The sequence below is a fragment of the Salmo salar genome, chromosome 02, assembly GCF_965601325.2.
Source record: "Salmo salar chromosome 02, fSalSal1, whole genome shotgun sequence".
NCBI classification, from domain to species: domain Eukaryota; kingdom Metazoa; phylum Chordata; class Actinopteri; order Salmoniformes; family Salmonidae; genus Salmo; species Salmo salar.
Genome location: NC_138292.1, coordinates 54,514,639 through 54,585,000, shown reverse-complemented (window position 1 = coordinate 54,585,000; position 70,362 = coordinate 54,514,639). Strand labels below are relative to the sequence as shown.

At 43.0% G+C, this 70,362-nt stretch overlaps 3 protein-coding genes across 3 annotated transcripts in view; all 3 read left to right on the top strand.

Annotated features, from left to right (window-relative positions):
- LOC106585659 (voltage-dependent calcium channel gamma-5 subunit) overlaps window positions 1-1,097 on the top strand; it is a 33,452-nt gene extending 32,355 nt beyond the window's left edge. The window contains exons 5-6 of the mRNA XM_014172111.3: window positions 73-218; window positions 720-1,097. Of these exons, the coding sequence (XP_014027586.1) occupies window positions 73-218; window positions 720-992 (419 nt within the window). The 3' untranslated portion in view covers window positions 993-1,097. The remainder of the gene's footprint in view (window positions 1-72; window positions 219-719) is intronic.
- Window positions 1,098-18,447: 17,350 nt separating this feature from the next.
- On the top strand, window positions 18,448-39,504 carry LOC106586345 (voltage-dependent calcium channel gamma-4 subunit). The gene is made up of 4 exons (XM_014173537.3): window positions 18,448-18,985; window positions 34,723-34,806; window positions 37,980-38,120; window positions 38,307-39,504. The coding sequence occupies exons 1-4, from the start codon at window positions 18,769-18,771 to the stop codon at window positions 38,861-38,863; spliced, it is 999 nt and encodes a 332-aa protein (XP_014029012.1). The 5' UTR covers window positions 18,448-18,768; the 3' UTR covers window positions 38,864-39,504.
- Window positions 39,505-50,755: 11,251 nt separating this feature from the next.
- Window positions 50,756-70,362, top strand: part of LOC106585672 (voltage-dependent calcium channel gamma-1 subunit) — a 21,796-nt gene continuing 2,189 nt past the window's right edge. Inside the window, exons 1-3 of the mRNA XM_014172131.3 lie at window positions 50,756-51,339; window positions 64,594-64,668; window positions 70,201-70,338. Coding sequence (XP_014027606.1) covers window positions 51,105-51,339; window positions 64,594-64,668; window positions 70,201-70,338 — 448 coding nt within the window. The 5' untranslated portion in view covers window positions 50,756-51,104. The remainder of the gene's footprint in view (window positions 51,340-64,593; window positions 64,669-70,200; window positions 70,339-70,362) is intronic.

Genomic DNA, 70,362 nt, shown 5'->3' with positions numbered 1-70,362 from the left:
TCCCCCCATCTCTCTCTCTCTCTCCCCCCATCTCTCTCTCTCTCTCCCCCCATCTCTCTCCATCCCTCCTAGGTCTGTCTCTGGTGGTGGGCCTGGTGTTGTACATCTCCAGTATTAATGATGAGATGTTGAACAGGACCAAGACCAACGAGGCCTACTTCAGCTACCAGTACGGCTGGTCCTTCGCCTTCGCTGCCATCTCCTTCCTGCTCACTGAGGTAACTTCCTCCTTGCTTCCTCATTACATTGTAAACCCAATCCCAAATCCACCCCCATAGCCTAACCTACCCCTAGGGCCTATGCATTTTGCTTACACCTGTCAATGTAGAGTACATAGGGAAGTGTTTCCCAAACTCAGTCCTGGGGACCCCAAGGGGTGCACGTTTTGGTTTTTCCCCCTAGCACTACACAGCTGATTCAAATCATCAAAGCTCGATGATTGGTCGATTATTTCAATCACCTGTATAGTGCTAGGGGGAAAAACAGGAGAGAGTTTGGGAAACGCTGACACAGGGAATAGGGTCTAGGGGTCGATGTAGATCAAATCTTTTACGCAATGACACATTCTTAAGTCTGTTGATACAGGTCAGCGATTGTACAATGACCTGTTCTTCATTAGGCATATTCATAGAAAGGCACAACCCTGCAGTTGTGATATCGTTTGTTGAAGAGGATACTGTATGTTATCCTGCTCACGTGCATCTGTCATGTATCTCCAGACGGCCGGCGTCATGTCCGTCTACCTGTTCATGAAGCGCTACACGGCCGAGGAGATGTACAGACCCCACCCGGGTTTATACGGGCCGCGCCACAGCAACTGCTCCGACTACTCTGGTCAGTTCCTGCACCCGGACACCTGGAACCAGCGCGGCCGCAGCCCCTCCAGCATCTCCAGCGAAGCCTCGCTCCAGATGAACCACTCCCTCCACTCCAACTACCCAGCGCTCCTCAAGTGTCCCGAGTACGACCGCATGTCCTCCTCCCCATGCTGAGGCCCGCGTGAAGCCCTGGAGCCTGGGCAGCGGGTTGCACACACATCCACAGGAAGGGAGAGTCTGGCTGGGTTTGCTGAGGTGGTAGACGAGGTTGGTCGGTCTGGAGGGCGGCAATTGGGGGGGCTGATGGGGAGGTGCCTAGGTTGCGTTTTGTGAGAGGGGGGGTGCGTATCTTTTTCCATGTGTGTGACGGCCTTCTTTTGAAGTCCTCTTGTAGTGCAGTTTTCCCGAGTTTTGACACATTTGTGAGATGACGACCCCCACAGCCGACCTTCCCTCTGGTTTTACTCAAAGTACAGTAGAAGTAGTGATTCTCAATCAGACCCTTGTTCACCTTCGCCATACAGCATGTTCTCCATCTTGGTCAATATATAAGCCGATATCTCCCCGGTAACCCAAATAGGACTTCTGTCAACTGTATAACTTGTCAGATAACATGATACCATAAGTGGGGAGATTGAAAGTGAAAGGTTGTCCTCTGTTTATTATTTTATCTTGATTCTATTAATTATGACTGTGGTTTAATCATACTGCCAGAGAGCAAGAATGTTTATTACAAATATTTTTATCAATTTGATTATTTTTTTCATCGTCCATCTCACGCACAACACTGTTGTACTGTTAATGAAGACACAGAGATAAAGTTGGTCTTTTTTTAATGGAAAGGAACCAGTAAGCTAATGGAGTCCCTGCAGATTTACAGGATGTACATAATGCAGTGAAAAGGGGGGAATAAAGGGATGATGAATCTAAAGGAGAAAGAAAAGAGAATAGTGTGTATAGCCTCTAAACATGGTTTGATGGTCATTGAGACCATCAGATATGGAGAGACAGTTTGAACGTAATGTAGCTGATGAAGAATGCAGAGTTGATATAAGCTAATCCTGATTTTGCTGTTAGTGCACCAGGCACATATACGCTACTGGTCTAAAGTTTTACAACACCTACTCATTCAAGGGTTTTTCTGTTTTTTACTGTTTTCTACATTGTAGAATAATAGTGAAGACATCAAAACTATGAAATAACACATATGGAATCATGTAGTAACCAAAAAAGTGTTAAACAAATCAAAATATGTAATATTTCAGATTCTTTAGATAACCACCCTTTGCCTTGACAGCTTTGCACACTCTTGGCATTCTCTCAACCAGCTTCACCAACAGTCTTGAAGGAGTTCCCACATATGCTGAGCACTTGTTGGCTGATTTTCCTTCACTCTATGGTCCGACTCATCCCAAACCGGCAGGTAGATAGCCTAGTGGTGGCAGGTAGCCTAGTGGTTAGAGCGAATCCCCGAGCAGACAAGGTCAAAATCTGTCATTCTGCCCCTGAACAAGGCAGTTAACCCACTGTTCCTAGGCCGTCATTGAAAATAAGAATTTGTTCTTAACTGACTTGCCTAGTTAAATAAAGGTTAAAAAAAATCTCAATTTGGTTGAGGTCAAGGGATTGTGGAGGCCAGGTCATCTGATGCAGCACTCCATCACTCTCCTTGGTCAAATAGTCCTTACACAGCCTGGAGGTGTGTTAGGTCATTGTCCTGTTGAAAAACAAATGATAGCCCAAACCAGATGGGATGGCGTTTCGCTGCAGAACGCTGTGGTAGCCATGCTGGTTAAGTGTACCTTGAATTCTAAATAAATCACAGACAGTGTCACCAGCAAAGCACCATCACACCTCCTCTTCCATGCTTTACGGTGGGAAAAACACATGCGGAAATCATCCATTCACCCACACCGCATCTCACAAAGACACAGCGATTGGAACCAAAAATCTCCAATTTGGACTCCAGACCAAAGGACAAATTTCCACCGGTCTAATATCCATTGCTCGTGTTTCTTGGCCAAAGCAAGTCTCTTCTTCTTATTGGTGTCCTTTAGTGGTTTCTTTGCAGCAATTTGACCATGAAGGCCTGATTCACACAGTCTCCTCTGAACAGTTGATGTTGAGATGTGTCTGATACTTGAACTCTGTGAAGCATTTATTTGGGCTGCAATTTCTGAGGCTGGTAACTCTAATGAACTTATCCTCTGCAGCAGAGGTAACTCTGGGTCTTCCATTCCTGTGGCGGTCCTCATGAGAGCTAGTTTCATCATAGCGCTTGATGGTTTTTGCGACTGCACTTGAAGAAACTTTCGAAGTTCTTGAAATTTTCCGTACCGACTGACCTTCATGTAATGAAGGACTGTCATTTCTCTTTGCTTATTTGAGCAGTCCTTGCCATAATTGAGAGAGTGTGCAAAGCTGTCAAAGGCAAAGGGTGGCTATTTGAAAATATATACAAATATTTGGATTTGATTAACACTTTTTTGGTTACTACATGATTCTATGTGTTATTTCATAGTTTTGATGTCTTCACTATTATTCTACAATGTAGAACATAGTAAAAATAAAGAAAACCCCTTGAATGAGTAGGTGTTGTAAAACTTTTGACCGGTAGTGTACGTGTACAAGAATACTGCTCTTTGGAAATTGAGTAAATCACTGGAAATGTAAAATGTATATTTAAAACAAGTTTTGTATCAGATTGCATATGCATACAAAGTATACAGTGACATAGCCAGATGCAAGCTGTTTGGTTTTGGATTCTTGGTTGTGTCCCAAATGGCACCCTATTCCCTATATAGTTCACTACTTTTGACCAGAGCCCTATGGGCCCTGGCCATAAGTAGTTTGCTATGTAGTGAATAGGGTGCCGTTAGGAATGTGACATTGATTAAGGAAATACCCTGTTAGAAAAAAATCTTAGGTGTTAAATGTGACTAACTTGAAAATACATCTTGTTTCATAAACAGTTGTGAAGTCGGAAGTTTACATACACCTTAGCCACATACATTTAAACTCAGTTTTTCACAATTCCTGACATTTAATCCTAGTAAAGATTCCCTGTCTTAGGTCAGCTAGGATCACCACTTTATTTTATAGAATGTGAAATGTCAGAATAATAGTAGAGAGAATGATTTATTTCAGCTTTTATTTCTTTCATCACATTGCCAGTGGGTCAGAAGTTTACATACACTCAATTAGTATTTGGTAGCATTGCCTTTAAATTGTTTAACTTGGGTCAAACGTTTCGGATAGCCTTCGACAAGCTTCCCAGAGTAACTTGGGTGAATTTTGGCCCATTCCTCCTGACAGAGCTGGTGTAACTGAGTCAGGTTTGTAGGCTTCCTTGCTTGCAAACACTTTTTCAGTTCTGCCCATTTCTGCCCAAGACCCATTTGTGACCAACCTTTAACTTCCTGAGTGATGTCTTGAGATGTTGCTTCAATATGTCCACATAATTTTCCTGCCTCATGATGCCATCTATTTTGTGAAGTGCACCAGTCCCTCCTGCAGCAAAGCACCCACAACATGAAGCTGCCACCCCCATGCTTCACGGGTGGGATGGTGTTCTTCGGCTTGCAAGCATCTCCCTTTTTCCTCCAAACATAATGATGGTCATTATGGCCAAACAGTTCTATTTTTGTTTCATCAGACCAGATGACATTTCTCCAAAAAGTACGATCTTTGTCCCCATGTGCAGTTGCAAACCGTAGTCTGGCTTTTTTATGGCGGTTTTGGAGCAGTGGCTTCTTCCTTGCTGAGCGGCCTTTCAGGTTATGTCGATATAGGACTCGTTTTACTGTGGATATAGATACTTTTGTACCTGTTTCTTCCAGCCTCTTCACAAGGTCCGTTGCTGTTGTTCTGGGATTGATTTGCACTTTTCGCACCAAAGTACGTTCATCTCTAGGAAACAGAACGCGTCTCCTTCCTGAGCGTGGTCCCATGGTGTTTATACTTGCGTACTATTGTTTGTACAGATGAACACGGTACCTTCAGGCGTTTGGAAATTGCTCCCAAGGATGAACCAGACTTGTGGAGGTCTACAATTATTTTTCTGAGGTCTTGGCTGATTTCTTTTGATTTTCCCATGATGTCAAGCAAAGAGGCACTGAGTTTGAAGGTAGGCCTTGAAATACATCCACGGGTACACCTCCAATTGACTCAAATTATGTCAATTAGCCTATCAGAAGCTTCTCAAGCTGTTTAAAGGCACAATCAACTTAGTGTATGTTAATGTCTGACCACTGGAATTGTGATACAGTGAATTGTAAGTGAAATGATCTGTATGTAAACAATTGTTGGAAAAATTACTTGTGTCATGCACAAAGTAGATGTCCTAACCAACTTGCCAAAACTATAGTTTGTTAACAAGACATTTCTGGAGTGGTTGAAAAACGAGTTTTAATGACTCCAACCTAAGTGGAACTTCCGACTTCAACTGTACATTATATATTTAAGCTACAGTATTTATGTCATAGTAAGACCTCATAGTTCCATCTTTGTACATTTAAAGTCAATTATCAATTTAGAGGACACAACTATTGTCGATGTTCAATGTTGCGACTGATGTTAGTAATTGTTATTTATGAACAATGATGTTTTTTCTTGTTCAGTAGTCTCATTGACAGCCTAGAAGTTTCTACCCACAGTGTGCAACATGATAAATATAAGATTAGCTATATAAAGGGGGGGAAAGGGAATATCAAGAAAGGAGAAGGGTATTGGACTGGAGAAGCGTGTGGCTAAATTTAAAAACATCTGATAGTGTTATGGTTGTTCCACAGGCCACATTTCTACTTTGGATCTCCATAAAATACATACGGAATGTTTGCACTTGATAACTTTGTTCAGTTTAAAGGATAAGTCATATTTTGACAAAGAATCCAAGTGTTAAAACTCCCAAACAAATATGAAATATCTCACGTTGTCAAACACTGTTTGAGTGTTTCTTCAGATTAGAACAGTCTTCTCAATATTTGTTTCATTCTATTTGTGTTAACACTGTATATATTTATTCATAAACATGTACATGGACTGAAATAACTTTTATATAGACTATTACATGTGTAAGTTATAACCATCTGAATGTTTTGCTCATTTGTAGCCATGGTAATCCATAGAACCATTCATCTAGGCAGTATGTCTATATTGCCTGTGGTTATAGCTGCTTTGCCTCTTGCGTCGCATATTCAGAATGTCAGCTTTTGCATTTATTGTAATACACATAATGTTTTAGAAAAGATTCAAGTCAGAGAAGAAGTGGTATTTTTTTTTTTTTACAAAGAGTAATTTTCATGATGTTCAATGTGCAATCTACTGTATTATATCTCTGTTGAAAATAAAGAAAAACTGCTGTATTTGATGAAGTACCTCAAGGCGGAACTTCTTGCCTCCTCTTAAAATAAATGAATGTATCCACTTTATACTACATCGGGAGACTGATTATCTCAAATCACATTTTATTTGTCACATGCTTCGTAAACAACAGGCGTAGACTAACAGTTAATGATAACTTACTTCCCAACAATGCAGAGAGAGAAGAAAGATAAATAAAAGAGGAATAAATACAAAGAGTAACGATAAGTGTAACGATTATCTGTTGTTTTTGTGTGATGTGCTACACATCGTCTCCCTGCGGTTCCCAGCCAGCGGTACTAGGACCCCTGGTGGTACTTGGCCTATCCACAGGGGTACTTGAAAAGACTAATGAGACCATAGGCCTACTGGTAAAATGCACATGTACTTCATGGGTACTCCAGCAAAGCAAACTTCAGTAGCCAAAAAAGGTAGGGAACCACTGGTCTAGAAGTACAGTATATTTTGTACACTACATGGCCAATGTTCTTTACTAGTATAGTAATTGATGAAGAATTCCCTTTAGACTATTGAGATATACTCCTTTTTAGGGTAATGAGATGTTCCCATTTTACACTTAAGATGCGGCCCCATTTTAAGAGTATTAAGATGCACCCCTCATTACGAGTTTTGAGATGTAACCCTTTTTAAAGAGTATTGCGATGCACCCTTTTTAACACATGGGGGCCGATTCAGACCCGGGTGACGCGTACTTAAATGGAACTTAATTCCCTTTTCATGCACATTTCTCTTTATGCGTATTCTGACCTTGAATTTAGGCATGAGGTAATGCACATAGCAAAATCAATGGTGTACATTCAACTCTGCAAGTGTAAAATGTACACTATTTTCAGTGAACAAATGAGTCTCACTGTACTGGTGTTAAAAAAAAAAAAAAAAATGAAAGTGTTAACTATTTAACTCCGTTGCAGTGTTCCCCATTTTACCCTTAACGTGTTCAAAGGATCTTGATTGTGGTGTTCATATAGCTCTAATGTAGAGTAAAATGCAACACCTACAGTGTAAAACACTTGATTTGGAGTAAACTGGACTCACTTTGCTTAGTGCTGATGTTGTTACACTTTCTCAGTATAAGAAATGAACACTTGTAATGTTACAGTAAATATATTTTGGGGTAACACTGTAAAGCCTAATTTGCATATTCCCCAGGGTGCCTTTTCTTTTTGAGTAAGTTGTAGAGTTAACAACCATAACTGTATTTGTTAGTGACAGAGACATGGTTGTTGAACTCTTTCCTTTTAAAGGCCTCTGAATTTCCCCAAGTGAGTTCCTGGGTGAATGTTATCATTCAAATTATACTCTATGACAATACATTACATATCATAAGGTCTTACTTATTGGCCTAGTTGATTATCTAGTTTTGTCCTAACACAGTGGTGTCACAACTTGCCGTGATCGGAAGTCCCATAGGGAGGGGCACAATTGGCCCAGCGTCGTCCGGGTTTGGCCAGGGGAGCTTTCCTTGGCTCGTCGTGCTCTAGCGACTCCTTGTGACGGGCCAGGTGCCTGCAGGCTGACCTCGTCGTTAGGTGAACAGTGTTTCCTCTGACACATTGGTGCAGCTGGCTTCCGGGTTAAGCAGGCGGGTGTTAAGAAGCGCGGTTTGGTGGGTCATGTTTTGGAGGACACATGACTCAACCTTCGCCTCCCGAGCCCGTTGGGGAGTTGCAACGATGAGACAAGATCGAAATTGGTGAGAAAAATGGGGTAAGATACTAAACACATTTTTGTTTTACTGTATGTTATTTATCTTTGTAGTTAATCGGTCAATGTACATGCAAAAACACAGATGTTAAAAACGATCCTAAAAATATTAATAAACCTGCAGTAGAGCATGCTGGGAAATATAATAATGGATGTGGTTTTGATGGGACTGTTTTACTCGCTACAGTGTAAAACAATAATTCTGGTTATTAACACCAGCACTGGGGGTTATTTTACCCCACTTAGTGTTAATTTCACATGTACACAGTGAATTTAACTCCTGAATCAACACCAGAAATGTTACATTAAGTGGTGTATTGAGATGTCAGCTTTATTGAAAGTATTGAGATGCACCCTTTAAGGATGATTGCAGTGTTACCCCTCTGTCATCAATTCCGTTTTGCGTCCCAAATGGCACTTTATTCCCTACATAGTGCACTACTTTTGACCAGAGCAGGTCAAAAGTAGTGCAGGTTAAAAGTAGTGCACTATGTAGGGAATAAAGTTTCATTTGGGATATGGATATGGATCCAAATGATGACTTCAGTACAGACATGCAGAAGATGGGAAGCTGTGGCACTGTGCCTCTGTACTACACTGCCATCTAGTGTTGGTTATAGAAAGACAAGTCAGAGCTGGATTCTATACTTACCATGTTAAACAACAAAAAAACTGTCTCAACAAAGACATTGAAGTATTTCTCTGAAACATATCAACTGTGGACCACGGAGGAAAAAACATTAATCTTGGATGAAATAACAACCTTTCAACTGAGTGATTATTACAATGAGATCCTTTTACACAGAAAAGTTTTATGTCTCTCAGCTGAGTCCCAGTCTTCATCTGGGTGACAGGGGAACAGAACAGAAGGTCAGAGGATACTCACACTAAACTCTAATGTTGAAACATGTTTAGCATAAACCTGACATGCATACATACACACACACACACACACACACAAAAAAAATCCCCCACAGTAATCCTCAATGTGACGACGACGTCAGGACCCTATACACACACCTGTCAGCTTCACCGTGGGGACATCGTGGCCCTCTGTCAGCGCCACCGTGGGGACATCGTGGCCCTCTGTCAGCGCCACCGTGGGGACATCGTGGCCCTCTGTCAGCGCCACCGTGGGGACATCGTGGCCCTCTGTCAGCGCCACCGTGGGGACATCGTGGCGCTCTGTCAGCGCCACCGTGGCTACCCATCTGGTATAGATGGTGATCAGTTTTCTGTTTACTTTCTCAACATCACCAGGAGGCACAGGTGAGCTGACAGGTCTCAGAACAGTCTGCCGAGGTGAGCTTACAGGTCTGCCGAGGGAATGAGGAGGGGGGGATCAGGGAAGATAGGGAGAGAGAGGGATGGCTAAAGGAGAGGGCGGATGCATTATTCAACTCTACTTCGCCCTATGGAGTTGGAGCCATGGGACTCAAGCCAGATGTTGATCAGGAATGCTGAGATAGAGGCCTCCCGAGCGGTGCAGAGTTCTAAGGCACTGCATCGCAGTGCTAGAGACGTTACTAGAGACCCGGGTTCCTTCCCGGGCTGCGCCACAACCGGACGTGGCTGGGAGTCCCATAGGACAGCGCACAATTGGCCCAGTGTCGTCCGGGGAGGGTTTGGCCGGGGGGGCTTTACTTGGCTCATCGCGCTCTAGCGACTCCTTGTGGCAGGCTGGGTGCCTGCAGGCTGACCCCGGTAGCCAGCTGAACAGTGTTTCCTCTGACAAATTGGTGCGGTTGGCTTCCGGGTTAAGCTGGCGGGTGTTCAGGAGCGAGGTTAGGCCGGTCATGTTTCTGAGGACGCATGACTTGCAGCGATGAGACAAGATCGAAATGTAAAATAAATAAGAAGGCTGAGATAGTAATCAGAATAGTCCTGAGGTCTATGGTCCCGGATGCCTTCATCCTCTGCCTTACATAACCACACTCTATATCCCTGTACGTGAAGACCCTGAGACTATATGTTACAGGCTAACTAAAGCTACATACTTGAATGTAAGAACTTCCAGCAATGGGCCCATTGTGAAAGAGGGTAAGGTTGATTAACCATCAAACTCTCAACATATTTGACATGCATCTATTACAAATTGGGATCATTTTGACTCCAAGAAGAAACTATTGGAGAAATCAACAATCATAGCAAAGCATGACCCAAACAGACTTATTTTAGCAAAATAACACAAACTAGCACAAACATATGTCAAATGAAAATACACATTTTTCCTTTTTTTAATGTGCTCCTTTTTCTAAAGAACACTCTACATTAGTACTATACTGAATAAAAAGATAAATGCAACATGTAAAGTGTTGGTCCCATGTTTCATGAGCTAAAATAAAAAATATCCCAGAAATTGTCCATACACACAAAATAGACCTGAATGGCACCCTATTCCCCCTCTTTCAAATGTTGGGCACACATTTGTTTACATCCCTGTTAGTGATCAATTTGAAGTAAATATGAACCTGTCATATTTATGTGGTAAAAAAGACTGCCACTTAGGGGGCAGTACACCAACATTTGAAGTAGTTAATTTTACTGGCAAAAAGTGATTCAATTCACTTAAAGGTGATCCTGAGAGACATTGACCAAAAACATGCCTTCGTTTTCTTTATTTACTTACCCCACAGCCAGCATTAGCATCGCTTCTAGTGAAACAATATCATAAAAAGTTGCACATATAGAATATTGGAGGATATTGTAGGAATTTTGGTATTTATACAACAGTGGTGGTCAGTGCCGTTTAAGATGAGGGAGGACAAAAAAATAAAAATAATCATGAGCATGGCCTTATTTCTATTACAGCATATTAGAGGACTGTCATTCATATTCCATTCACCCAGTTCAAATGTAAGAGCGATAGGTTTAGGCTACTATATGATAATCGAATTGTCCCTATACCCATCATGAGGTTGCTACAACCTAGCCTAAGAATTAAAGTTTACGACGTACAGTAGGTGCACACAGTTCGAGCTAACATTTTTAGGTGACAGACAGTGACACATTCAATACTGCCTTGCACACTCTTGCCTGCATCTAGCTGATCTCGGGTGTAATCATTAGTCCAACAGTTGCAAACGAGAGTTTCTATTTGATAAATTCAGGTATGTTTATCCCTATTTCGTTCTGTTTGCTTTCGTTTAAGAAGCGTTTTTCAACTGAATTGGCGCAATGAATACACCCCTGATCACACGTAAACACAGTTCACTTTCATAGCAGCCATGTTGTATTCCTTCTTGCATCTATGCGCTCTCCTCCTCTCACCTTTTCCCTTCACTTGTGGACTTCACTGCACAACACATCCGCTGTATGTCACCAGGCGAAAGAAACTTTCCAAGCCAAACCATATCATAACCGCTACACACAGCCTACATCATTGTCACCATATTAGCTAAAGTAACATCATATTCAACATAGCTAAGAGAACTAACGCGTTAGTAAACCCGCTACAATCTTGCAGTAACATTACAGTGTACAGTCAGTAAGCAGTTTAGCTCGGGCCCTGGTAATAAATTAGTAAAACCAAAAGCTTACCTTGACTTGGAAGAGTTCCAGTGTTGTATTGAATAGTCATAGACAGCTAGCTAACATAGCATCCCTCTGTTTGAGCAGGGTGTTTGAGTAGGTTAAACTAGCTAGCTAAGTAAGTGAAACTGAAAGTGAAAAAAAATGCTGAAATATGTCTCTATTTCTCTCTTGCTTCTCCTTCATTTTGGAAGAAATGTATTTGTTCAAAACTGTTCAACTATTGTCTTTCTCTGAGTCAACTACTCGCCACATTTTATTCACTGCAGTGCTAGCTAGCTGTAGCTTATGCTTTCAGTACTAGATTCATTCTCTGATCCTTTGATTGGGTGGACAACATGTCAGTTCATGCTGCAAGAGCTCTGATAGGTTGGAGGACGTCCTCTGGAAGTTGTCATAATTACTGTGTAAGTCTATGGAAGAGGATGAGAACCATGGTTTTATATTGAAGTCAATGTACCCAGAGGAGGATGGAAGCTAGCTGTCCTCCGGCTGCACCAAGGTGCTACCTTACAGAGTGCTGTTGAGGCTACTGTAGACATTCATTTTTATTTTTATGAAATTCACTGAGGGGGGATGGTCTCCCTCCTCTGAGGAGCCCCCACTGTTATATAACATTTTCAGTAGAATAACTATTTTTCAGATAATACACACAAATACGGCACTATGTGTACAGTACATTCAGAGGGTATCAGGTATTTGTTTTACAATTCTACCAAGTATTCATACCACTGAGACTTTTATGAGCTGTTTGACTCCAACTAAGCATATATCCTCGGCAATTTTGTTCATTATGGGAAACGCTAATATAGACTGACCAGGTTAATCCAGGTGAAAGCCCTGATCGCTTATTGTAACTTGTTAAAATGACCCCATGTCTCTCGCGTGGCTCAGTTGCTAGAACATGGCACTTGCAACTCCAGGGTTGTGGGTTTGATTCCCACGGAGGACCAGAAGGTGTTTTTTTTAAGTCCATATTAATTCAGAAATCCTAAACAATTATAAAGATTTGTTAAGAACAGGTTGATTGACAGAGCTGTGAAAAATTTGAAGAATTGAATAAACTACCTTTGGGCTATGATTTTTTTTAAATACACCAGTCGGTAGAATTGTGTATCACGAAGTGACTCACTGATAACAAATTAAAATGGTGCGTACATAACAATTGACTAATTTAGGAATTGTGAAATGATTGACTGCCTCATTTCATTATTCCAAAACAGTCCAAAGGAAATGACATCAACCAAATAGCACTCACTACGATATAAATGATAGCACTCCTAATCCGCACAGACACACACACACACACACACACACACTGTTTGTGCCACAGAATGAAATGGCACAAACCATCGCTACAAAATTAGAGTGTTATATCAGGTTAGCCGTTCCCTCTCATCCCTTGGGAGCTTGGATGAAAACGATTTGATCTGTTTCTTTTGTTTTTCCATTCCTGTTTCATATCGTTCTCTTATTAAAGAGCGAGAGAGACAGACAGAGACAGAGACAGAAAGAGACAAAGAGACAGAAAGAGACAGACACAGAGAGATCATAATAGTTTCAGAGTACTGCCCCTGTCTCCAACATGATGCACATCAGAACACGGGCAAATGATATCTCTCTCCAAATCACCTGGGTGAAGCATGAGCCTGTGTATCCTTAGCTGAAATTCACAGAGAGACTTCTATTGGCCGGGCGATGCCTCCTGCTTTGTTAGAACATTGGAATACAATTCATGTCCTGCGTCTTATAGTGTGTAATACAACTGAGGGAATGAAGAGGAAAAACTTGATGTATATAGAATGTTGTGAACAAAGTCACAAGTGCTTGAATACTTATTTAAAGCCCGAAAGGATTACCCTTTGCATATGGCCTCCCTGGTAAATTCATGTTTATGTTTGTTTTTTGTCTGTGTGCGTGTGTGCGTTCATCCGTGCGTCTTCCCTGTCTGTTGCCCTGGCAATTATCAAAAGCTCATTTGTATCAAGGTATAACAGCTTGGGTGCCTGCTTGAAGTATTTAAAAAGAGCATCTTGCTTTTAATCATTGGTGTACCTCTACAGGACTCAAGCTGATTAAACTCGGGGGAGTGGAGACGCAGCCCTTTGAAAATCAGGCTCCCACTTCAACCACTTCCAGTCTTCAAACCTTTCAATAAACTACGACTAAATAGCACAGCATTTCCCAAACTTGTTTCAGGGGACCTCAAGGGGTGCACGTTTTGTTTTTGCCCTAGAACAACACAGCTGATTCAAATAATCAAAGCTTGATAAAAAAGTGTATTACTTGAATCCACTGTGTAGTGCTATGGCAAAAAACTAAATGTGCACCCCTTGTGTTCCTAGCACATCACTGATTCTCTCTGTAGCAGGATTTTTTTGAAGGCAATCCCCCACCGAGGGTAATCTTTCCTGCATGGTTTTATGTCAATGGTTGAGGGACATTTAACGAATAGGAGGTTAAAAAGTGGTGAAGTTTCCCTTCAAAAGATCCTAAATGTTGCAACTTTACACTTTTTCCTGTATGGTGGAGGTGTCCATCATTAACAACACACACACACACACACACGGCGATATTAGTGAAGTTTGAGTCCAGAGTTCTGTTTCTAAGCAGCTTACCACAGCCTGAGGGATTTCTCTCTCCTCCCCTCTGCTCCAAGCCCTGTCTAGACACTCACTATCTCCTATGACATCATAGGGGGAAGGCATCTCTATACCCAGGACCATACTAGACCTGAATGGCACCCTATTCCCTACACTCTTAAAAAAGGTTATTCAGCTGTCCCCACAGGAGAACTATTTCTGGCTCCATGTAAAACCCTTTTTGGTTCCAGGAAGAATCATTTTGGGTTCCATCTAGAACCCTCTGTAGGGTTCTACTATACATGGAACCAAAAAGCGTTCTACCTGCAACCAAAAAAAAGGTTATTCAAAGGATTCTCCTATGGGAACAGCCGAAGAACCCTTTAAGGTTTTAGATACCACTTTTTCAAAGCGTGTAAATAAAACGATTTTTAGGTGAGGTTTACCAGGAGACAGTTCTACAAATTACTCATGAGGCACACCAACAAAATCAATGTCATTATTTGAAATAACTGGACATCTTGGCTTTAAAAGAAGCCATCTTTAGGATGTCCACATGCACATAGCATTCTTGGAAGTGCTACACTCACAGATACAGTGCTCTCGGAAAGTACTCAGACCCCTAGACTTTTTCCACATTTTGTTACGTTATATCAGTATTCTGACCCTTTACTCTGTACTTTGTTGAAGCACCTTTGTCAGCAATTACAGCCTTGAGTCTTCTTGGGTATGACACTACAAGCTTAGCACACCTGTATTTGGGGAGATTCTCCCATTCTTCACTCTAGATCCTCTCAAGCTCTGTCAGGTTGGATGGGGAGCGTCGCTGCACAACTATTTTCAGGTCTCTCCAGAGATGTTTAATCGGGTTCAAGTCCAGGCTGTGGCTGGGCCACTCAAGGACATTCAGAGAACTAACGAGTCAGTAAACCCACTACAATCATGCAGTAACGTTACAGTGTACAGTCAGTAAGCAGTTTAGTTGGTATACGCTCCCCATCCCGAAACCACTCCTGCGTTGTCTTGGCTGTGTGCTTAGGGTCGTTGTCCTGTTGGAAGGTGAACTTTTGCCCCAGTCTGAGGTCCTGAGCGCTCTGGAGCAGGTTTTCATCAACGATCTCTCTCTGTACTTTGCTCCATTCATCTTTCCCTCGATCCTGACTAGTTTCCCTGCCCCTGAAAAACATCCACACAACATGATGCTGCCACCACCATGCTTCACCATAGGGATGGTATTGACCAGATGATGAGGGGTACCTGGTTTCCTCCAGATGTGACGCTTGGCATTCAGGTCAAAGAGTTCAATCTTGGTTTCATCAGATCAGAGAATCTTGTTTCTCATGGTCTGAGAGTCCTTTAGGTACCTTTTTGCAAACTCCTGTCATGTGTCTTTTACTGAGGAGTGGCTTCTGTTTGGCCGCTCTACCATAAAGGCCTGATTGGTGGAGTGCTGCAGAGATGGTTGTCCTTCTGGAAGGTTCTCCCATCTCCACAGAGGAACTCTAGAGCTCTGTCAGTGACCATTGCGTTCTTAGTCACCTCCCTGACCAAGGCCCTTCTCCCCTGATTGCTCAGTTTGGCCTGGGCAGCCAGCTCTAGGAAGAGACTTAGTGGTTCCAAACTTCTTCCATTTAAGAATGATCGAGGCCACTTTGTTCTTGGGGGACCTTCAAAGCTGCAGACATTTGTTCATACCCTTCCCCAGATCTGTGCCTCGACACAATCCTGTCTCGGAGCTCTACAGACAATTCTTCGACCTCATGGCTTGGTTTTTGCTCTGACATGCACTGTCAACTGTGGGACCTTATGAATGCAGGTGTGTGCCTTTCCAAATCATGTCCAATTTAATTTACCACAGGTGGACTCCAAACACATTGTAGGAACATCTCAAGGATGATCAATGGAAACAGGATGCACCTGAGCTCAATTTCGAGTCTCATAGCAAAGAGTCTGAATACTTATGTAAATAAAATAAAAAAATGTTTTTCTTTTGTCATTATGTGGTATTGTGTGTAGATGAATGAGGGGAATTTAATCCATTTTAGAATAAAGCTGTATCGCAAACAAAATGTGGAAAAAGTCAAGTGGTCTGAATACTTTTCGAATGCACTATACATTTGTATGCAACACGTCATACGAATACCAAGGAGGCCTACCACTGAGACAGATGGCATCCATGCCATTTCAGTTCAAGCTCATTGCCGACCAGCATAATCCCCTTGGAGGGGGTCACGCAGATTGTCTCTAATATTGCTGTCTCTGCGAGTTCAAGATGCCACAGACTAGAAGTAATGAAAATAAAATTTTGTTGCAACGTGCAACACATATATGAAAGATGTGTCTTCATTGACACTTGGCAAAAACATCCCTTTCTTAATTTCCCTCTTCTTTGTCTCACACATTGCATTTGTGTATTTTCTGGTCTTTGTCTTTCCCTCGGTGCAATAAAAAGCTATTAAGAGGAAAGTGACGAACTAACACAAACCAGAAGGCTTTCTCTGCTGCTCTATGATCCAAAACTATAATCATACTTTGATAAACCAACTAACATACTTACAATGAGAAAACAACCCAACCCTGACTACATTCATTTCCTATCTAAACAACACTGACATGTCTCCCACTGTAATGTCTCCCCACAGAGGATGTCTCCACTCTCATTCACTGGAGCAGTTCAGGATATGATTCAACCCCTTCAAGTGGCCCATTTCTCTCACACACACACACACACAGGAAGTGAATCAGAGTGCGGCTGGGGGGCTTTCTTTCAAAGGGATGGGACAGAAACGGCAGCGAGCTAGCCAACTCCAGCAGGTTCTCTCTCTGTGTGTCTGTGAAAGGGAAACGCTCTGCGTGGACCACAGCTGAACCAGCTAAAGCCCGGACCTTAAAGGGGCTGTTCAACCATTGAAATTACAGTTAAGATGGACATAACTTTCAAAATTGGTCTAAAGTCTGCAGGCTACAATTCCAATAAATGGGAGTTGGAGGTTTGATGACAAGCTTAAAATTCAGGCGTGAATTATCAACACTTTTTTTGTGAATTAATCTGAAATTTTGGGGTGAAATTATGGTCATTTTCTGACCATTTCTACACTGAAGAAAAATATGAACGCAACTTGTAAAGTGTTGGTACCGTGTTTCATGAGCTGAAATAAAAGATGCCGGAAATGTTCCATATACACAAAAACTTAATTTAACTCAAATTTTGTGCAAAAACTGGTTTACATCCCTGTTAGTGAGCATTTTTCATTTGCCAAGATAATCCATCCACCTGACAGCTGTGGCATATCAAGAAGCTGATTAAACAGCAGGATCATTACACAGGTGCACCTTGTGCTGGGGACAATAAAAGGCCACTCTAAAATGTGCAGTTTTGTCACACAACACAATGCCATAGATGTCTCAAGTTTTTAAGGAGTGTTCAATTGGCATGCTGACTGCAGGAATGTCCACCAGAGTAGTTGCCAGAGAATTGAATGTTCCTTTCTCTACCATAAGCTGCCTCCAACATCGTTTTACAGAATTTGGCAGTATGTCCAACCGGACTCACAACCACAGACCACGTGCATGGCGTCGTGTTGGCGAGCGGTTTGCTGATGTTCACGTTGTGAACGGAGTGCTCCATGGTGGCGGTGGGGATATGGTATGGGCAGGCAAAAGCTACTGACAACGAACACAATTGCATATTTTTTCAATGGCAATTTGAATGCACAGAGATACCGGGACGAGATCCTGAGGCCCATTGTAGTGCCATTCATCCGCTGCCATCACCTCATGTTTCAGCATGATAATGCGCGGCCACACGTTGTAAAGATCCGTACACAATTCCTGGAACATTTCCCAGTTCATGTCCCAGACATGTCACCCATTGAGCGCGTTTGGGATGCTCTGGATTGACGTGTAGGACAGCATGTTCCAGTTCCCGCCAATATCTAGCAACTTCCCACAGACATTGAAGAGGAGTGGGACAACTCTCCACAGGCCACAATCAACAGCCTGATCAACTTTATGCAAAGGAGATGTGTTGTGCTGCATGAGGCAAATGGTGGTCACACCAGATACTGGCTGGTTTTCTGATCCACACCCCTAAATATGTTTTAAAGGTATATGTGACTAACAGATGCATATCTGTATTCCCAGTCATGTGAAATTCATAGATAGGGGCCTATTTAATGTATTTCAATTGACTGATTTCCTTCTATGAACTGTAATTCAGTAAAATCTTAGAAATTGTTGCATGTTGCGTTAATATTTTTGTTCAGTATATTTTCATATACCTTGTTTGATATCAGTTGTTATATTGAATCTTTCTGATGCCGACTCGAGACCCATCATTGTCGTCTCTCATTGGTTAGCTGAATAGAAGGTGTGGTCTTGCTAGAAGATGTTGCGCTCTTTGGCAAATTCATTCATTTGAGTAGCGAAAGCAATTCCCACATCGAAAAACACAATTTCATTCTTGGGGGTGGAAAACGTCAAGAAACGTGCAAGTTTATAAAATTCAACCTGTGGAGGGAGGAATCAACGACTTCTGCGATGTGAACTTTGGGGAATTAAATCCATGAGAAGCGTGAAAAGGAAAAAGCTACTGAACTTAACCATTAAGAAGCACTCCAGTTTAAGTTTACATTAAAGTGATGTTCTAGAAAAAAGAAACAGCCATATTCTGCCGCACCAATTCGCCATATGGTTAGAGCGCGTGCCTCTTTAGTGTGTTTATAGCCCGTTGTGGATTATTATGAGGCGTCATGGCGTGGTGTGACCGTGGGTGTCAGATACTGCTGACCATTGTGGGCGCTTTTGCAGCTTTCAGTCTGATGACAATAGCTATTGGGACCGACTACTGGCTCTATTCTCGGGCGTACATATGTAACGCCACCAATGTCACCACGGACGACATGCAACCCAAGAAAACTAGAGGCGACCTGACGCACTCCGGACTGTGGCGGATTTGTTGTATAGAAGGTACTTTGTCAGCTTTCTGGTCTATTATTTAGAGTTTTCTTCTTTTGGTTAATTTAGGAAAGTTTCTGATGTATGAATCATTGAATACTCTGTGTGTTGGGGGCGTTTGGGGAAAAACATAGGTGACAAAACCTTTTCTACACTGAAATAAACTGTCCATGCACAGAGTGAAAAGTTGTTAGGGCGTTTGATAGAAGCTGGTGTAGGCTACTCGTGCGTGCACGCTCAGTAATTGTGGGCGCGTTATACCATTATGTATCCCTGTGCGTAATGCAATGTATTAGGCCTACTTTATATTTTTGCGTCGGATATGACGTGGCCTCGTTACCATATAGTGTACATGCATAATGCACGGCTGTATGGAAATGTGCAATAGAACTAATTCATAGCCTACTCAACCCGTTTATAATCAATGGCTGTTACTTTTAGGAGTGCAAAACTACGAGTTTAACTTCAGACTGTTTAGATGCGCTTCTCCAAACGGCGGTTCTTTGTCCATCCAGTTCAGTGTATGTGATGTTGTTGCTTGGCAACTACACCTAAGCCATTGCTATGGAAACATGAGTGAGATTTAGAAATAGTTATCTGCAAATAGGGTTAACTTTAATCAAATTCAAAGCATGTATGTTTTTCCACCAACACGAGATGGAACGAATATGTAAGTTACTTTCTCGTTTTAACATAAGAGCTGGGTTGGGCTTTGCTAAGAGAGTTGCACAGCAATGAAAGATTCAGTCAACTTCATTTCTAATGTCTACCCATTTGAGCCAGGTGCTGAGAATTGTATCTATCAAAATACATCTTAATCAATACGATCCATTGAAGTAGCCAGTAGCCAGCTCTTCCAGATTACTTGCGTCATTGTTAGGCGAAATCAACCACGTTAATAAATATGCAGCAGCTAACCGCTGTAGTGTTGCGACTGGGAAATTATTCTCTAGCGAACTGCAAGCGAACTGTAGTGCACTTGCGTAAATTGGCCTGGGGAAAGATGGACACTTCCACTTATCATTTCGATTATCAAACCTTGCTATATGATACAAAACTGATTTGTTAGATAAATATTACTTGTTATTTCTTCTGTAGGTTAGCAAGTGAATTATTGAATAAAACTCGTTTCTACAAAGTCGAATCAAGTGCGCATGAAAATCGAGCCGGCTGATTTGGTGCTGTCCATTGTGCGTGGTGCTGAAACGTGTCTTCACATAGTGCAGCGGAAAGCGATGACTCCCTTGAGAGAATACTAACGCAACTGGAGAAGACCATTTCAACTTCCACAGTCAATATGTTTTGAGTAACAGCATAAATTACAAGCTACAGACAGCTAAATTAAATTATTCAGTGGCAAAGAAGAATACTAACACACAGAGAGATAGAGAGAGCGAGGAAGAGGGCGAGAAAAGTCAAGGTTGACAAAAAATACAAGTCTCAATCATTGCTATTCCATGCATGTCCACAGCTAGGCAACACAATGTCAAGTGGCAACATTACCCACTATCCTCTTTCCCTTTCTCCACCCTCTCTACTTTTCTCCAACCCCTAACATGTATGTAGCGAACTATAAGTTACCAAATTGGCCTCACACTGCTCATCTCTTCAACGAAGTGTTCCAAATGGAAAGCTCTTTATTTAGTGCCTTGTAAAACAAAATGTTCTTAGCTGCGGGAGAGCACAGGGGAGGCTTTTAAGACGCGCACGGAACAACTTGAGTCTTGTTCCCAGCTCGCCTTAAATCAAACAAGAACTCCCACTTAACCAGCGCTTCCCTCCTGTGTCTCTCTCTCTGTGTCGACGGGAAACGAGATGACGCACTTCAAAGAGAGAGAGAGTGAGAGCGAAAGAGACAAAGTGGGAGGGGTCTTATTTACTTCCTTCTAAGTAGATAAGACACATGTTGAATGACTGTCAATCTCTCTTTCAGATGGGTTCTTTCTTTGTGTTATTGAATGGCTTTTGATTTTGAGTAGCTATTGTTGCTTTCCAGACTGAATAAGAAAGGCTGCTTGATGATAATGAGGATGATGCATGGGTCTTGTTGGGTGTTTTGCTCGGTGAGGTAATTGTTGAATGATGTTTGCAGTAAGCAAAGGGGCGTCGTGAGAGACTGTTTATAGCTAGCAAAACACATTTTGGGGGTTTAAAATCATTGGGTTGTGTGTGTACGCAGGTCTACGCGCACACCCGCCAGTCCCCGTATGAAAACATGAGTAAGATGTCAAAGGGCTCCTCTGACATGTAGGCATGAAATGTGCTTCTTGGGCACCAGGAGGAGGTTGCCATGGCACTGCTATGCTGAGTAATAAAGGATGAACTGTTGTCTCGCAGGCAGACAGACTGAGTTTCCACTAGTTACCACAGGCAAAGTCAAAATTGTCTATATCGTAAAAATTCATGAAAATATTGTTTTTTATTTTTGGTCTTAATTTAAGCTTAGGTTAGGCATACGGTTAGTAGTGTGGTTATGGTTAGATTTAAAATCACATTTTAAGAAGAGAAATTGTAGAATTAAGCAGGGTATTTGACTTTGTGGCTGTGATAACTAGTGATGACTGACAGACGGGAGAGAAACGCCCCTGCTCTACCCTACTTCTCTCTGTTAGCGCTTTCTGCACATCTCCATCAGTTAAAAAACCTCTTAGCGCACGGATCCTGCTAGCGGGAACAAATTCCGGTGAACTGGCAGAGCGCCAAATTCAAAATAAAAGAATCATAACATTAAACATTCATGAAAATACAAGTGTCTTACATGGTTCAAAAGCTTAGAATCTTGGTAATCGAACTGCGTTGTCAGATTTCAAAAAGGCTTTACAGCGAAAGCATAGCATTCGATTGTCTGAGGACAGCGCCTTACATTAACATATTTTCCAAACCAGCACAGGCGTCACAAAATCAGAAATAGCGATAAAATAAATCACTTACTTTTGAAGATCTTCCTCTGTTTGCAATCCCAAGGGTCCCAGCTACACAATGAATGGTCATTTTGTTCGATAAAGTCCTTCTTTATATCCCAAAAACGCCGTTTAGTTGGCGCCATTGAATTCAATAATCCACTCCTTCAACATGCATACAAAGGATTCCAAAATGTTACCAGCAAAGTTCGTCCCAACAAGTAAAACTGTTTTGTATTAATCTTCAGGTTGTCTAATATCTAAATAAATGATAATATTTAATACGGAGAATACTATGTTCAATAGCAAAGGAAAAGAACGAAGAGCGCTCCCTCGTTCACGCGCGCAAAAAGACTACTTTTGCCTTGGCGCTCACCTTGGAAAGACTACAAATACTTCTTCATTTAAAAAAAAACAAGCCTAAAACCTTGTATAAAGACTGTTGATATCTAGTGGAAGCCATAGAAACTGCAATCTGGGAGGCGGAAATTAGATCTTTCAATAGCATTGCATTGGAAGTCATTGGGAGCTCAAAAAAAAAACGAATTCTGAATGGATTTTCCTCCGGTTTTTGCCTGCCATATCAGTTCTGTTATACTCACAGACATTATTTTAACAGTGTTTTCTATCCAATTATACCAATGATATGCATATCCTAGCTTCTGGGCCTGAGTAACAGGCAGTTTACTTTGGGCACGTCAGAGAGGCGGAAAATCAGTAAACTAGACCGTGCGCTGAGAGGTTAAAAAAATAAAAATGCCTCCCGAGTGGCACAGAGGTTTAAGGCACAGCATCACAGTGCTTGAAGGGTTACTACAGCCCCGAGTTCGATCCCAGGCTGTATCACAGCTGGCTGTGACCGGGAGACCCATGAGGCAGCCCTGCCTCGTCCAGGTTAGGGGAGGGTTTGGCCGGCCGGGATTTCCTTGTTCCATCGCGCTCTAGCTACTCCTTGTGGCAGGCCGGGCGCCAGCAAGCGGACTTCAGTCACCAGTTGTACAGTGTTTCCTGCGGCTGGCTTCTGGGTTAAGCGAGCAGTGTGTCAAGAAGCAGTGCGACTTGGCAGGGTCATGTTTCGGAGGATGCCTGGCTCTCGACTGTCGCCTCTCCCGAGTCCGTACAGGAGTTGCAGCGATGGGACAATACTAACTACCAATTTGGGGAGAAAAGGGGGTAAAAGTACAAAAAAATAAAACAAATGAAATCTAGCCGTGATGCGAGCTGGGGTCGGCAGACACTGAGGAATCTTTTGTTGTTATATATAGTGAAAGCGGAGCACATCGACAGTCATGCTTGCACCTTTATGTCGCTGAAAATCCTGTCTCACATTTGATATAATTTCATAAACCATGTCGCGGGCCATTTAAAACTACTAATGGGCCACTGATTGTTGTTTTGATAAACTACTTTGTTCAGTCATGTTACCTATCTAGCTAGCTAAACATCCTGGTAACTTGACCAATAGTCTATGCACAAATGTGGATTGCACAGGAAGAATGGAAAAGGAATAGATAGCCCACTCAAAGGAATGTGCTTCAAAAGGTAAGATGCATATGCCTAATATAAATAATTCAAAACTATATCTTAATCAAAAATCTATATTTTTCCTGTGTTCCTTCAATTATTTTCTGAGTTGGGAGCAGTGTGCGTGTGTTTGTGTGTGTGAGTGCGAGTGAACGAGTGAGTGAGACCTTGAGTCCATAATAGATTCAGAGTACTGCCCTGTATCCAACGCTACAGCGTACATCAGAACCAATGCTAATTATATCTCCCTCTAAATCTCCTGGGTAAATCATGACTCTGTATGCTTAGCTGATACGCACATAGACACTTCTATAGGCCGAGCGATACCTCCTTAGGGTTTTGTTAGAACATTGGGCTACAATTCATGTCAAGAGAGAGTGATGTGAGTCTGTGTGTGTAAGAGAGAGAGGGAGTAAGTGAAAGAGAGAAGGTGTGTGAGGGAGGTAGAGTAAGTATGTGTGAAATATACAACGTAAAGTTATCTGAAGAGTAAGTTAAAGATGGTTTCATAGTGTGTTTCCCCCTTACTGCCACAATGATATGCAGATCAATATGCATTTATATTCCGGACCTTACTACATTCCTCCTGCTAAATGACAGGTAGGCCTTTGGATATGAGGAAATCAGCTATTTTCTGCAGTAGGGATAGTCTATTCTATACTGAACAAAAATATCAATGCAACATGTAAAGTGTTGGTCCCATGTTTCATGAGCTGAAATAAAAGACCCCATAAATGTTCCATGCACACAAAAGCTTATTTCTCTCAATTTGTGCACACATTTGTTTACATCACTGTTAGTGAGAATTTGTCCTTTGTCAAGATAATCCATCCACCTGACAGGTGCACAGCATGATCAGTACATAGGTGCACCTTGTGCTGGAGACAATAAAAGGCCACTAAAATGTGCAGTTTTGTCACAACAATGCCACAGATGTCTTAAGTTGAGTGAGCATGCAATTGACATGCTGACTGCAGGAATGTCCAGCAGAGCTGTTGCCAGATAATTGAATGTTCATTTCTCTACCATAAGCCGCCTCCAATGTTGTTTTTGAGAATTTGGCAGTACGTCCAACCAGCCTCACAACCGCAGACCACGTGTAACCATGCCACCCCAGGACCTCCACATCCGGCTTCTTCAACTGAGGGATTGTCTGCGACCAGCCACCTGGACAGCTGATGAAACTGTGGGTTTGCACACCTGAAGAATTTCTGCACAAACTGTCAGAAACCGTCTCAGCAAAGTTAATCTGCGTGCTCGTAGTCCTCACCAGGGTCCGTACCTGACTGCAGTTCGACGTCGTAACAGACTTCAGTGGGCAAATGCTCACCTTCGATGACCACTGGCACGCTGGAGAAGTGTGCTCTTCATAGATGAAAATTGGTTTCAACTGTACCAGGCAGATGGTAGAACACATGGCGTCGTCTGGGCAAGTGGTTTGCTGATGTCAACGTTGTGAACAGAGTGCTTCAGGGTGGTGGTGGGGTTATGGTATGGGCGGGTATAAGCTATGGACAATGAACACAATGGCATTTTATCGTGGGCCCCCCGGCACCCGAACATCCAGGTGTCTGGCCAGGTTAAGTTTTTTCTTTAAGGAATCCCCAAGGTCGATCTGATGCCTTCCAGCTAATATGGAGACCAAGGGGGAGTGCACTTCACTTGCCAAGTGGGAGAGCTGAGGGGTCCGGGCACAGGTAAAGGTGAAAGAAGTCCTACTGTCCATGTGTCGACGGTGGTGGAGCAGACAGGACCATCCAGGGATGGCTCTCTTCCAGGATCGTCTCACCCTGTTGGTTGCCATGTGCCCATACCGTGTCCGTCTGTTGTTAGGTCCTAGGTATTTCAACAGGCAAAACGACAGAGTTACTCCCTTCCTGGATCCTCACTCTAAATTGATTGCCGTGTATCAGCGCCTAGCTGGTCTGTCATAGCGTTCTTGGTGTCAGGCAAAAACCATCGAGGGCCGTTCCCTTCCAGATCTCAGCATCTCAGTCGGTTGCCATGTGTCCATACCAAGTTGGTCCGTCATTGAGTCATGAGTGTTTGAGTAGACAAAAACCCAGGCGGCAAGGTCCTCTCTACGGTTGTCAAGCATCCGCACTCAGTACTTTGTCCTTCATCCTAGTAGGTGCGTACTTAGTTTAGGATCAGGCACAAACCATAGAGGGCCATTCCCTTCCAGGATCCTAGCTTCTCAGTCGGTTGTCATGCATCCACCCCAAGTACTCAGTCCTTCATACTCAGTGGTTCAGACGGCAAGAATTAATGGGGCAAATCCCTTCCAGGATCCTGGTGTTCCCTTAGGGTGTCATGTTTAACCAGTGAGTTTTCCGTTGTTAAGTTGGTAGGTCTTTTCATAGTCGTCCAGCGTGAGGCCGGGGGTCCGCCGGTCTTCCAAGGTCATGGTGTTGAATCCTCTTCCCCGCCAAACTGCATCTGGAACCCCCTCTAGGTGCCAAGGTCCCGGGGACCTGCAGACGCGCCACGCAATCCCCAAAGCCCATTTCACCAACACTCCATCGGAGACATCCCATGCCACCAGCCATTCTTGGGCAAACTCTAAAGAGGCAGCAGGCTGGCACTGTCCGGGTAGCTCTGCCGGGTGAAGGTGTATCGTTGGCCGCTAGTCTACCCCTCATACTCCTAGGGCACTCTCATCTGGCTCCAAGGTGCAGAGGTGGCAGGTTCGCTCGAGGACTTAAAGATGGGGAAGAATCACCGTCCAGTCTCATGGGCCACTGGATAATTACTTCCAATACTGTAGTTTGCGCCCTCATGTTTGGATTTGGATGGCCCTAGTTGCTTTAGGGAAGGCCAGGTGCACCAGCGAGAGGACCGAAGGTTGCAGGAGTGTTAGTCCTCTCAGTCCGGTGAGGGTGTTGGTGGGTTGTAGAGTTGTCTTTTCATAGGTTGGCGAGTAGGTGGGTGGGTGAGTAGGTGGAAGGGTAGGGTAGGTGAGTAGATGTTGTGTTGAAATGTAGGAGGGTTATCACCTCAGTGTGTTTTTTTGTTGTTCCCTCTGTGGCTAATGACAAAAGGGCTCTGCTGTTGTGTCTAGGGTTGCAAAGGGTCGGAAACTTTCTGGTGAATTTCCGGAATTTTTTGGAATATTTTCCATGGGAAGTTAAGCCCGGGAATTTTGGGAATTTTTCTTAAATCCATCAATAAAGTTAGCTTATAACAGTGAACCTTTTTTGTGGCTTATACATAAGGCATTGTGGCATATTTTGGTTAAACTATCCCCAATTCAATGGAATTGCAACCCTCTGCATGCATAGTACATTCTTCCATCACATGTGCAGTGCACTCTTCCGTCACATGTACAGCTGATTCTCAAGCTCTTACACACTAATGAGATCCTATTGAGCCCGCACTACTACACTGTCTGAGCCAAAGACTACATGTTTTCTGGTAAGTTTTGATTACAATGCTGGGTGGGGTGAATATATTTTATATGACATACATTATTTTTTGTTAACTAGTAAATAGTAGCCTACAGCAAAGTGTGTTTAAATCATTTCTAACTTGTTAACAATTTCTGCTAGTTAGTTTTTTCTACCTTGTGGGTTTTAGCTTGCTCGAGCCAGCTAACTGAGTGTTAATTCACCTGTTTCCATACATGTTTCATTTTAAAACATTTATCTTATAAAGGAGTTGTATAATCCAACTGCTTAACTATTTATCTGTACATGGAATTGTATTTGGGTTTTTTTACTCATTTTTTTCTAATCTTTACAGGAAAATGCCACGGGCCTTATCTGATGTGTGGAGACATTTCACTGCAGCTAATGTAAAAGCTATTTTTTTTTTTTTTACTGTGCCAAATAATATGTGAAGAATGCAACAAAGATGCAGAATCATCTGACCAAGCGCATAAAGTTCCCTCAGCGCTCACAACCTCTGACAAAATTCCCTCTACTTCTATTCGAGGTGAAAATGATGAATCAGACACCTTATCCATAGCAACAGCTCATGGGCCTCCTGGAATCAGATTTTTTTTTTTTACTCAATCGAGGAATGTAGTCAGAGAAATGCTGATGAATGTCTTGCTCAAGCTGTGTAAATCAACTTGTTCACCTCTGATGCTCACAGGCAATGTGTATTGGAAGAGATTTCTGAATGTTCTTCGCCCAGCATACACCCCTCCAACCAGACATGCTTTATCTACTCATTTGCTGGATGCAGAGTTCAAGTGAAAGTCAAGCAAATCATAGAGAAAGCAAACTGTATTGCAACCATCTCTGATGGGTGGTCGAATGTTCATGGGCAAGGAATAATTAACTACATCATCTCCACCCCTCAACCAGTGTCTACAAGAGCACAGACACGAGGGACAGACACACCGGTCTCAACATTGCAGATGAGCTGAAGGCAGTCATCAATGACCTTGGACCACAGAAGGTATTTGCACTGGTGACAGACAATGCTGCGAACATGAAGGCTGCTTGGTCTAAAGTGGAGGAGTCCTACCCTCACATCACACCCATTGGCTGTGCTGCTCATGCATTGAATCTGCTCCTCAAGGACATCATGGCACTGAAAACAATTAATACACTCTACAAGAGAGCCAAGGAAATGGTTAGGTGTGTGAAGTGTCATCAAGTTATAGCAGCAATCTACCTCACCAAGCAAAGTGAGAAGAATAAGAGCACCACATTGAAGCTGCCCAGCAACACCCGTTGGGGTGGTGTTGTCATCGTGTCTCCTGGAGGGGAAGGACTCTCTCCAAGAAATGACATATCGTAGTCTGCCGATATGGACAGCACCATCAAGAGGATCCTCATGGGTGATGTATTTTGGGAGAGTGGTAAGCAGCCTGAAACTCCTGAAACCTATACTGTGAGGGAAAAAAATATTTGAACCCCTGCTGATATTGTACGTTTGCCCACTGACAAAGAAATGATCAGTTTATAATTTTAATGGTAAGTTTATTTGAACAGTGAGAGACAGAATAACAAAAATAAAATCCAGAAAAACGTGTGATGGTTTTGTTGGATGGCGTCCTAATGTGTTGAGTGGAATGGGTTGGTTGGGATGACAGAGACGTAGATGGCGACGGAAGAGGAGTCATAACCGAGTTGGTATTAGGGGGTTCCGGAGTTGTAGAGAGATTTTTTTGGTGGGTCCCTGGGGTGTAGTGTGGGTGTCCGGTTGGGTTAACCAATGTTGCTGGATTTAAGGTGTCGTTGTGGTGTGGTCCGTTTTTCGGTGGTGTTCCAGTGATGTCCTGAGATTGCAGGAGGGCTGACTGTGGGATCCTTCAAAGTGGGGAGGCCATCTCCCTTAGCTGCGAGCAGGTTGATCGTCCACTCTATCCCTTGTCTGGTTCCAGAGTTACGAGTGGGTCTTGGTCTGTAGGGTACCAGACCAGTACCTTCGGTATTTTGAGGCCGTGGTCTGTCTTAGCCTCATCTCCTTCTTCCCCAGTGGTTGAGAGGAAAGGATTGAGATTTGGCTATTCCCCTTGTTCCTGCTGAGTTCCCACCCATTCCACCCTGGTCTGGGCATGGTCGGGTTGGGAAGGCTCAGAAGCCACCTTCACTTCCTCAGTCTCCTCCCGTACAGTCACCCTGGTCAGGGCATGATCTGAACTGGGATCGGGTCATGTTCCTCATCGGAAGCCCTCCCTGTGCCACCATGGACTGGGTATGGCCGGGTCTTTGGGGTTCCGGGGGATGATGGAGAGGGCCTGTCGCCGTGGTAAGGTCTTTGTTCCTGTCCTGTGTTGTGTGGTGAGCCAATCTAGGACTAACAGACTGTCTGTTAGTCCTGGAGTGTGGTGATGGGCTTCCTTCCTCTGATGAGGCTCTCTGTGTATTAATGTCTTAGATGAGTGTTGCTGTCGCTACCCTCAGCCGTGCTGCCCGTTATGTTACAGGTGAGAGGAGGGTTGAAGCGGCTGTGGTCCTGTGTAGGCCAACTGCCGTGAAGGCTGGGGAGTGAGACCTGGATGTCCTCGAATGTTCTAGTAGTGGACTACTGAGTTGTTTCTGTGCCCATCTGGTACCTAAGCACCATGCCTCCTTCCTATCGGTGCAGGAGGTGTAGCTGCCGAGGGAGGAGTACATCCTTTCCTCCTCCGTGCTGTAGTGTCTTTCCAACACCTCATGGTTGCGTCTCATCAATAGAGTTGAGGCGAGGGATAGTTCCTCTATGGTGTCATCCGTTGCCCCTGAAGGGGTGAAGAGAGAGATCAATTCTCTCGCCTTTCGTTGGTACCCCGGTGGTAGGGGGCCGCCTGAGAGATATTGGCTGATCGTCTCCAGATGGTGTCGGGCTCTGATGAGCTAAGAGATGATCCTCGCTGTAGTGTTGACGCTGGGGTGGAAGGAGGATGAGGGGTTGCTTCCCGGTCTGACCTTGCTGTGATTCGGGTCTGCCGTAGGGAGAACGCCCTTGATGGTGCTCCTGGTGTCGTGGCTCCCTGATCCCTTTAGGGGGAGTGGGGAGGGGGAGGAGATGGCTTGTGAAGCGTCCGAGGTCCCTGTAGTAGAAGGAGTGGTGGTCATGGTGGTCTCTGTGTGGTGTCATCCCAGACTGCTCGTGGTACGGGGTCTAGTACCACCTCTGGAGGCATCACTATAGCGGTACCGGACCGGGGATCGGTCCGCCCGTCGCTGAGTGGGCTGCTCTATAGAGTAAGGTGGATCTTTCCAACCAGTTGGGTGTCTAGTGGTCGTATTAGGGCGGGGATGGAGTCCCAGCATGTGTTGGTGCTCCGTCCTGTTCTTGTTACGATGGACGTTGGGGTCAGTGGTGCCATACTGGTGCCAGAGTGTCCAGTCGGGTTCCGCTGTGTTGGTTGTCCTTGGTCTTCCTGTGTAGTTGGAGTGTCTGTTGTAGGTTGTCTCGTGGTGGTATCTGCCCGTACCAAAGGGGGTCCGTTGACCCGTGTTGGTGTCGTTGGGTGGGGAGCGGTGGTAGCACACGGACTGTGGAGTAGGTGTCCTCAGTTGAGTGGTGTGTTGACCGGGAGGAGCTTCCGGTGTTCTGTCGGTTCTTCTGCCCTGATGGGTGCTGAATCGGGTAGAGGTCCAATTATTCATTGATTGTGTGACGTTCCGGAGATGAGACGTGGTTGCTGGCTGGAAAATGTTTCCGGTGGCCCGTCGGTGCGTCTCCTTTTATAGGAGGTAGAGGGTCTGAAGGATCATCTCCTTTTATAGGAGGCAGAGGGTCTGAAGGATCGTCGTTGACCAGGTAAAGCATCTGGTTGTCCTTCGTAGCGTCTTCGGGATTCAGAGGTAGACGTAGAAGTGCCTGTGTTCCTTATGCTGGGCATGGAGGTCGTTGAAGTCCTGATCGGTAGTCGTTGTGTTATCGTTCTTTCGTTGGTATCTTTTTTTTGTCAGTCTCCTGGAAGTACTTCGACCAAGGGGTGCTGAGACTGAACATATGCTCTTCTTTTATAGAGAGAAGGGGCGTGGTCTAATAGGTGTCGAGGATTCCTATTGGTGCATGATGTGTTCATGCACTGAGCATGTGAGGTGTATGGCCAATTCGTCCAATCAGAATGCAGTATCCATAGTGGCTAGTTTGGGATATCAATGTCATCTGGAGATCCGGTGGTATAGGGATCCTGCGTTATTGAGATGGAGGGCCTGTTCCATTGATTACAATGGTGAAGGCTTGTAACGTTGTTCCCTACGGGAAATTGCATTGGAGTGTGCGCCCTTACCTTGGGTGCTGTTTCCGTTGTGGACCAATGATTGGTCCAGGAGGTAAGAGTGCCACTGCGTGTGATTAAAGTGAGCCCTTGGTGGAGTTCCTGTGTGTTCCATTGACCTGTGTGTTAGTGTTAGGGAGCGGTGGGCTTATCCTCTATTCTTTTAAGTGCCAATTGCCTGTTCCAAGGGTGGCAGGTCCGGGAGGTGTCAGAGGTAATGGTATACCCCAGGGGGGTTGGAGCCAGCCCATGTAGATGTTTTTCTGAGGTGTTTTGTGGTCCCACCATCATGTTGAAGTCAGGTGACTAGCTGTCTTTCTCTCTCTCTCTCCCATTGACTTGTATGGTGCGTTGGGCTCTGGTTATACTCTTTTGATTTAGATTTTGGGTGTAGGCCTTTCCTATGCCCAAGGGGTGTTTGGGGCGGTGGTTTGCCATGTTAGGTAGGTGCCCAGACCAGGGGGTCCGTTTTGGAAGTGTTTTGAAGGTCTTAGGATGTCTGTAAAGTTAGGCATCTATGTTATTGATTTTCCGTAGACTTCATTGTAACGGTAGAGAGCGATGGGCTCTTGTGCTCTGTTGGCCTTGGTTCATCGTGAGTGTGGGTTAGGGTCCTGGGGCTATAGGAGGTAGAAGTATCCTATGTTGGGGTTATAACCAGCCCAGAGTTTTGTTCCTGTGAGGTGTTTTTCTATTTTTACAATGCTGTTGAAGTTGGGTGACTGTGTCACCGTTGTCCCATGGGCTATGTAATGTGTTAGAGAGAAGTGCACTCCAGCTGTGTTCTGTTGGTTTTAAATTGGAGTGTGGGCCGCTTTTGGGCCCATGGGATGTCTGGGGCAGTGGCCCACAATGTGGGGGTTGTGGCCAGACCAGGGGGTCTAGTTTGGAGGCGTTTTAGAGGTCTCTCAATCTCTTTCAAGTTGGGTGTCCTGGTTGTAGCTTTCTCATTGATTTCCATTGTGACAGTGGAGACTGTTTGGTGGTAGTTGCTCCAAACCGCAAAATGCTTACGAGCCCTTTCCCAACAATGCAGAGTTAAAAAGTAAGAACATTTGCAAATAAAAATATCAATAGTAACACTATAAATAACAATCATTTTGCTATATACAAGGAGTCCACTCTGGTACCAAGTCAATGTGCAGGGGTATTTATTATTTTAACATTTATTTAACTAGGCAAGTCAGTTAAGAACAAATTCTTATTTACGGCCGTCCAAACCCTAACCCAGACGACGCTGGGCCAATTCTGCGGCGCCCTATGGGACTCCAATCACGGCCGGTTGTGATACAGCCCGGAATCGAACCAGGGTCTGCAGTGACGCCTCTAGCACTGAGATGCAGTGACTTAGACCGCTGTGCCACTTGGGAGCAAATTAGGTAGTGGTAGTTGAGGTAATGCGTAGATGTAGGTTGGGGTAAAAGTGACTATGTAATCAGGATAGATAACAAAGTAGTAGCAGCGTTTGCGGAGAGTGTGTTTTGTGTGTGGGTGTGTTTTGTGTGTGTGTGTCAGTGTAAGTGTAAGTATGTGTGAATATGTGGGTAGAGTCCAGTGAGTGTGCATAGAGTCAGTGTAAAACAGTCAGTGTAAAAAAGGGTCAATGCCATAGTCCGGGTAGCCATTGAAGTCACTGATTGTCCATAGATTCCACTCCCCTGGTGTCTTGAATCAGTTCCTGATTAGAGGGGAAGAATAAAAATCTGCAGTGTCTTGGAGATACCAATCATACAAATATAGAATCACCACACACAGACCAATAAACCACTTAAAAGACATGTTTACATTACTATCTTGTCTCATAAATGATTGATATCTGTTTTAGAGTGAATTTAGTCCAAGCGTGAAGTAAGTCCTTGTTCATACGCACACTTGACTTGAGTTCCCAACCTCTGGTTGAGGCAGCAATTTCAGTGGAAAGTGAGAAACGTTTCAATATTCATGTCACCGCCATGTTTTATTCTCTTAAAAAGTGCAGAGAAGATTTTCTTAACCAAGAGTCAAACTCTTTGAATGGAAGGTGCCTTCAGGCTGAAGAACATCAGAACTCTTTTGTGGGTGTGCAGACTGACTTTCCTGTCCTCAGTTGGTTTCAAATATGGGGGTGAAACTAAGCTTGATACATCTAGGAGACCTAGGTCTACCTAAATCATCCATAATCTGATATAAATTTAATGTGAGAAGTCAGTTATGCAGTGCATGTGACCTTATGGCAGACATTGTTCTCTCAAGAGTTCAGGCTAAGATTGATCACCTGCTTGGACTGGCTGACCAATGTTCATAGATAGTGACCTAAACGACAATATATATTTTTTTTTACAAAACGGGTATATCAAATGAAAAGTGTCTTAACAAACACAGGAAACCCCTTCCGGGATGGGAGGCTACTCAATTTACCTCTCATTCGACCATTGCCTGTCAATCACTTGTACCTACCTGTAAGCAAGGGCTGGAACCAGTTCAGGGAACAGAACAGAAAATAGCAACACATTTGTAGTAACAGAATCAGAACCAGGAACGAAAGTGATCGATACTGCTCCGGAACAGAACCGTTATTTTAAAAGCATGGGAACCAGTTAATAACATTATTTTATAGCTTCTAATCCCAAGCCATAAGACTGCTGAACAATTAATCAAATGGTCACCTAAAATATTTGCATTGACACCCCCGTCTTTTGTTTTTACACTGCTGCTACTCGCTGTTTATTATCTACGCATAATCCCTTTACTCCTACCAACATGTAAGAATTACTTTGACTAACCTGTAGCCCCGCACATTGACTCGGTACCGGTACCCCTCATTATTGTTGTTTTATTGTGTTATTAATTTTAAATAGTTTTATTTAGTTCATGTAGTAAATATTTTCTTAACACTATTTTCTTAAAACTTTTGGGGTTTGAACCGGTTCAAAACTTTATTTTGCATGTTAGAACAGTGGAACAGAATGAAAAAAATATATGGCTCTGTTATGGACCGGAAATTATGTATTCTAGTGGTTAGTGTACCACAGTTAGACAGTCCATAACAGAACCATAACTTTTTTTCGTTCTGTTCCACTGTTCTAACCTGCAAAATAAAGTTTTGAACCGGTTCGAACCCCAAAAGTTGCTCAGGTTTCTTGGCCCAAGCAAGTCTCTTCATCTTATTGGTGTCCTTTAGTAGTGGTTTCTTTGCAGCAATTCGACCATGAAGGCCTGATTCACGTAGTCTCCTCTGAACAGTTAATGTTGAGATGTGTCTATTACTTGAACTCTGTGAAGCATTTATTTGGGCTGCAATTTTTAGGGCTGGTAAACTCTAATGAACTTATTCTTTGCTGCAGAGGCAACTCCGGGTCTTAATTTCCTGCGGCGGTCCTCATGTTTCATCATAGCGTTTGATGGTTTTTGCGACTGCACTTGAAGAAACTTCTTCAAACAAATTTTCCGCATTGACTGACCTTCATGTCTTAAAGTAATGATGGACTGTCGTTTCTCTTTGCTTATTTGAGCTGTTCTTGCCATTATATGGATTTGGTCTTGGTACTGTATAAAAATCATTAGCCATGTTTCAAATGTCCACTAACCTGCATGAGCTAGAATCAACTTCTCGGCCCTTCTGTGTGAAGTATGCACTCTTTTATAACAGACTTTCTGTGGTTCTTTTGACTCCACAGGGATCAACAAAGGAAGCTGTCTTCGGATCAATCACTTCCCAGAAGATAACAACTATGACACAGACAGCTCGGAATACATCTTACGTAAGTGCTTGTCTCCTGCCACCACATCCAGATGTACTTTCATCCTTTATCATCGTGTGTAAAGCACACAATGCCCATAGATACTCAGTGGTAGCCAGTGGACAAGGGGTGCTTTATCTGTCATAACTCCCTTGGCCCTGGCCCATAGGAGCATGATGTCATGACAGTAATTGGAGCTATGAAGAGAGAGACAGATGGCGTAAGTGCTGGGTTTATATAGAGCCGTCAGTGGTGAAAAAAGTACCCCATTTTCATACTTAAGTAAAAGTACGTAAATAGAAAATGTAAATAGAAAATGACTCAAGTAAAAGTGAAAGTCACCCAGTAAAATAATACTTGAGCAAGTCTAAAAGTATTTGGTTTTAAATATACTGTACGTAAGTATCAAAAGTAAATAGAAATTGCTAACATATACTTAAGTATCAAAAGTAAAAGTATAAATAATTTGTAATTCCTTATATTAAGCAAACCAGATGGCACAATTTTTTTGTACAGATAGCCAGGGGCACACTCCAACGTTGACATAATTTAGGGAGTCCACCAGATCAGATGCAGTAGGGATTAGAGGTCGACCGATTATGATTTTTCAACGCCGATACCGATTATTGGAGGACCAAAAAAAGCCAATACCGATTAATCGGACGATTTTGTTTATTTATTTGTAATAATGACAATTACAACAATACTGAATGAACACTTATTTTAATTTAATATAATACATCAATAAAATCAATTTAGCCTCAAATAAATAATGAAACATGTTCAATTTGGTTGAAATAATGCAAAAACAAAGTGTTGGAGAAGAAAGTAAAAGTGCAATATGTGCCATGTAAAAAAGCTAACGTTTAAGTTCCTTGCTCAGAACATGAGAACATATGAAAGCTGGTGGTTCCTTTTAACATGAGTCTTCAATATTCCCAGGTAAGAAGTTTTAGGTTGTAGTTATTATAGGAATTATAGGACTATTTCTCTCTATACCATTTGTATTTCATATACCTTTGACTATTGGATGTTCTTATAGGCACTTTAGTATTGCCAGTAACAGTATAGCTTCCGTCCCTCTCCTCGCCCCTACCTGAGCTCGAACCAGGAACACATCGACAACAGCCACCCTCGAAGCATCGTTACCCATCGCTCCACAAAAGCCGCAGCCCTTGCAGAGCAAGGGGAACAACTACTCCAAGTCTCAGAGCGAGTGACGTCACCGATTGAAACGCTATTAGCGCGCACCCCGCTAACTAGCTAGCCATTTCACACCGGTTACACCAGCCTAATCTCGGGAGTTAGGCTTGAAGTCATAAACAGCTCAATGCTTGAAGCACAGCGAAGAGCTGCTGGCAAACGCACGAATGTGCTGTTTGAATGAATGCTTATGAGCCTGCTGCTGCCTACCATCGCTCAGTCAGACTGCTCTATCAAATATCAAATTATAGACTTAATTATAACATAATAACACACAGAAATACGAGCCTTTGGTCATTAATATGATCGAATCCAGAAACTATCATTTCGAAAACAAAACGTTTATTCTTTCAGTGAAATACGGAACCGTTCCGTATTTTATCTAACGGGTGACATCCCTAAGTCTAAATATTGCTGTTACATTGTACAACCTTCAATGTTATGTCATAATTATGTACAATTCTGGCAAATTAATTACGGTCTTTGTTAGGAATAAATGGACTTCACACAGTTCGCAACGAGCCAGGCGGCCCAAACTGCTGCATATACCCGGACTGCTTGCACGGAACGCAAGAGAAGTGACACAATTTCACTAGTTATAAGAAATTCATGTTAGCAGGCAATATTAACTAAATAAGCAGGCTTAAAAATGTATACTTGTGTATTGATTTTAAAGAAAGGAATTGATGTTTATGGTTAGGTACACATTGGTGCAACAACAGTGCTTTTTTTGCGAATGCGCTTGTTAAATCATCACCCGTTTGGCGAAGTAGGCTGTGATTCGATGAGAAATTAACAGGCACCGCATCGATTATATGCAACGCAGGACACGCTAGATAAACTAGTAATATCATCAACCAACTAGTGATTATGTTAAGATTGATTGTTTTTTATAAGATAAGTTTAATGCTAGCTAGTAACTTACCTTGGCTTCTTGCTGCCCTCGCGTAACAGGTAGTCAGCCTGCCACGCAGGCTCCTCGTGGAGTGCAATGTAAGGCAGGTGGTTAGAGCGTTGGACTAGTAACCGGAAGGTTGCAAAAACTAATCCCCGAGCTGACAAGGTAAAAATCTGTCGTTCTGCCCCTGAACAAGGCAGTTAACCCACCGTTCCTAGGCCATCATTGAAAATAAGAATGTGTTCTTAACTGACTTGCCTAGTTAAATAAAGGTGTAAAAAAAAATATTAATAAAAAATGTAACGGTGTCCAAAAAAATACAGATTACCGGTCGTTATGAAAACTTGAAATCGGCCCTAGTTAATCGGCCATTCCGATTAATCGGTCGACCTCTAGTAGGGATGACCAATTTTCTCTTGATACGTGTGTGAATTGGACCAGTTCCCTGTCCTGCTAAGCATTAAAAATGTAACAAGTACTTTTGGGTGCCAGGGAAAATGTATGGAGTTAAAGTAACTGTTGTCCAAAATATATTTAGTAAAGTAAAGCACAGATACCCCAAAAAACGACTTAAGTAGTACTTTAAAGTATTTTCACTTAAGTACTTTACACCACTGAGAGCTGTGTTTAAGAGTGGCGTGAGTAAGCAGAGGGTGTCTCCAGTATGACTGTTAGAGGGTGTGCTAACCGCTGTTAGCCCTCGCCTGCTGTGCATTGGCAACACCCTTACAAAAATACATTTCTAAAACAATGCTAAGAACTAAGAAAAAAGGGCTTGTGTCATAGTTTTATTTTTAACTTGAAAACTGTGTGTTAGTGATGATACCAAAAATGTCTAGTACTTTACATGTGTTGGCTACATGCATGTAATGCAATAGCAGACAAAATGGTGCATTAACAATAATGCTAAAAGTACTAGCACAGTTCTATGTACATCCATAATGCAATAACAGCAGAAAATGTACAGAGATAGTTAGTGACGATGCTAAACGTGCTAATGCTGAAACATGCTAATCATCCAAAACATACTAATGTTGTAGTCATGCTAACGTTGTAAACATGCTAACCATCCTAACTGCTGTGTACTATACAGGTATAGTGCGGGCCTCCAGCCTCTTCCCCATCCTGAGCAACATTTTTTTGTTGCTGGGAGGACTGTGTGTCGGGGCTGGGAGGATCTACAGCAGTAGGAACAACATCCTGCTCAGCGCCGGCATCCTGTTTGTGGCTGCAGGTAGGTGACGTCACACAGCTATTAAAAATATTTCAATGGCGGCGATTCCGTGCATATTTAGCATTGCCTTGGAGTAGACATTACCCACATAGATGTTTACATATACTGTATATACTTTTGAAAACACTAAGCTGCTGTATGGGCAAGGCACTACATTTCTACCTCTTTCTCTATGTATCTCCTCAGGTCTAAGCAACATCATTGGCATCATCGTCTACATCTCCAGTAATGCCGGTGACCCCAGCGACAAGAAGGACGAGGACAATAAGGGCAGCTATGGATACGGCTGGTCTTTCTACTTCGGAGCTCTGTCCTTCATCGTGGCTGAGTCCGTCGGCGTTCTCGCTGTCAACATCTACATCGAGAAGAACAAGGAGACGCGGTGCCGGACAAGGCGTGAGTTCATCAAGACCACCTCGTCCACCTCGCCCTACTCCCGTATCCCTAGTTACCGTTACCGGCGGCGACGGTCCCGTTCCAGTTCCCGCTCCACCGACCCGTCCCGAGAGACCTCACCTGCAGGGGTTAAGATGGGAGGAGGAGGGGGAGAAGGCGTAGGAAGTGGAGCAAGCTTTGGGATGCCCATGGGTGGGATCTCCATGTACGCCCTCAGTAGGGACACTATGAAAAGTGGGATAGCTGGGTACTGTAGTCCAGAGCGTGACTCAAGCTTCCTGCAGGTCCACAAATGCTTCCAGAAAGATCTGAAGGAGGGTGTCAACAGGAGAACGACTCCCGTATGAGAGTTGGAATGCGTCTCTGAACTTGGTAGGATACAGGAGACTTCACTAAACTGTAAAGGAAACAGTTGGACAACACAGGACCTGGGATCATTGTTGCAACTACAATACACAGACCATCTTCCATGTTGAAAGGTCATAGTTCATATGATGGAGTGTGCTCTTTTCTTTGGTATAACAAATTGCCGTCTGTCTTCGTTTGAATGTGGAGGAGAAATGGACGCTGTTGGATTATTCCCGAAAACCTTTGGTGAAGCTACTATAAGTCCATTTACAAAGACTACAGAAACCCAGACCTTTAGAAGCAATGCTTCTGTGATACACGATAAAAAAAAGTATGTGTTTTGCATATCCCTCAACAAATGGTAGTCATATCTTGTTGTTTTGATGTTGTCAAGTGATAAAACTCACTGGAGGGGTTTGATTTTGCCACTGTAACTGGTGCTATACACTTTCAACACACTTTGAATATTCTGATTACACTCTTAGAAGAAAGGGTTCCAAAATAGTTTTGGGCTGTAGAACCCTTTTTGCTTTTGGGTTCCATGTAGAACAGGTTCCATACTGAACAAAAATATAAACGCAACATGTAAAGTGTTGGTCCCATGTTTCATGAGCTGAAATAAAAGATCCCAGAAATGTTACATATGCACAAAAATCTTATTTCTCTAAAATGTTGTGCACAAATATGTTTACATCCCTATTAGTGAACATTTATCCTTTGCCAAGATAATCCCAAAATAATCCATCCACCTGACAGGTGTGGCATATGAAGAAGCTGATTAAACAGCATGATCATTACACAGGCACACCTTGTGCTGGGCACAAGAAAAGGCCACTCTAAAATGTGCAGTTTTGTCAAACAACACAATGCCACAGATGTCTCAGGTTTTGAGGGAGCGTGCAATTGGCGTGCTGACTGCAGGAATGTCCCCCAGAAAATTGAATGTTAATTTCTCTACCATAAGCCGCCTCCAATGTTGTTTTAGAGAATTTGGCAGTACGTCCAACTGGCCTCATAACTGCAGACCACATCTAACCTCGCCAGCCCATGACCTCCACATCCGGCTTCTTCACCTGCGGGATCGTCTGAGACCAGCCATCCAGACAGCTGATGAAACTGAGTATTTCTGTCTGTAATAAAGCCCTTTTGTGGGGAAAAACGAATTATAATTGGCTAGGCCTGGCTCCCCAGTTGTTGGGTCTATACCCTCCCCGGCCAACCCATGCCTGTGCACCAGTCATGTGAAATCCATAGATTAGGGCCTAATGAATTTATTTAAATTCACTGATTTGCTTAAATGAACTGTAACTCAGTAAAATCATTGAAATTGTTGCATGTTGCATTTATATTTTTAATCAGTATACATTAAACCCAAAAAGGGTTATTCAAAGGGTTCACATATGGGGACAGCTGAAGAACCCTTTTCGGTCCTAGATAGCAAATCTTCTTCTAAAACCTGGGAATTTTGGTAAACTTACTGGAATTTTGTAACCCTAATCCTTCGCTATAACTGTCATGTGATACTCATCTATCTATCCTCTGTGGTCTTTGTATTGGAGGGAACTGGTGTACCTGTACGCTACGTATGTTTGTACTATGATCTGACCCACTGCCATACTCTTACTATTAGTAAATATTCAAATACAAACCCTTTGTAGATTGAAAATAAGTAAGGAGATGTATGGAAATACTTAACACATTTTCATGAATAACATTCCAGTCAATATAAATAAGTAGATTTATTTCAATCAAATGGACATTGTCCATGAGTGTTATATTATTTTGCTCAGGGAAGCTGTATTGGTATCAACTAATTTCCACCCTTATGAAGCATTACCTATTAGGTATATTATGTAAAAGCATTTATGCTGTTATATCTTGTCTAATGCCATAAAGACTGTCATCAGTGTCCACAAATAGAGGTAAGATCACACTTTAGGCTATGTCTTGTTGTTTATGAATCTACTTTTTAATCATGTACTTCTGTGGAGGATTGTGTGTATGGCAAGCTCCATGTAGAAGTTGCCCGTGGGCACAGGTCTAGCATCAGCTTACCAAAATCCTAACCTTAACTGTGAGGGGATAAAACTTACCTTGGATCAGCATCTTGAGAAAATGTCATTCCCTGATGTGTTGGAACACTAAAGCCTTGTTCACATTAGCAGTTTGAAGTGACTCAAATCTTCCAAAAATTGCATATCCTACTTCAATATGTAATTTTTTTCCTGCAGTCTGAACAACCAAAAAGCACATGGAATTGTATAGTTGAAGCCACATTTCTAACCACCTCTGTAGGGTTTAAAGTCAGATACAAATCTGATTCCTGACCATGCGACTTGTGTCGGAACGGTCAAATCTGATTTATTTGCCCTTGAGTGGGTTTTAGGCTGTTATTTGGAATATCTTGTTTCTTTTTAGCTACACTTTGACAGTTTGACAAGAACATGTGGTAGCCAACTAACGTTAGCTAGTTAATTGTTTGCAAACAAATGAGTGAATGAGCTAGACCGCTACCTAGCTAGCTAGTTGACTGCTGTGGCTAGCCAAAAAGGACTTGTTTTGAAAGTTGGATAATTTTATCCTTTGAGGCTTTAAAAGTGATCTTACACTATAATTTTGAACATTCAAAACTGGGAAACATCCATGGCAGGCATTGTTGTCACTTTAACTTGCTACCTAACTTCTGAGCGACAGGAAGTAGGAGCACCACTACCAATCAGCCTACACCACTGCATACACACCCGTTGTTACTATGACAACTAGCGTAGCCATGTCAGCAAATGACTTCTGTCTGAACACACATCCGGTTTGGTAACTTGATGTTTGGACAGTCAATATTCCAAAAAGGATTTGAAAACAAAACTGATTTGAGCATTAAAGCCTGCAGTGTGAACAAGGCTTAAAAGGCCCCTATTCAGAGCCAACTTCCTTTAAATGGGATCTTCTGTGTATCACAGTACACAACCTTGTTCATGGTGTTCAGTTCCCCCTCACATTGAGCTAATGAGGCAGGCTTGATAGGCCTGTAATGCTCCATTCTGTGGCAGCACGAAAGGCATTAAGACATTACAAGCATCCACAGGGTGTGAATGAAGGGAATCAACATCAAGTCACTTCAAGCATGAGTCTACTAACAGACTCCAATACGGTGGCAAGAAAAAGTATGTGAACCCTTCGGAATTACCTGGATTTCTGCATAAATTAGTCCTAAAATTTGATCTGAGCTTCATCTTAGTCACAACAATAGACAAACACAGTGTGCTTAAACTAATAACACACAATGTATTGTATTTTTCTAATGTATATTGAATACATTATTTAAACATTCACAGTGTAGGTTAGAAAAAGTATGTGAACCCCTAGGCTAATGACTTTTCCAAAAGCTAAATTGGAGTCAGCTAACCAGGAGTCTAATCAATGACACGAGATTGGAGATGTTGGTTAGAGCTGCCCTGCCTTATAAAAAAAGTTTTGTGAGTTTGCTATTCACAAGAAGCATTGCCTGATATGAACCATGCCTCGAACAAAGGAGATCTCAGAAGACCTAAGATTAAGAATTGTTGACTTGCATAAAGCTGGAAAGGGTTACAAAAATATCTCTTAAAGCCTTGATGTTCATCAGTCCACGGTAATACAAATGGTCTATAAATGGAGAAAGTTCAGCACTGTTGCTAGTCTCCCAAGGAGTGGCCGTCCTGCAAAGATCTACGATATGTAAAACACTAAACAAGAATGGTGTTCATGGGAGGACACCATGGAAGAAGCCACTGCTATCAACAAAAAAAAACATTGCTGCATGTCTGAAGTTCGCAAAAGAGCACCTGGATGTTCCACAGTGCTACTGGCAAAATATTCTGTGGACAGATTAAACTAAAGTTGAGTTGTTTGGAAGGAACACACAACACTATGTGTGGAAAAAAAGGCACAGCACACCAACATCAAAACCTCATCCCACCTGTAAAGTATGGTGGAAGGAGCATCATGGTTTGGGGCTGCTTTGCTGCCTCAGGGCCTGGACAGCTTGCTATCATTGACGGAAAAATGAATTCAAGTTTATCAAGACATTTTGCCAATTGAAGCTCGACAGAAGTTGGGTGATGCAACAGGACAACGACCCAAAACACAGAAGTAAATCAACAACAGAATGGCTTCAACAGAAGAAAATACACCTTCTGGAGTGGCCCAGTCAGAGTCCTGACCTCAACCCGATTTTAAAATGCTGTGGAATGACCTCGAGAGCAGATCACACCAGACATCCTAAGAATATTGCTGAACTAAAATAGTTTTGGAAAGATGAATGGTCCAAAATTCCTCCTGATCCTGGTGCAGGTCTGATCCGCAACTACAGAAAATGTTTGGTTGGGGTTATTGCTGCCAAAGGCGGGTCAACCACTTATTAAATCCAAGGGCTCACATACTTTTCCCACCCTAAACTGTAAATGTTTACATGGTGTGTTCAATAAAGACATGAAAACGTATAATTGTTTGTGTGTTATTAATTTAAGCTGACTGTGTCTATTGTTGTGACAGATGAAGATCAGATCAAATTTGATGACCAATTTATGCAGAAGTCCAGGTAATTCCAAAGGGTTCACATACAGTGGCAAGAAAAAGTATCTCTCCTCTCTTCCCCAACTGGAGACTTTGGAAGGGAATTGGGTAATACGCTGGTGTTCATTTAGAGTTCACATGACTCACTCCTGGATTGTTCACCCTTCATTGGATCCCAGTGTTAGATTCACGGTTGTTCTTCTGCTGTTAGTGGCCATTTTGATTGATTTAATTAGGTGACTATTTGTAACTGTTGTTTCCGGTGACTATGCGTGTTTAAATCATCCGGGTTGGTTGCATGGTTCCGCTGCTTCCTCTGCTACAGTAGTTGTCACTCACGACATGTGGAGACAGAGCACGATGCCTTCGTTACGCAATAATGGTCCATGGAACATACATCCTGGTCTGTTCATCAGCCATGAATTTCAACAATTCTCTCCCCTCATCACAGATAGTTTCATCCATGATAAAGCTAAGCTTGTTCTCCAGTGTGAGCCAGTGATTTTCCTCCCCCTCTAGTTGAGACAGAAATGACAGGATTTTGTGTTCCACGTGGCCAATGACTTAGCTGTTAGTTAGTGCAGCGGTGCCGTCACACAGTAGCTAGCTATGTTGAACGATTTGTCTGGGTCTGTTAGTCATAGCAATTGAGGATAAGATTACAGACAGAAACAGTGACTGGCAGTCTTCTTAGGAACACATTTAATCAACCTTTTCATGGATCTTTTTCCTTTCAACTTCACATTGATACACAGCTTCCTTAGATTTTTTTTTTATCATGAACTTTCAATCATGTTCCATGGCTATCATCGCAACATGCTTGGCACTGTATATTTTTATTTTATTTCTTAACAGCTTCCCGCTAATGATTTTGGTGTGCTTTAAGAATAGAGAAGAGAGCCCTTCCCAACGATTTAGAGTAAAAAAAATATACAAACAAATAATAATTATATAAAATACAAATAGTAACACAAAAGGAATAAGATACACAATAATTAAGCTATATACAGGGAGTACCACTACCATATCACTGTGCAGGGGTACGAGGTATTTGAGGTAGATACACTATACAATGCAGTCGGAAAGTAATCAGACACCTCAACTTTTTTCACATTTTGTTACGTTACAGCCTTAGTCTAAAATGTATAAAATATTTTTTCTCATCAATCTACACACAATACCCAAAATAGATAAAGCGAATACAGGTTTTTAGAAATGTTTGCAAATGTATTAAAAATAAAAAAACAGAAATATCTTATTTACATACATATTCTGACCCTTTGCTATGAGACTCGAAATTGAGCTCAGGTGCATCCTGTTTCTATTGATTATCCTTGAGATGTTTCTAAAACTTGATTGGATTTACCTGTGGTAAATTCAATTGATTGGACATGATTTGGAAAGGCGCACACCTGTCTACATAAGGTCCCACAGTTGACAGTGCATGTCAGAGCAAAAACCAAGCCATGAGGTCAAAGGAATTGTCCGTAGAGCTCTGAGACAGGATTGTGTCGAGGCACAGATCTGGGGAAGGGTACTTAAGCATTTATGCAGCATTGAAGGTCCCCAAGGGCACAGTGACCTCTATCCTTCTTAAATGGAAGAAGTCTGGAACCACCAAGACTCTTCCTTGAGCTGGCCGCCCGGCCAAACTGAGCAATCGGTGAAGAAGGGCCTTGGTCAGGGAGGTGACCAAGAACTCGATGGTCACTCTGACAGAGCTACAGAGTTCCTCTGTGGAGATGGGAGAACCTCCCAGAAGGACAACCATCTCTGCAGCCCTCCACCAAATCAGGCCTTTATGGTAGAGTGACCAGACGGAAGCCACTCCTCAGTAAAAAGGCACATGACAGCCCGCTTGGAGTTTGCCAAAAGGCACCCAATGGACTCTCAGACCATGAGAAACAAGATTCTCTGGTCTGATGAAACCAAGATTGAATTCTTTGGCCTGAATGCCAAGCTTCGCGTCAGGAGGAAACCTGGTGAAGCATGGAGGTGCCAGCATAATGCTGTGGGGATGTTTTTCAGCGGCAGGGACTGGGAGACTAGTCAGGATCAAGGGAAAGATGAACGGAGCAAAGAACAGAGAGAGCCTTGATGAAAATCTGCTCCAGAGGTTCACCTTCCAACAAGACAACAACCCTAAGCACACAGCCAAGACAACGCAGGAGTGGCTTTGGGACAAGTCTCAATGTCCTTGAGTGGCCCAGCCAGAGCCCGGACTTGAACCCGATCGAACATCTCTGGAGAGACCTGTGCAGCAACGCTCCCCATACAACCTGACAGAGCTTGAGAGGATATGCAGAGAAGAATGGTAGAAACTCCCCAAATTCAGGCGTTTTAAGCTTGTAGTGTCATACCCAAGAAGACTTGAGGCTGTAATCAACAAAGGTGATTCAACAAAGTACTGAGTAAAGGGTCTGAATACTTTTTGTAGATTGATGAGGGGAAAAAAACGATTTACTCAATTTTAGAATAAGGCTGTAACGTAACAAAATGTGTAAAAAGTCAAGGGGTCTGAATGCACTGTATATACACAGACAAAACTATGTGGACACCTCTTCAAATTAGTGGATTCGGCTACTGTATAGTCTTGTGAGTGTGCATAGCGTCAGTGCAAGATGGGGGTCAATGCAGATAGAATGGGTAACCATTTAATTAACTATTTAGCAGTCTTCTGGTTTGGGGGTAGAAGTTGGTCCAAGAACCAATGCTCCGGTACCGTTTGCCGGACGGTAGCAGAGTAAACAGTCTATGGCTTGGGTGGCTGAAGTCATTGGCAATCTTTCGGGCCTTCCTCTGACACAGACTGATATAGAGGTCCTGGATGGCAGGGGGCACGGGCCCCAGCGATGTACTGGGCCGTCCCCCCACCCTCTGTAGCGCTTTGCGGTAAAGGGCGGTGCCAAGACTCATCGCCGTCGGTGATTAGGCCTACCACCGTCGTGCCATCAGCAGACTTGATGATGGTGTTGGAGTCATATTTGGCCACGCAGTCGTGGGAGAACAGGCAGTAGTCGTGGGTGGACAGGGAGAAAAGTGTATCCATCTGCTTGATGTTTTTCCTCTCTCAATGTAGATATGTCTGCCATCGTCTTGGTAACAGCCAGTGCTACCTTAATGTAATGTTATTCCGGGAAGATAATATTAGGCTCCAGGCCTTATTTTGGCTAATCTCTGAAAACTCTATTGGGGCACATGAAAGTGAGTATGTATGTGGTGATGCTTTCTTGGTAAAACATTTACGCCAATGATGAGGGTACTGTGTGTGTGTCTGAGATACAGAATGAATGAGAGTAGCTCTATCATCTGCCAGGCTTTTTGTCTTCGAGGCTCTTTCTTAATGTAGGAATACACAACAACATCAATCCACTGAAATCTGTCAGGCATCCCTTTCAAATATATCAACTGTATATGATTCCAAGTGTCTTTGAACATTTGTTTTAATTGAATAAAAAAGGTCATGTCACTGTCTGAAGCGTGATTTGATTGAGTTGAGAGCACCAAAGAGTTGTGCCCATCCACATGTATATTTCCAAGGTATTGTCTGAATACTCAAACACAGAACTGGAAAAAAAAAAAGCACTGCCATCCCAATACATTTTTCCTTCTTAAAAGCTTGAATCCTCATTTTCAAAATGGCTGACATTTCTCATAGTGGGAGTTCAATCCCCTAGCGTTCTGTTCCTAATCACTCTGTAGAATACATCCATGTGTGAGGGTACATTTTTTATTCATCTGATTATGTTTGAGGACTGTATCGTTTCAGAAGGTGAAATGTCAGATACTGTTCTACCATAATTGAAACCAAATCTGAAAGTGTGGTTGAATGCTTCCTTGCCCTCTCTTTTGTGTTTTGGTTTAGAAATTAACATACAAAAAAGTTTGCTGTGCTAAGATGAAGTCTCTCATTTTCCTTCTCCCTCAATTCCAAAAAGTATTATGCTTTTACTTTAAGATAACAATAAAAAACAACTTGAAGTGGAGATTTGTAGATAGTATAATAAAAGGCTCAGTTTCAGAGACTAGGAGAACAAGCGAAAATATATATATATATATATATATATATATATATATATATATATATATATATATATATATATTTGGAGGCAATCTTCACGATACTGTAGTATGTGTCTGGTTTCAGTGTGTTGAATACAACAATTGTTTTCAATCATAATGCATTTTGTGCTTCAGGAAAAATACTAACACACTAACATGAGGTCTTCAACAAACAATGTGCTGTAAATGCACTGTGTGAATTTATATAGACTACATGGTCAAAAGTATGTGGACATGCCTTCAAATTAGCGGATTAGTCTATTTCAGCCACAGAAACATCGTAACAAATCTGAACTTGCTGTTAAAGGGTAGCGACAGGGTGGGACTGACTGGCTGGTGTCCTTTCTAGGTGTTAGCAATAGTCTCCATCATCACAACCCAAGCAGAAAAATACATATTTAAATATACTTAAATCATACGTCATTAATATATTTAAGTATCTGTGATAAATATACTTGAGTGTATTTAAAATGCTCTAAATATATATATTTTTTACATACATTTAATGCATTTAATATGAACTTTAGCATTTATGTATATTAAATACATCGAAAGTGATCTAAATTGGGACACTTTTTTGTACTTATATTCTTAGTATATTAGATATAGAGCACAACAAATATACTTTTAATACATCTTAACTACATTTTATGTATATTTCTAAAATTAGAAGTATACACAAACGCTAATTCAGTGTAAATGTTGTACGTTTGATGTAGTTGACCAAACGTCATTGTATTATTAGTATACTAGCATGATCAATTAAATGGTTTTTGAATTAGAATTCCTGTATTTTCTTTACGAATAAAGTGTATTTCTAATGTTTTTCATGTATACTTTTACAAATAGACTTCTACTCATTAACCACATTGGCTATTGTAATTAGCCATGTAAAGGTTAACTTGATTGACCAAGGAATTATCTCAGCCAATGTTACAACAGGCTACTTACAAAGCACTTGTGGTGGGAGCAGCAAGTTAAATTGTTGATAACTGTGCACCAGTAACATTTCACACTTTAGTTGTTCACATTACACTGATAAATTAACAATGAAAAACATTTGTAGTGTGTAATTCAAAGTACAACATTATTAGATTGGAAAACATTAAAAAAATGTGATTAAGCTAAATATGAGGGAAAGCATATTATAAATCAAAACTTTAACTGCAGAAAATGATCCTAGGTAAAGGTGGAAAAAGTACTCAAATACTTGAATAAAGATGCCTTAATAGAAAATGACTAAGTACAGATAAAAGTCACATAGTAAAATACTACTTAAGTAAAAGCCTAAAACTATCTGGTTTTAAATGTACTTATGTACCGTGGTGGGAAAAGTACTAAATTGTCATACTTGAGTAAAAGTAATTCATATTCCTTATATTAAGCATATCATAACATATATATATTATATTTTTTTTACGGACAGCAGAGGCAAGGCAGGGCGGGGCCCAGGCCATGCTAGGTTGAATACTGGCCCACCGCTGGTTTAAAATACAAATATTTAAAACATTTAAATGAAATAAAGGAACTTGATTCGCTGGTTGTATTGTCCCCTAACTAATCAGAAACGTTGCAAATGCAGTAAGAAGTTACTGGGACCTACTTGATTAAATCACATGCCTGCAGCATGGTCAGCGCACGCCCGGCAAATATGAAATAGCTGCTTGTCAGTGAAAAGCATCTAAAACAGCCCTAGCCTATCACAATATTTCAAAATTCAATCGCAGGATAAACACAAGTCACATTTTTTTCCCTGAGTCATCCCTTCAAATGATTTAACTGTAAAACGTACTGTAGTTTATTCCCATTAGTAGGCTACACCAGGACTAATCTATTGGCACCAGCGGAGAGCGTCGGACATATGCCTGTTGAGTGCGCATATTCACTGTCTTCATTGGGCGAGTCAGTGCCACTGGAAAGTTCAGCACAATACTTTCCTCCTGTCTAGATGTATGTCATATTGTACAATATGTATCCCCTTTTCGCAGGCCTAGATTAGATGAAATACATTTATTCTAGTTCGGATTGAGCTGCTACGCCAAACATGAACCTCACACGCCTCCTATGATGTGTATTTCATTATGTTTGTTTACTGTCGGTCTCGGATGGTCAGCTTGTTTTGTCAGCGGTGTTGTTGTGAACGGTTTTAACCTGTGCTGCCTACTTGGCAATAGGCCTAATAACGGGCTTGTTTGACAAGGGGAATTTGTGGTGTTTCTTGGTCACATGTATCACGTGTTATGTGTTAAATGATGCAATTACACAAATTTTCACTTAGACACTTTTACTCGGCACCAGACACAGCAATTTCTGCCTACGCCTCTGACGGAGAGACAGGGGCACACACTCCAACGTCATTTGCAAACGCAGTATTTGTGTTTAATGAGTCCGACAAATCAGAAGCAGTAGCGATGACAACGTGTTATATTGATAGATACGTGAATTGGACCATATTGCTTTTCGACTTGAGCATTTGAAATTAAACAGGTACTTTTTGTTTCAGGGAAAATGTATGGGAGTCAAAAGTACATATTTTCTGTAGGAATGTTTAGAAGTAAAAAGTACAAGTTGTCAAACAGATACCCCCAAAAAACTGCTTAAGTAAGACTTTCAAGTATTATTACATTTTGGGACATTGATTATATATGGTAGTGAGCTTCACCAATCTGATGTGTGCCGGAGTTTGGCATAGAGTCAGTAATGTCAGTAATGGCAATACCTGAGTCTGGTTCCTTGAGGGGATGTCAAAGCCACTCTCAGGCCTGCAGCGAGACAGCTGCTGTTTACAAACACATGTAGTCCTTGTAAATAGTTTAGAGATACATAGAAACTCAGACCAAGCAGTTTGAGAATAGCAACAACACAAATCCTTTTAAAACAGCATCCACAAATTGCCATAGCATGGACATGAGGTGTCAGTACCCCAATGCAGTTGTAAATGAACTGGTAAAAATGGGCAGGTCCTAGACTTACTCTGTGTCACAGCACATATATAGTTCAATGAGATGTTTGCCAAATAAAGTGTGTTGAATATATTACAGTAAGCACCGGGGGTTAAAAATGATTTACTTTACTATGTTCCTTATGGCACTTTACACATTCCCACCCACTTTGATGTAACCCAATAAAGACAGCCTGACATCTTGTATCACTGCACACATTTATAGCAGCAGCAGACCCCCCCCCCCCCCCCATACCACACCATGGCAGTCAGTTTGGTCATCAAATTTCCTGATCAACCTTAACAGCTGTAGTCTGAGGCACACGGGCCCCCCTCAGTCGACACAGTCAGAGAAGGGAGAGGGCCGTGAAAACTAGGGCACAACAAAACTGACCCCTTTCCCTCAAACCAGAGGCACAGATCCAACAGAGAGAGAGAGAGAGAGAGAGAGAAAAAGAGAGAGAGAGTGAGAGGGTGTAGGCTGGGGAAGAGAGAGACATTTGTGGAAGGCTGTGTGGCTGTTAAGGAGCGAAGCCCACGAAAATCCACCATCGACGTCCCCAGAAGCCCGACGTCCCCATAAGTTTGATGTCCCCTCAAGTCTGAGCCAAGTGAGGACCTCGGTGCTACGCATTTCTTCTTCATTGTACATCTTCGTGTCAGCGTTTCCACATACAAACTGCACCATGCACAAGCGTACGAAGGTCAAGATGACGTTCTTTGTGATCCTGGTGGGTATGGCGTCCATGTTTACGGCGGTGGTGACGGACCATTGGGCCGTGCTGAGCCCGCGGGTGGAGCAGGTGAACGCGACGTGTGAGGCGGCCCACTTTGGCCTCTGGAGGCTGTGTAAGAAGGCCATCTACATCAGTGAGGCAGACTACAATGGAAAGGGTTGTGGCCCCATCAGCTTACCTGGAGGTAAGACAAGATAACACGGAGACGGCTTATAGGTTGGACCTGAAAATCTGCACTGTCTGTGTCTATCCTAACCCTGAACCTCTCTATCCAATGTCTGAGGCTACCGAATGTAAAACCGGTCAATGTGGCACTTTAAAACATTGTCTGTGTCTATAACTATTGTTAAAAACGGATACACACACTAACTGCTGATCAAGAAATATGTGCTATCACACAGTATTAAAAACAGTATTTGGATTGTTGGAACAGGCCTGAGAGATTGGGTATGGTGGAAGGGGGTCAGTTAACTGTAGCGGTTAGCCATGTCACCAAGCACCAGTCATCTTTGCAATGTGGTCAGCTAATGTTCCTCTTAACCACAAGCCTTCCTGGTGTGCAGAACTACTTGTCAGACAATTATTTAATTGAGATATTGAGGCTTCAGAAGCCGGGAAACAAGAGGTAACTAACTACCCAACACTGTGAGGATTAGCATATGCTACAATAAATAGCACAACAATAAGATAAACTAAGTCAAGCACATTCAGACTAATCTTGACCTTTAAAGTCCCAATCCAGCTACATCCCCACAGTAATTAAACGATGAGGTGTCTCTCTCCCCCAAGCGGAGGTGTTTGCCAGCTCCGCCGCAACTAAGAACTCTTGAAGCTGCAGTATCCCCTGAGTCCCAGCTCTAACAAGGCTAGCTCCAAGGCTTTAAAAACACACTCTATAATGACTGCAGCTATCATTTACTCCAATCAAAACAGGACCCAGGGCAGAATTCAATCTGGACCACGAAAGATCTGTTTTGTAGCACGGTTGACATTTAAAAAAGGTCATTTCCAATTTTGCAAACATCTACAGCATTTACTTTGAATGCGATCTCCGCGACTGTGGTAACATTGCCTTTAAATGGTGCATAGCCAAAAAGGGGCGATCGGATTGAATCCCGGCTTTATCCGACCATTGAATGACAACTAATGCTTTGATCTCACTACACTGACTTTGATCACTCACACTAAATGTTGAGTCAATATCACATTGAGTGATAAATAAACTCCTAGACAGGAAGGGGAATAATTGAGTAGAGCTTGTAAAAGCAATGATTTATGCTACGTTCAGCCCTGCGTTTCTTGAGGTCTGTCTGACTGCTCCGCTATTTAAAAGCTTCAATCAGCAAAGGTCCCTTGCCCGAACACACACACACCCTTAGGACAATCTTGGCTAGATTCTCTGAAGCAAATGTGCCCGCTCCATAGTTAGCTCACCTGTGGGCCTCTGGGAATTTCATATGGTCGACTGGTGCAGGCACTTTAATGAACAGGTGGAAATGCCGGGTTGGGATTCATTTTGTAAACATTCTTGGCTGACCCCTCCTAGCTATAAAGAATTAAGGGATTTACGATGTTAAGCTTGGAGGATTCCCGAACTAACAGCACAGTCAGATAGTGGTAGTACACTTACATTAAGTAAGGAACACTGTTGGGCAGGTTATTTAGAGATACCGAAACTTACAATGTCTTATTAGATACATAGTGTTATGTACCATCAGACGTAGGCCTATCATGGATACATTTGGTGGTCAGTATCTCTCCACATAGAGCTGGCTTTTACAGTTGAAGTCAGAAGTTTACATACACTTAGGTTGGAGTCATTAAAACTCGTTTTTCAACCACTCCACAAATTTCTTGTTAACTAACTATAGTTTTGGCAAGTCGGTTAGGACATTTACTTTGTGCATGACACAAGTCATTTTTCCAACAATTGTTTACAGACAGAATATTTCACGTATAATTCACTGTATCACAATTCCAGTGAGTCAGAAGTTCACATACACTAAGTTGACTGTGCCTTTAAACAGCTTGGAAAATTCCAGAAAATGATGTCATGACTTTAGAAGCTTCTGATAGGCTTATTGACATCATTTGAGTCAATTGGAGGTGTACCTGTGGATGTATTTCAAGGCCTACCATCAAACTCAGTGCCTATTTGCTTGACATCATGGGAGATGAACGTACTTTGGTGTGAAAAGTGCAAATCAATCCCAGAACAGCAGCAAAGGACCTTGTGAAGATGCTGGAGGAAACGGGTACAAAAGTATCTATATCCACAGTAAAACGAGTCCTATATCGACATAACCTGAAAGGCTGCTCAGCAAGGAAGAAGCCACTGCTCCAAAACAGCCATAAAAAAGCCAGACTACGGTTTGCAATTGCACATGGGGACGAAGATCGTAATTTTTGGAGAAATGTCCTCTGGTCTGATGAAACAAAAATAGAACTGTTTGGCCATAATGACCATTGTTATGTTTGGAGGAAAAAGGGGGAGGCTTGCAAGCCGAAGAACACCATCCCAACCGTGAAGCACGGGGGTGGCAGCATCATGTTGTGGGGGTGCTTTGCTGCAGGAGGGACTGGTGCACTTCACAAAATAGATGGCATCATGAGGCAGGAAAATTATGTGGATATATTGAAGCAACATACTTCCAAAGGTGTGGCAAAATAGCTTAAGGACAACAAACTCAAGGTATTGGAGTGGCCATCACAAAGCCCTGACCTCGACCCTATAGAACATTTGTGGGAAGAACTGAAAAAGTGTGTGCGAGCAAGGAAGCCTACAAACCTGACTCAGTTACACCAGCTCTGTCAGGAGGAATGGGCCAAAATTACCCCAACTTACTCTGGGAAGCTTGTGGAAGGCTATCCGAAACGTTTGACCCAAGTTAAACAAATTTAAAGGCAATGCTACCAAATACTAATTGAGTGTATGTAAACTTCTGACCCACTGGGAATGTGATGAAAGAAATAAAAGCTGAAATAAATCATTCTCTCTTCTATTATTCTGACATTTCACATTCTTAAAATAAAGTGGTGATCCTAACTGACCTAAGACAGGGATTTTTACAAGGATTAAATGTCAGGAATTGTGAAAAACTGAGTTTAAATGTATTTGGCTAAGGTGTATGTAAACTTCCGACTTCAACTGTACATTTTTGAAAAAGAACTCATTGGCGAAACTACAGACAACTCACACTCCTTTAACGCTAATCACAAATGAAAAAGCCTAAACTTATTTTCAAATAGTCTTTATGGGGAAAAACTCAATGAATATCATGTTGCTAAAACTCCCTTGTTGCTAACAACAAAATGTACCTACATTGCTAATGCCACACATACAGCATTGCGTGTGAAGTAAATTAAATCAAAAATCTAATCAAATGTTATTGGTCACATACACATGGTTAGCAGATGTTAATGCGAGTGTAGCGAAATGCTTGAAGGTGTGCACTCCACAGAGAAGGAGAGCCCACAGGCTTTGGTAGCGGGCCGTGTCAGTGACATTGTATTGTCCTCAAAGCGAGCAAAGAAGTTGTTTAATTTGTCTGCGACGGGGCTGGTTTCTTTTTGTAATCTGTGATTGACTGTAGACCCTGCCACATACGTCTTGTGTTTGAGCCGTTGAATTGCGACTCTACTTTGTCTCTATACTGGCGCTTTGCTGGTTTGATTGCCTTGCGGAGGGAATAGCTGCACTGTTTGTATTCGGTCATGTTCCTGGTCGCCTTGCCATGATTAAAAGCGATGGTTTGCGCTTTCAGTTTTGCGTGAATGCTGCCATTAATCCACGGTTTCTGGTTAGGGAAGGTTTTAATAGTCACAGCAGGTACGACATCTCTGATACACTTGCTAATAAACTTGCTCACCGAGTCAGCGTATACATCAATGTTGTTGTCTGAGACTCTCCGGAATATATCCCAGTCCATGTGATCTAAGCAATCTTGAAGCGTGGAGTCCGATTGGTCAGACCAGCGTTGTATTGACCTGAGCATGGGCGTTTCCTCTTTTAGTTTCTGTCTATAGGCTGGCAGCAACAAAATGGATTCATGGTCAGATTTGCCAAAGGCAGGGCTTTGTATTCATTGCGGAAGTTCGAGTAACAATGATCCAGAATTCTGCCAGCTCGTGTCGCACATTCGATATGCTGATTGAATTTAGGGAGTATTGATCTTAGTTTAGCTTTGTTAAAATCCCCAGCTACAATAAATGCAGCCTCAGGATGTATGGTTTCCAGTTTACATAGAGTCCAGTGAAGTTCTTTCAGGGTCGACGAGGTATCTGCTTGGGGGGGGGGGGGGGGTATACACGGCTGTGACTGTAATCAAAGAGAATTCTCTTGGAAGATAATGCGGTCGGCACTTGATTGTAAGGAATTCTAGATCAGGTGAACAAAAAAAGTAATGCAATGGATAAGCGCTAAGATGAATAGAACCTTTCTAGTATGTACAATGCCAGACACAAGGGTTTCATTTGGTATCGCTAGCTCTATTTGGGAATGAATAGCAATATTTATTATAGCCTCACATCTTAATGAGAGAAATACCAACCACTAGGACAGTTCATACCCCTCTGTCACCTCTAGGATGATGGCGCTCTCCAAGTGACCCTCCATGAGTTTTGCCATCTGTGGAATAAAACAAATGTATATATTTTTTTATCTAGCAGTCTACAAAGATCAAGGAGAAATGTAGATCTCTGTATACATGTACATAGAGGTTGCTTTCCACTGTTATTCACCTTGTTTGCCTTCCTAAATAATCACAACAGATGGTTAGAAAATAAGAATTACTGTAAAACAGGATATTGACATGATTTATTACATATGAATACGGTCCAGAACAGCAAACATACAATCTAGGTTAGGGATGTGGCGAGATGTTCAGCCGAAGACAATATATCAACAGTTAAAGAAACAAAGATATCGGTGGGATTTTCTGTTGTGCGCAGCACTATGCAGCTGGCCAATGGGGGATAAATATAGGCTGTGTAAATACCCAGCTGTCCTAGGGTAAGAGCCGTGAGGGAGTCAAGTGTGTGCACACCTTCAGAGCCCAACTGAGTGACAAGGCCACCTGCACAAGCCAGGCATAGCCCTTCAACCCCTAACCCCCTTCCTGGCGCTGCCCTGCTACCCACCGTACAAAATAATTTCCCGTCCCATGGGGGTGGGCTACAAGGGTCCTGGCTAGTCAAAGCCCGGGCATGTAGACAACCGGAATTTCAACCAAATACCAGTGCTGGGAGGGGCAACCCGGCTGTGGAAGTGCCAATGATGATTTGTTGCATGTTGGTTTTTCTGGTTTGATTTTCTGTATAGAACGATCTCAAATGGTAGACTATCTAATGGTTGGTTATATTTCCCTATTTCGATTTTAGACATGAGCTTAAACGTTTGTATTTAACTTGTGTTTCGTATTCATCCTAGCTGGCACCATCGGATATAAGCTAGAGTCTTCTGGGGGGATTTTTCAGGGTGGGTCATTTTCGGCTACAACACGACACGTTGTAGCTATAGTCTATGCAACAGGCAAAGAGAATGAAGACATGGGGCTCAAAGAAATGCCTAACATAGCCCCTTATGTTGATGAAATGGCAGACAAACTCACTGCGAAGCACCTCATTGCGACACGATAGTGGAGGTTCATTTTGATCTCCTCACCTTTTTAAAGACTGATGAAGGATTGTTTAGTAGTGCGTCGGATTTCTGTTTTGAGAAGGTCAGCTAATTGATACGCTAATTGACTTGCCAGTTGAGTTCCATCGGGTGCTATTACTTATCGTCTCCTTGGGATGTTGACGTCGGCGAAGCGGCTCCTAGTTAGCGTGCGGTTTGGACTCCATTCGCACTGAAATGTATATACCCTGTTGATGTGGAGAGGCCTTGGGTGTCACTGGGATGTTACACAGTGGGACCACCCTGGCATTACTAATCCACTCACTGATAGACAGAGCATTGTCTGGACATGTGCCGAGTCATAAGGTTCTGGGGTGGAATTAATACAACACAAAGAGAGCCATGGCATTTAGTAGTGTGGGACTATATTCATGGATGTTGTAGTAGGATGTCCCTTGGAGGTATCCGTACCTAGGTATGACATGCGAGGGTTAGGTTAGTAAACATGCTGGAGCTAGAACCTCGTTGTCGTGCGTCCTTATTTTAGATCATACTACATGGTGTCAGAAGTGGTTTTAATAATCACATAAACGTGAAGGACGTACCAAGTACATCATACATTCAGGCTGTTTCAAAGCAGGGAAGGCACAGTGTTGGAGATAAAACAGTGCATATCATTGTTTTGCTAGCTAACGAGCAAGGACTAAGTTACTGCTAAGCAACATGTTGCAAGAGGAAGAAACTGGCGGGATTTCAGGGTTTGCGACTCCAAGTTCAACGGGCTCTGGCGCAAACACGGACAGGCCAATGGCTAGTGCTGACGGATTTTGCTTTAGTCCGCCGGAGAATTTAAGGACATTCAAAACTGTCCGAAATGGATCAGGCACTTTGAAAGGTACAGGGTAGCATCAGGCTTAAACGTGAAAAATTTGGCATTTCAAGTTAATACACTGATCTACTCTATGGGCGATGAAGCCGAGGATATATTAAATGCTTCATCGTTGACTGAGGAAGAGAAACTTAACTACAGTGCCGTTAAAGACTGTTTTGAAACGCATTTCGTAGGGAGACACAGCATTATATTTGAGAGAGCTAGGTTTAATATGCGCAAACAGGGGCAAGGTGAAACCGCTGACAGTTTTATCACAGCTGTTCACAAACTAGCAGAACATTGTCAGTTTGGCGCACTCAGGGAAGAGCTGATCTGAGATCGGGTTGTAGTGGGAATAAGAAATATCACTTTCTGAAAAGTTACAGTTGGATTCCCAGCTTACCTTGTCCAAAGTTGTAAACCAGGTTAAGCAGATAGCAGCTCCCTGCAGAGCGAAGACAGTGAGGAAATAAATGCATTTTCATACCAAGCTAAAAAAACTGAGGGGAAACACAGAACAGAGACAGACGTGGAGAAAACAATCACAGACAGCACCAGTAGCTAGTTCAAGTGTTTGTCGCAAATGTGGGAAATCCCCTTTCCACAGATGGAAAGATTGCCCAGCAAAGGATGCGGAATGCAGGAAATGTCACAGGAGAGGACACTTTTCAGCTGTCTGTCGATTAAAGCAAATGCATGAGATCTCAGAGGAGGTACAGCAGGACAGCTTCTTTCTGGGAGAAGTAAAGGAAAACAATGCTGGCTGGCATTCAGACATTAAACTCAATGGGGAGGTTGTGTCATTTAAACTAGACACTGGGGCAGCAGTGACAGCTATCCCAACTAGGCTGTATAGCTATAGTAGAGATGGCCCTTTGCTCTCTACAAACAAAAAACTGTACGGGCCCAGTAATAAGATATTACCAGTGGTAGGGCAGTTGGTGATTAGACTGGAGAGTAAAGACAAAAGTGCCATCCAGCCTGTCTTCGTCATTGACTCTCTGGCCAGACCGGACGCTGGGGCTGTCGGCAATTGAAGCATTGCAACACAGAGAGAGTGAGCAAACTGGAGGACCGAGGTGAGGTTTTCAAAAAGAAATTCCCAAAAGTTTCTGGTCTAGGAAGGATAGAAGGTGACTACAAAATCCGCTTGAAAGAGGATGCTGTCCCCTATACCCTTACCACCCCTCGCCGTGTGCCTATCTTTTTATTGGCCAGAGTAAAGGAAGAGTTGGGGAGGATGGAAGAAATTGGGGTGGTGTCTAAAATAGAGAATCCCACTGAATGGTGTGCAGAGATGGTAGTGGTCCCAAAAGCCAATGGGGACATAAGGATGTGTGGACATGACTAACTTGAATGAGGCACTCTGCAGAGAGAGACACATCTTACCATCAGTGGAGCAGTCACTGGCTCAGTTGGATGGCTCACAAGTCTTCACAAAGCTGGATGCCCGCTCAGGTTTCTGGCAGATACTGCTGTCATCAGAGAGTAGGGCACTCACAACGTTTATAACACCGTTTGGCCGTTACTGTTTTGCCATTTGGAATCGCTTCCGGTCCTGAGCATTTCCAAAGACGCATGTCCCAGCTGTTGGATGGGCTGAGTGGCGTCATAGTCCACGCGGACGATGTGCTCGTGTGCAGAAGGGACAGAGCAGAACATGATGTAAGGCTCACAGCAGTTCTAACCAGATTCCAGGAGGCTGGCCTGACACTCAATGAAAAATGCACTTTTGCACAGTCAGAGGTCTTGTTCTTGGGACACTAAATCAGTGCAGCTGGAATAGAGCCGGACCCGGAGAAGATCAGCGCCATCACAGATATGCCCATCCCCCAGAACATGGCTGAAGTCAGGACCTTCTTAGGCATGGCCACATATGTGGGTAAGTTCCCCCCCAACAGTTCTCAGATACAACCAAACCCCTGAGAGACTTACTAGCCAAAGAGAATGACTGGTCATGGGGTCACGTGCAACAGGTGGCGTTTGACATAATCAAAGGAGACCTGGCCTCACAGAGAGTGCTGGTCCAGTACCGTCCCCACGCTAAGACAAAGGTATCAGCAGATGCATCATCCTTTGGGCTAGGGGCGGTCCTCACACAGATGCAGGACAACATGGAGTGGCGTCCAATAGCATACATTCTCCATACAAGTGGAGAAGGAGGCGTTGGTTATCACACGGGCATGTGAAAGGCTCAGCCAACACCTTATTGGCCTGCAGTTTACAGCAGCGACTAACCACAAACCACTGTTGGCTCAGTTAGGGACAAAAGCACTGGACGACTTGCCTCCCAGAGTTCTGCGCTTCCGCCTCAGATTACTGAGGTTCACCTACAAGATGGTGTATGTGCGAGGGAAGGCACTGATCACAGCTGATGCACTCTCCATGGCCCCAATTAAACGTCCATTATCAGAGGAGGAGCAATGTCTAGAGGGGGAGGTACAGGTGTCCATTAATGCAGTAAGGGACAGCCTACCTGCATCTCAGACCAAACTGCAGCAGATTGCAGAGGAGCAACAACGAGACCCCATCTGCCAACAGATCGTGCAGCAGTGCAAAAAGGGAAGGCCCAGGCAGGAGGAACTGCCTCAGCTGCTGAAGCCCCTATTGGGTGCACCAAAGTGACTTCCACTGTAATGAAGACCTTCTCATGAAAGGACAAAGGATAGTTATCCCAGAGACTCTACAACCAGAAATGCTAGACAGAGTGCATGATGGACACATGGGGATAACCAAATGCAGACTGAGGGCTCAACAGTCGGTGTTGGTGGCTTGGTCTGAGTACTCAGATTGCCAAGCTGGTGGCCCATTGTGAGGTCTGTACAAAATGTCAACCTTGTCATCCGGGGCCAATGATGGTAACGGTGCTGCCAAAATGACCAGGGCAAAAGGTAGGGGCAGAAATGTTCTATTGGAAAGATTACACTTATCTGCTAGTGATAGATTATTATTCAAGATACATTGAAATAGCAAAGACACCCATAACCACATCAGCTGGTGTTATCAATGGATTTAAGTCAATTTTTTCCAGGCAAGGGGTCGCTGAGGTCCTGGTTACAGATAACGCTCCCCAGTTCTCTACAAGCTCCTTTTCTGCTTTTGCCGCAGAATATGACTTCACACATGTGACCAGTAGCCCCTACTATGCACACAGTAATGGTGAGGCAGAGAGAGCTGTGTTAACAGTCAAGGGACTACTGAAAAATAACAAGGATCCATACAGGGCTCTGTTAGCTTACAGAGTTACACCACTGCATCATGGGCCGTCGCCTGCCGAGCTCCTGATGGGCAGGAGGCTGCGTTCCCCATTGCCTGTCTCGCCGGCTCAGCTTAAACCCCGATGGCCTTCGCTGAGAGGGACAAACGGCTGAAACAAACGCAAACTGGAGACTTTAATCGGAGACACCGTGCTACGGAGAGGCCAGAGCTGACAGAAGGTCAACGTGTGTGGATTACAAACTCAGACACCAGTAATAGTGCTGAGGAAAGAGGATGCCCCACGCTCCTATGTGGTGGACACAGGCTCAGAAGAGGTACGAAGGAACAAAACACGCCTCAGAGCTCTTCCAGATCTACCAGCCACACAGACTGGGGCCACAGAAAATGCACAAAAAGAGGGTGAAGGAGAGAGAACGCTCACAGAGCCACAAGTGCATCCGAAAAGGGATGTGAAGCGCTGAAAGACTATGTTACGTGAGGAGAAAACATACTGTTGGGGACCATACCCAGCAAAATGAGACTGTAACCAAGTTAATGTTCATACTGTGTGATTTAATGCTTTCATACTGTTTCAGGATGTGAAGTAGCATGTTAGAGAATAATACTGGTTTCCAAATTGCATTTCAGATATGCATGTTGAGTTGTTGTTCATGGGAGAGGGGAAGATGTAGTAGGATGTCCCTTGGGGGTATCCGTACCTAGGTATGACATGCGAGGGTTAGGTTAATAAACGTGCTGGAGCTAGAACCTTGTCGTGCGTCCTTATTTTAGATCATACTACAGATGTGGATAGACATGAGGGAGCCTTACAAGTCCTTATAGAGACCTGGGTTTGAATTCCAAGCACATATACTGTAAGCCAGTTCCTGGAAGGCCTGAGTCTCTTTCCTCTACCCATCATTAGAGAGACCTTTTGAGTGTCTTCCAATGCCATTAGAGAGCACAGCGGCACAGACCATGTGTGTGTGCGCGAGGGAGCGTGCATGTGTGCTTGCCTACCTGCGTTCATCGTGTGTGTGCGTATTTGTGCCAACCTGACTGACTGCCTTCACATTGTGTGTGCGCGCGTCTCTCTAAAAGGTGAGGATGGGAGTGTGTAATGAGGACATCAAAAGCTAATGAGGCGAGCGCCGCCGCTGCATAATTGGCATAATCCCTGGATTTAGTGTTTCAATTAACAAACACAGAAGGACAACGACACAGCCCCAATGCCTGTTCAAGTGTCTCGTAATGCAGCGTGGGCTCTCTCTCCTCTCAGCGCAATGAAAGGGCACTTAGTCTTCAGCATGATGACAAGAATCACTTCTGGTCCATTACAGTTATTAACACGGGAGTTTGTGGTAGGGAGAGATACTACCGAAGCTTTTGTTTGAGGGTTGAACGACTTAAAATGGCTGGGTTGAGCTGAGGTGACTCAGCAATTGACCTTTTAAGGACCAAATGTACTCTGCCTCTTCTATAAACTAGCTCTCTCTCTAAACCAAAACATTGAATTCTGTGGCTAGCCACCTCATTCCCCTTCCCGCCTTACATAATAAAAGAGCAGACAAGCCAGTTGCTAAGTAACCACCTCTGGTTTTTCCCTTGATGGCCAGTCTCTGTCCTCATTCACAAAAAAACATCCTCGATTTGTGAGCGTCAAAACATTAACACATTTAGATCCTTTTTCATGGTCCTTTACCTTACCAAAACCAATCCTTGTCAGGTTGTAGAATAGTCGTATAAGGATGTTTTGTGAACATATTTTAAGTAACCAGAACAACACATCTTTATCTGGTGGAAATCTGGTGATTTGACTAGATAACAACCAAAATGTGGCATATTTAACTTTAGGTTTTCATCCTGTCCTGAAAAATACATCTTTACCTGGTTGTAACACAGACCAGTTGGTTGTACTCTGATTATATGACGTCTTCTCAACCAGAAAACCAGTTTACACCGAGAAAATTAAGTCATTAATCATGTGCCAAATTTGCTCTGCTGGATTCTACTCATTAAAGAGTGCTTTGCTGGTGCCATGTATGGGCGCCAAATTTAGCTAATTGAACCAGCACAAACTGTGTGTATCTTTCTTTATTAGCCTTCTCTCAGTAATACATCCAAACTGGCAACCCCACCCACCAGTAACTGTATCTTCCTAGTTGTCCTGGGAGAAGGGGAATTATCTCCAGTCCGTGTGTATGTGTGGAGATGAGGAACGCTGGAGCCGATGTGATAACATGCTTAACTCACATAATTCTACATGACAGCCTGTCACTTACTCCTGCGTGGTCCCTGCAGTTGGCCCAGAACATTAGATGCCACGTATCTGATGCAGAGCAGGCCTCTCCGGTGACAGAACAGAGTTGAACGACTCTGAAGTTCCCCCTAACGTCTGAGAGACACAGCCGTCTTCCGCCGCTGTTTACAAATATAGTTTCCCTGGCGAATGGATGTTTTGAACTTGTGGTTTAGCGTCAAAGCGTAGGGCGATACTCCTAGCCCTCTGCAATCCAGCTTTTACTCGCGTTTAGCACGGATCCCCAGGGGGTTAGCACATTGGGCCTAGCAAAGTGAATGGGATGCCCCTGTAGGCTGCGCGTGAGTTTCAAGTTAGCGGAGGCTAAAAATAAAGAATTGCATGCATCTATGTATTTGCAGACGAATGTAAGATAGCCTTCTATTCCTAACACGATGAGTAGATTGGATAGTCATAAACTTGGCTAATAATATAACTAACTCACTGTTCGCGAAAAAATACCGGTCTGCTTTCCTTTTCCTTTATTTGCACACGTCCAGAGCTCGGCCCCAGCTAGATGGACATTTTTAATGAGGATCCGAAAAAAATTGTCCATTTATAAACAATGATTGCCCATACAGCAACAGGGACCCAATGTATATGACAGTGAATGTGCGCACTCACCGAGGATATGACCGATGGTCTCCGTCATAGAGTGCCAATAAAATAGGCTACTGTTCGCTCAATAGCCCATTGTGAGTTGAGAATTCTGATAGCCTAACTTCACCGACAACCGCAAAGCAAAAATCAGCTATTTGATATGGTGCGCCGCCTGCCCAAATTACGACCTTCCCAACTGTAGGTTATACCCTGACATTGTGGTTTAAAACAATCCACAGCTATTTTTTTTAAGAAACGAATCATCCTCTGTGGCTCAATCATGCTCTCTGGTGTAGTGTTTTGAAGGAATGTATTTATTTTTGTATACACAGGAGTAATTATATCATTTTGGCAAGTTGAATTAAAAATACTTCCTATTGGATGCGCCATTTATGGATGCCCAACATAACCTATGCTAACACGAAATCAGACACTGTCAATCAACATGGTACAGATAGATAAGGTTTTTATGTAAATTCAGCGCAAACCATGCGCCTAAATGTTGATCCGTGTGGATTAACAACTGTTACATCGCAACTACAGAATGCTTATTCTATTAAAAGTAGTTTAAAGGTAGTCCAGGTAAAAAGCATCAAAATCCTTTTATCTGTTTTTTATGAAGTTAGCGTCTTTACATTTGTGGAAGACTCGTGAAACAGTTTTTGGTAAACACCTTGGTCTATTATGCTACATTATTTCCTTAGTGTTGTGCATCTATTATGAAATAAATATAGCTATTTTCACGATTATTTATTATCTTCTGTGATGTTCAGTGTATTGATGAGAAACTGCACATTGTCTGAAGTGCTACGACCTGAACCTCCAGCTGACTGTGTTTTCATGTCTCCCACAGCGGAGAACTGCACTTACTTCAAACACTTCACTCCAGGGGACGAGTCTGAGATTTTTGAAGTCAAAACCCAGAAAGGTAAGGTTTCTTTTGAGCCTCGTCCATACACAAGTCAATAATTGCCTAACAAACACACCATGATTCTGTTTTGTAACTTTCATGTACACTGAGTGTACAAAATATTAGGAACACCTTCCTACTATTGTGTGGCACCCCCTTTCGCCCTCAGAACAGCTTTAATTCGTCGGGACATTGACCCTACAAGGTATCGAAAGCATTCCACGGTGATACTGGCTCATGGTGACTCCAATGCTTACTTACCACAGTTGTGTTAAGTTGGGTGATGGACCATTTTTGATTCCCATGGGAAACTGTTGAGTGTGAAAAACCCAGCAGCATTGCAGTTCTTGACACACTCAAAACAGTGTGCCTGGCACCTACAATTTATGTTTCTCTTGTCGCATGGCTTAAAAATCCTTCTTTAACCTGTCTCCTCCCCTTCATCTACACTGATTGAAGTGATAAGGGGTCATAGTTTTCACCTGGATTCCCCTGTTCAGCCTATGTCATGGAAAGAGCAGATGTTCCTAACATTTTGTACACTTGGTTTATACACTATATACACAAAAGTATGTGGACACGCCTTCAAATGAGTGGATTTGACTATTTCAACCACACCCGTTGCAGACAGGTGTATAAAATCAAGCACACAGCCATGCAATCTCCATAGACAAACTTTGGCAGTAGAATGGCCTTACTGAAGAGCTCAGTGACCTTCAACGTGGCACCGTCATAGGATGCCACCTTTACTACAAGTCAGTTCGTAAAATTTCTGCCCTGCTAGAGCTGCACCGGTCAACTGTAAGTGCTGTTATTGTGAAGTGGAAATGTCTAGGAGCAACAATGGCTCAGCCTCAAAGTGGTAGGCCACGCAAGCTCACAGAAAGGGGCCCACCGACTGCTGAAGCGAGTTGCTCATAAAAATAATCTCTCCTCGGTTGCAAACTGCCCCTGGAAGAAACATTAACACAAGAACTGTTCGTCGGGAGCTTCATGAAATTCATATTGCAATGTACAGCCTTACCCCATTTCATGGGTGCACACTTCATAGGTATCAGCCTAGTGAGTAACAACCACAGATTACAATTCCAAAATTTTTACACAAATATTAGCATCATAGCTCTTATTGCTGGACTTTGACTGTGAGAAATCACCTCCCCAGTCAATCTATTGTGCGTATTGAACATTCATAATGGACTGTAAAGTCCTGCAATAATAGCTAAGACGCTAATATGTGTGTAAACTCTATGGAATTGTAATCTATGGGTGTCACTGAGTAAGCTGATACCTATAGAGTGTGCCCCCATGATATGGGGTAATACTGTACATTCCAATATTAATATTTAAGACACCCAAAAGGTTGACTGTTGAGGTAATTTGTCAAAGTACTGCAATAAAAGCTATGCCACTAATATTTCAAATAAAATGTAATTGTATTCGTCACATGCAAATAGTCTGGGTAGCCATTTGATTAGCTGTTCAGGAGTCTTATGGCTTGGGGGTAGAAGCTGTTAAGAAGCCTTTTGGACCTAGATTTGGCACTACGGTACCGCTTGCTGTGCAGTAGCAGAGAGAACAGTCTATTACTTTAGGGCCTTCCTCTGGTATAGAGGTTCTGGATGGCAGGAAGATTGGCCCCAGTGATGTACTGGGCAATACGCACTAACCTCTCTAGTGCCTTGCGGTCGGAGGCCGAGCAGTTGCCATATCAGGCAGTGATGCAACCAGTCAGGATGCTCTCGATGGTGCAGTTGTAGAACTTTTTGAGGATCTGAGGACCCATGCCAAATCTTTTCAGTCTCCTGAGGGGGAATAGGTTTTGTCGTGCCCTCATCACGACTGTCTTGGTGTGTTTGGACCATGATAGTATGTTGGTGATGTGGACACCAAGGAACTTGAAGCTCTCAACCTGCTCCACTACAGCCCTGTCGATGAGAATGGGGTCGTGCTCGGTCCTCCTTTTCCTGTAGTCCACAATCATCTCCTTTGTCTTGATCATGCTGAGGGAGAGGTTGTGGTCCTGGCACCACACGGCCAGGTCTCTGACGTCCTCCCTATAGGCTGTCTCGTCGTTGTCGGTGATCAGGCCTACCACTGTTGTGTCATCGGCAAACTTAATGATGTCGTGCCTGGCCATGCAGTCATGAGTGAGCAGGGAGTAGAGGAGGGGACTAAGCACGCACCCAAGGGGCCCCCGTGTTGAGGATCAGCGTGGTGGATGTTTTGTTACCTACCCTTACCACCTGGGGGCGACCCGTCAGGAAGTCCAGGATCCAGTTGCAGAGGGAGGTGTTTAGTCCCAGGGTCCTTATCTTAGTGATGAGCTTTGAGGGCACTATGGTGTTGAACGCTGAGCTGTAGTCAATGAATAGCATTCTCACATAGGTGTTCCTTTTGTCCAGGTGGGAAAGGGCAGTGTTGAGTGCAATAGAGATTGCATCATCTGTGGATCTGTTGGGGCGGTAAGCAAATTGGAGTAGGTCTAGGGTTTCTGGGATAATGGTGTTGATGTGAGCCATGACCAGCCTTTCAAAGCACTTCATGGCTACAGATGAGAGTGCTACGGGTCGGTAGTCATTTAGGCAGGTTACCTTAGTGTTCTTGGGCACAGGGACTATGGTGGTCTGCTTGAAACATGTTGGTATTACAGACTCATGCTCGGAGTACACGTCCTGGTAATCCATCTGGCCCTGCGACCTTGTGAATGTTGACCTGTTTAAAGGTCTTACTCACATCGGCTACGGAGAGCGTGATCACACAGTCGTCCGGAACAGCTGATGCTATCATGCAGGTTTCAGGCTTGTAGGCTTGTGTCACTGGGCAGCTCTCGGCTATGCTTCCCTTTGTAGTCTGCAATAGTTTACAAGTCCTGCCACATCCGACGAGCGTGGGAGCCGGTGAAATATGATTCAATCTTAGTCCTGTATTGACGCTTTGCCTGTTTGATGGTTCGTCGGAGGGCATAGCGGGATTTCTTATAAGCTTCCGGGTTAGAGTTCTGCTCCTTTAAAGCGGCTGCTCTACTCTTTATCTCAGTGTAGATGTTGCCTGTAATCCATGGCTTCTGGTTGGGGTATGTACATACAGTCGCTGTGGGGAAGACGTCATCGATGCACTTATTGATGAAGCCAGTGACTGTTGTGGTGTACTCCTCAATGTCATCAGAAGAATCCCGGAACATGTTCCAGTCTGTGCTAGCAAAACAGTCCTGTAGTTTAGCATCTGCTTCATCTGACCACTTTTTTATTGACCTGGTGCTTCCTGCTGTAGTTTTTGCTTGTAAGCATTTTACATTTTACATTTTAGTCATTTAGCAGACGCTCTTATTCAGAGCGACTTACAGTAGTGAATACATACATTTCATTTCATGCATTTTCTTTTTGTTGTACTGGCCCCCCGTGGGAATCGAACCCACAACCCTGGCGTTGCACACACCATGCTGGCGTTGCAAACACCATGCTCTACCAACTGAGCCACAGGGGTAAGCAGGAATCAGGAGGATAGAATTATGGTCAGATTTGCCAAATGGAGGGTGAGGGGGAGCTTTGTACGCGTCTCTGAGTGTGGAGTAAATGTGGTCTAGAGTTTTGTTCCCTCGTTGCACATTTAACATGCTGGTAGAAATGAGGTAAAAACGGATTTAAGTTTCCCTGCATTAAAGTCACCGGCCACTAGGAGCGCTGCCTCTGGATGAGCGTGTTCCTGTTTGCTTACGGCCGTATACAGCTCATTGAGTGCGGTCCTAGTGCCAGCATCGGTTTGTGGTGGTAAATAGACAGCTACGAAGAATATAGATTAAAACTCTCTTGGTAAATAGTGTGGTCCAAAGCTTATCATGTCATTATGAGTTTGTGTAAACTCATAATATATTCACACACACACACCTCATGAAATTGCTAATGGCTAGCCCCAGAAATAGAAATAGCCCTTAATTGAAGTGTAGCACTGACCCATTCCAAATGCCCATTGGTATTCTTCTCTCCTCAATAAACCAATGGTTACCATTTATATGGAACATGGCCATAGAGCTACGATCCAGCACTGTCAGTACGACTAGCCACAGGCAGATTCAGCCAAGCAGCGTAAACAGAGCTAAACTGAAAATGCCACTGGGATAATAATCACTAAATCACTAACAGAGCGCAAAAGAGATCTTTCAGCTCATACCTGAGACATTAAACCACTGATCCAGCCTACACTGAAACCACTCACCCCTCTCTTTGGGGTTGCAAGGGGAAGAGAGCTAGCACTCCATGCAGGATATAGCATGATTCCAGAACTACTCAAGGGGTGAGAGCTAGCATTGACCCATCCTCCCACAGAATGAGATGAAGGGGAGCCCCCGAGGAGTGGCTCTCCCCTGGGCACTGATTCTAGGAGCGCAGGCGGAAGATCAAAGCCTAGCTCCTCCATCCACATTACAACACCAACATAACTGGAATGGCTGGTTAAGCAGCTTGGAATAGCTTGGAACAACATACAGCTTAGTTCTCTCCTTTGGTTGAATAAAGATGGCTGCCTTACTGCAAAAGGAACTTTTTCACTGGGTAACATGTCTCTCATTTCACACAACAATTTTTACTTAAAGCGCAATGTCATTTCAAATGTAACCTAGTTATTTCATTCCGTTAGTTAGTTTGATTGATTTAGGTAGCTTGTTAGTTTGACTGATGGCAGATTCCACCAACCAAGTGAAATTCCGTCTTCCTTATCATGCTTCACACTCCTGTTCATTTAAAAAAATAAAAAATAATTGTCCATTCTGTGACTGTACACAACGTCATGTACTGTACAATGTGACAAACTAAATTGGTCTGCACACGTAACAATTCAGTTAGGTCCCTTCAACTATTTTCTCAGGCAGGAATTAAAAAAACACATAAGTATTTGCACATCCAGTTACGCCAGCACTGCACTGTAGTGAAAAATAATTTATATAATTCATCTGGAGACATAAGGATTCATGCTGCTCTGGAATAAAACAATCTTTCTTGGTAAGCCTCCTATCGGCTTATGGCTGATTTATATACACATACAAAGAAATTAACCCCCACAACCCACCATAATGACTCTTGCTTACCTTTTCACCTTTTGGTGTACTGTAACGTTAAAAAAAAAACTATTTGAGTATTGAAAAGCTAAAGTTAATTTATGCAGATCCAGTTTAGAGAGGTATTTTAGTGTTATAGGAGGAAAGTAGCACTCTAAGTTTACAGTATGTACAATTGCTTAAGATAGAAGTTGCGCTTAACCACAGATCTAGGATCAGATTACCTTTCCCTCAATCCTAGTTGGATGGAAAAATGTCTGACCCTGTATCAGTGGTAAGGGGCAACTTTAACCTCTTCCTGTGTTGTGTATTTACATACTTTCTAACTCGGTTGGTAGAGCACGGCACATGTAACGCCAAGGCAGTAGGCTTTATTCCCAGGACCACCCATATGCATGCATGACCAAGTCGCTTTGGATAAAAGCGTCTGCTAAATGGCATACTATATTTTCATAGGTCAGGGGTCATCTTGAAGTGACCTCTATTTGCTCTCTTTTCAGAGTACAATATCTCGGCAGCGGCCATCGCCATCTTCAGCCTGGCCTTTATGATCCTGGGCACCTTGTGTCTCCTGTGCTCCTTCAAGAAGGGAAATGACTACATCCTCAAACCTGCCGGAATGTTCTTCGCTTTCGCAGGTAAGACCAGACAAGCAGATAACA

Coding starts and splice junctions, on each gene's coding strand:
- LOC106586345 (XM_014173537.3), top strand. CDS start 18,769: ATGGCGTGGTGTGACCGTGGGTGTCAGATACTGCTGACCATTGTGGGC. Junction 34,807..37,979: donor CAGCTCGGAATACATCTTAC/GTAAGTGCTTGT, acceptor TGTACTATACAG/GTATAGTGCGGGCCTCCAGC. Junction 38,121..38,306: donor CATCCTGTTTGTGGCTGCAG/GTAGGTGACGTC, acceptor GTATCTCCTCAG/GTCTAAGCAACATCATTGGC.